The sequence below is a fragment of the Oncorhynchus mykiss genome, chromosome 21, assembly GCF_013265735.2.
Source record: "Oncorhynchus mykiss isolate Arlee chromosome 21, USDA_OmykA_1.1, whole genome shotgun sequence".
In the NCBI taxonomy this organism is placed as follows: Eukaryota; Metazoa; Chordata; class Actinopteri; order Salmoniformes; family Salmonidae; genus Oncorhynchus; species Oncorhynchus mykiss.
The window spans coordinates 24,290,759-24,360,452 of record NC_048585.1 but is presented as its reverse complement, the minus strand read 5'-3'; the positions used below and the strand labels follow the sequence as shown (position 1 = coordinate 24,360,452).

The 69,694-nt window shown below is 43.9% G+C and overlaps 3 protein-coding genes across 6 annotated transcripts in view; 1 reads left to right on the top strand and 2 right to left on the bottom strand.

Annotated features, from left to right (window-relative positions):
• The first annotated feature begins 30,305 nt into the window (after positions 1-30,305).
• LOC110500098 (gelsolin) lies at positions 30,306-38,651 on the top strand. Of its 3 annotated transcripts, none has more exons than XM_036957385.1 (16): positions 30,306-30,444; positions 32,756-32,949; positions 33,087-33,241; positions 33,657-33,818; positions 34,138-34,287; positions 34,455-34,544; positions 34,654-34,786; positions 34,957-35,261; positions 35,545-35,678; positions 35,919-36,009; positions 36,282-36,452; positions 36,802-36,976; positions 37,130-37,251; positions 37,477-37,554; positions 37,795-37,855; positions 37,994-38,163. In XM_036957385.1, exons 2-16 carry the CDS (start codon positions 32,757-32,759, stop codon positions 38,161-38,163), a joined length of 2,190 nt encoding a protein of 729 aa, XP_036813280.1. In that variant the 5' UTR covers positions 30,306-30,444; position 32,756. The 3 variants fall into 3 exon arrangements, with proteins under 3 accessions (XP_036813280.1, XP_021432940.2, XP_036813281.1); XM_021577265.2 differs by lacking the exon at positions 30,306-30,444 and adding an exon at positions 31,257-31,430; XM_036957386.1 differs by lacking the exon at positions 30,306-30,444 and having other exon boundaries at positions 32,757-32,949; positions 37,994-38,651.
• An 89-nt stretch (positions 38,652-38,740) lies between these two features.
• On the bottom strand, positions 38,741-44,534 carry LOC110500097 (transcription termination factor 1). 2 transcript variants are annotated; one of them, XM_021577263.2, is made up of 11 exons: positions 44,258-44,534; positions 42,839-43,980; positions 42,119-42,246; positions 41,747-41,932; positions 41,508-41,586; positions 41,144-41,268; positions 40,560-40,755; positions 40,341-40,433; positions 40,096-40,161; positions 39,732-39,817; positions 38,741-39,232 (listed from the first exon to the last, which is right to left on the bottom strand). In XM_021577263.2, the coding sequence occupies exons 1-11, from the start codon at positions 44,312-44,314 to the stop codon at positions 39,060-39,062; spliced, it is 2,331 nt and encodes a 776-aa protein (XP_021432938.2). In that variant the 5' UTR covers positions 44,315-44,534; the 3' UTR covers positions 38,741-39,059. The 2 variants fall into 2 exon arrangements, with proteins under 2 accessions (XP_021432938.2, XP_021432939.2); XM_021577264.2 differs by having other exon boundaries at positions 44,142-44,275.
• Positions 44,535-65,594: 21,060 nt separating this feature from the next.
• Positions 65,595-69,694, bottom strand: part of adm2a (adrenomedullin 2a) — a 17,062-nt gene continuing 12,962 nt past the window's right edge. Inside the window, exon 3 of the mRNA XM_021577262.2 lies at positions 65,595-69,669. Coding sequence (XP_021432937.2) covers positions 69,231-69,669 — 439 coding nt within the window. The 3' untranslated portion in view covers positions 65,595-69,230. The remainder of the gene's footprint in view (positions 69,670-69,694) is intronic.

The window sequence follows — 69,694 nt, the reverse complement described above, 5'->3', positions numbered from 1 at the left end:
TGGAGTTGTTGGTCTCTGAGTTGCTGCTCTGTCTGAACAGGAAGGGGGGAAACAGAGCAGATCCCACTGCAGGCTGAGAACAACCTCACACAGGTTAGTTAGACCCACCACAAACTCTTAAAGGGAAACTGTATCTTCTTTTATTAGTCTGCTGTCGATACCAGCTACATCATCATGATGATGCAAAATAAAACTTAACTGCTGACATGCAAAGTATTTCGGGACTATATCAACAGTGGACTAATTAAAAAAATAGCAAAAGATAGTTGGAGTGGATTTTCCCTTTAAATCCTAGCCACTATGCTAAGACTTTGCTGTAACACTGTAATTGCTCTAGTAATACCATGTTATGTTCTTAGTGTGTAGTCTTTCACTCTGTTATGAAAGGCTTTCATACAGCCTGCTGAAATGATCACTCTATGTATTTCATGTTTCGCTCCTATCAGGTCAGTTGCTTTGTGTACTCTGCCAGCTGCTGTTTGCAGACGTCCGAACCATCGAGGCCTCTCAGATACTCAATGGCATCATCAATATGGGACACCTCAAACTCCACCTGTGTACTGACGCCACTGTATCACTGCTCTGTGGGATACACAGGTGTGTATTAAATAGCATAAATAGGGATAGTCTCATGTGTGACGTTTCTGTACTTCATAGGTTCAGCTACAGGTGTTTCTATGTCTTTTTCTGTTGTTAGACCTAAACCCATGTGAATGACTTTTGATACTGTATGTCTCAATTTAGGCAAGCTAAGATTAATGGGATGCAGACTCAGCCTGCAAGACCCACATGGAGCGGAGAAGCACCTCCAGGTTGCCTTGGAAGACCAGGAGGCGCTGGTATGGTAGAGAGCACCCTCTAGTGGTGGAGGTGGAGGAGTGCCTGGCAGACATCTTGGCCGACACCTGCGCTGACACAGCAGGGTGAGACTACCTCTCTTCTAGTGTTTTTCTGGTTCTTCTTCTCCTCTTATTCGTCATTAATTGTGTCCTCCATCGTCTCCTCGGTAGTTTCTTCTCTTCTCCCTCTTCTCTCTCTTCCTCCTCCCATCCCCTCCTCGGTAGTTTACTCAGTCAGTCACAGTATATGAATGTTACAGTGTGGTGAAGATGTGACGTGTTCAGGTTGAGGCAGAGGCTAGCAGTGGAGCTGTATCGACACACAGTGCACGTCAAAGACCAGGACATGAAGCTTTGTCCCCCCACATCGCCATGTCTTCAGGCGAAGGGATGCAGCCTCACACGCACCTTGGTCAAACTTGGTAATTAGTTCATTTTTTCAAACAAATGCACCACAACTCTCAATCATTCTTACACTTTTTTTTAGACTGTTAGCAACTACGCAGAGTGTAATATGTTTAGCTTGTGTGTGTCATGGCAGGCAGGCAGATATTTAATGGCTCTGGTAATACAGAGAGTAGAGAGGCTGTTGAACTGCTGCAGAGAGCTCTGGACTTGTACATCTGCTTCCTGGGGTCTGATCACACACTGACCAGAGACTTACAACGGTAAGCCTTCTTTAGCTCCTACACAATTTAAAATGCTAACATTTCCTTCTTGCATTGTCATTGGATCTAACGGAGTTGACCTTTGTGCTTTTAGGGTTTTAAACACAGAATCCAGGAGACCTCTGACCACTTGGGTCTTCAGTTCCAGAACCCTCTCCCACCTCTCCACTAGGAGACTAAGCAGTGGGACCAGACCCAACACAGCCGCACCCCTCCACTCCCACCTGGCCTGGTACAGGGGCACCACACACACCCCTCTGGACCTCTCCGGAAAGAGATTCTTGTCAGCCCCGTCCAACAAGTTCCGCAATACACAGCCAGAACTGAAACCAGAACTAGTGGAGTACCTGAACTACATCAACAGACATAACCAACTGTCTTCTTCTCCCAGGCCCTGGTCTGCCTTCCAGACCACAGTGTTTGGGCCAGAGAGTGACATCAGAAACCTGATCTCAGAACTCAAACCCAGTCCTTCTTCAGCACTGGGCTTTCGTTCCATAGACAGGACCCAAATGCTGCATAGAGCAGGCTGGTGCCACCTACCAGGCAGGTACGTGCTGGAGGAACAGACAGTAACAGCTTTGAACAGAGAGATTGGATCCCCTTTGCACACACAGAGATGCACACCGCTGGTCAGACAGACAGGCCAGGGACAGGGAGGAGAACAGAGCTGGTCAGGCAGACAGACAGGCCAGGGACAGGGAGGAGAACAGAGCTGGAGAGACAGACAGGCCTGGGACAGGGAGGGGAACAGAGCTGGAGAGACAGACAGGCCAGGGACAGGGAGGAGAACAGAGCTGGTTAGACAGACAGGCCAGGGACAGGGAGGAGAACAGAGCTGGTTAGACAGACAGGCCAGGGACAGGGAGGGGAACAGAGCTGGAGAGACAGACAGGCCAGGGACAGGGAGGGGAACAGAGCTGGAGAGACAGACGGGACAGGGAGGGGAACAGAGCTGGTCAGACAGACAGGCCAGGGACAGGGAGGGGAACAGAGCTGGTCAGGCAGACAGACCAGGGACAGGGAGGAGAACAGATCTGGAGAGACAGACAGGCCAGGGACAGGGAGGGGAACAGAGCTGGAGAGACAGACAGACAGACCAGGGACAGGGAGGAGAACAGAGCTGTAGAGACAGACAGGCCAGGGACGGGGAGGGGAACAGAGCTGGAGAGACAGACAGGCCAGGGACAGGGAGGAGAACAGAGCTGGAGAGACAGACGGGACAGGGAGGGGAACAGAGCTGGTCAGACAGACAGGCCAGGGACAGGGAGGGGAACAGAGCTGGAGAGACAGACAGACAGACCAGGGACAGGGAGGAGAACAGAGCTGTAGAGACAGACAGGCCAGGGACGGGGAGGGGAACAGAGCTGGAGAGACAGACAGGCCAGGGACAGGGAGGAGAACAGAGCTGGAGAGACAGACAGACCAGGGACAGGGAGGAGAACAGAGCTGTAGAGACAGACAGGCCAGGGACAGGGAGGGGAACAGAGCTGGAGAGACAGACAGGCCAAGGACAGGGAGGAGAACAGAGCTGGTCAGACAGACAGGCCAGGGACAGGGAGGGGAACAGAGCTGGAGAGACAGACAGGCCAGGGACAGGGAGGGGAACAGAGCTGGAGAGACAGACAGGCCAGGGACAGGGAGGGGAACAGAGCTGGAGAGACAGACAGGCCAGGGACAGGGAGGAGAACAGAGCTGGTCAGACAGACAGGCCAGGGACAGGGAGGGGAACAGAGCTGGAGAGACAGACAGGCCAGGGACAGGGAGGAGAACAGAGCTGGAGAGACAGGCAGGCCAGGGACAGGGAGGAGAACAGAGCTAGTCAGACAGACAGGCCAGGGACAGGGAGGAGAACAGAGCTGGAGAGACAGACAGGCCAGGGACAGGGAGGAGAACAGAGCTGGAGAGACAGACAGGCCAGGGACAGGGAGGAGAACAGAGCTGGAGAGACAGACAGGCCAGGGACAGGGAGGAGAACAGAGCTGGAGAGACAGACAGGCCAGGGACTGGGAGGAGAACAGAGCTGGAGAGACAGACAGGCCAGGGACAGGGAGGGGAACAGAGCTGGAGAGACAGACAGACCAGGGACAGGGAGGAGAACAGAGCTGGAGAGACAGACAGGCCAGGGACAGGGAGGAGAACAGAGCTGGTCAGACAGACAGACAGGCCAGGGACAGGGAGGAGAACAGAGCTGGAGAGACAGACAGACCAGGGACAGGGAGGAGAACAGAGCTGGAGAGACAGACAGGCCAGGGACAGGGAGGAGAACAGAGCTGGTCAGACAGACAGACAGGCCAGGGACAGGGAGGAGAACAGAGCTGGAGAGACAGACAGACCAGGGACAGGGAGGAGAACAGAGCTGGAGAGACAGACAGACCAGGGACAGGGAGGAGAACAGAGCTGGAGAGACAGACAGACCAGGGACAGGGAGGGGAACAGAGCTGGAGAGACAGACAGGCCAGGGACAGGGAGGGGAACAGTCCACTTCTCCTTAGACTTCTATTTTTAGATCTGTGGGGCTCTGTCCCTGTAAAAGTTCAGGGGGCTTGAGGAGGACCAGACAGGGCTACCATCTCAGCCTGGCCCAGTTCTTCCAGAGGCAGGGCAGGGAGCTCTGTAGGTGGCCTCAGATCCTGGAGGAGCTCCCCTGGCACCTGAAGCAGAGTGAGGCCTGGAGGGAGCTACACACCTTCTTCATAGAGCCACAGTAAGAGCATGGATATACACTTCACACATAAGGACACTAGGGGCACACAGTTACTGTTGGGTAAAATAGTTTAGCCGCAGATGAACTGTCATCATATATTTAACCTAACACTTAAACTGGGTGAGCCTTTATATCGGTTTACAGATTCGCATGTTTAACCATCATTTGTTTACATAACGGTATCCACTTACTATCTGACCCGAGGACTGTAGAGCACCTGTCTATAACTTGGAGACAGTCTCCTCTGAGAATGGATGTTGTCAGGTACTGGACTCTCCTGATCCTCAGAGGTTATGACCCCTACACCTCGTACCAGAGCCTGCTGGGTAAGGGAATCCACCCTCGATCTCTCATCCAATCAGGGCGATGAGCATTCCCTCCTGATACATATACAGGTAAATGCATCATGGTTACACATCCCAACACGCATTCAGCGTTGAATGTCACAAAACTGTAGAGATAGCGTCCTTAAATAATGTAGCTATTATCTCCATTCAAACCAGAGCAGAGAGAGGTACACAACAACAGGGCCTTCATGACTGAGGCCCAAAGTGACAGCAATGGTTATTATTCTTCACTGATAACAAATTGACTGTTGGCGATGTCTTTAGTGATCTGTTACCAGTCAACATCAGTGATCCTATGTGACCAGTGATTATGACTGTTTTTGTTTTTTTGTTCCCCACCTGTAGAAGATGGTTGTCAGTGGGATCCAGGTGTGAAAGGGAGAGTGGAGTTGTTGGTCTCTGAGTTGCTGCTCTGTCTGAACAGGAAGGGGGGAAACAGAGCAGATCCCACTGCAGGCTGAGAACAACCTCACACAGGTTAGTTAGACCCACCACAAACTCTTAAAGGGAAACTGTATCTTCTTTTATTAGTCCGCTGTCGATACCAGCTACATCATCATGATGATGCAAAATAAAACTTAACTGCTGACATGCAAAGTATTTCGGGACTATATCAACAGTGGACTAATTAAAAAAATAGCAAAAGATAGTTGGAGTGGATTTTCCCTTTAAATCCTAGCCACTATGCTAAGACTTTGCTGTAACACTGTAATTGCTCTAGTAATACCATGTTATGTTCTTAGTGTGTAGTCTTTCACTCTGTTATGAAAGGCTTTCATACAGCCTGCTGAAATGATCACTCTATGTATTTCATGTTTCGCTCCTATCAGGTCAGTTGCTTTGTGTACTCTGCCAGCTGCTGTTTGCAGACGTCCGAACCATCGAGGCCTCTCAGATACTCAATGGCATCATCAATATGGGACACCTCAAACTCCACCTGTGTACTGACGCCACTGTATCACTGCTCTGTGGGATACACAGGTGTGTATTAAATAGCATAAATAGGGATAGTCTCATGTGTGACGTTTCTGTACTTCATAGGTTCAGCTACAGGTGTTTCTATGTCTTTTTCTGTTGTTAGACCTAAACCCATGTGAATGACTTTTGATACTGTATGTCTCAATTTAGGCAAGCTAAGATTAATGGGATGCAGACTCAGCCTGCAAGACCCACATGGAGCGGAGAAGCACCTCCAGGTTGCCTTGGAAGACCAGGAGGCGCTGGTATGGTAGAGAGCACCCTCTAGTGGTGGAGGTGGAGGAGTGCCTGGCAGACATCTTGGCCGACACCTGCGCTGACACAGCAGGGTGAGACTACCTCTCTTCTAGTGTTTTTCTGGTTCTTCTTCTCCTCTTATTCGTCATTAATTGTGTCCTCCATCGTCTCCTCGGTAGTTTCTTCTCTTCTCCCTCTTCTCTCTCTTCCTCCTCCCATCCCCTCCTCGGTAGTTTACTCAGTCAGTCACAGTATATGAATGTTACAGTGTGGTGAAGATGTGACGTGTTCAGGTTGAGGCAGAGGCTAGCAGTGGAGCTGTATCGACACACAGTGCACGTCAAAGACCAGGACATGAAGCTTTGTCCCCCCACATCGCCATGTCTTCAGGCGAAGGGATGCAGCCTCACACGCACCTTGGTCAAACTTGGTAATTAGTTCATTTTTTCAAACAAATGCACCACAACTCTCAATCATTCTTACACTTTTTTTTAGACTGTTAGCAACTACGCAGAGTGTAATATGTTTAGCTTGTGTGTGTCATGGCAGGCAGGCAGATATTTAATGGCTCTGGTAATACAGAGAGTAGAGAGGCTGTTGAACTGCTGCAGAGAGCTCTGGACTTGTACATCTGCTTCCTGGGGTCTGATCACACACTGACCAGAGACTTACAACGGTAAGCCTTCTTTAGCTCCTACACAATTTAAAATGCTAACATTTCCTTCTTGCATTGTCATTGGATCTAACGGAGTTGACCTTTGTGCTTTTAGGGTTTTAAACACAGAATCCAGGAGACCTCTGACCACTTGGGTCTTCAGTTCCAGAACCCTCTCCCACCTCTCCACTAGGAGACTAAGCAGTGGGACCAGACCCAACACAGCCGCACCCCTCCACTCCCACCTGGCCTGGTACAGGGGCACCACACACACCCCTCTGGACCTCTCCGGAAAGAGATTCTTGTCAGCCCCGTCCAACAAGTTCCGCAATACACAGCCAGAACTGAAACCAGAACTAGTGGAGTACCTGAACTACATCAACAGACATAACCAACTGTCTTCTTCTCCCAGGCCCTGGTCTGCCTTCCAGACCACAGTGTTTGGGCCAGAGAGTGACATCAGAAACCTGATCTCAGAACTCAAACCCAGTCCTTCTTCAGCACTGGGCTTTCGTTCCATAGACAGGACCCAAATGCTGCATAGAGCAGGCTGGTGCCACCTACCAGGCAGGTACGTGCTGGAGGAACAGACAGTAACAGCTTTGAACAGAGAGATTGGATCCCCTTTGCACACACAGAGATGCACACCGCTGGTCAGACAGACAGGCCAGGGACAGGGAGGAGAACAGAGCTGGTCAGGCAGACAGACAGGCCAGGGACAGGGAGGAGAACAGAGCTGGAGAGACAGACAGGCCTGGGACAGGGAGGGGAACAGAGCTGGAGAGACAGACAGGCCAGGGACAGGGAGGAGAACAGAGCTGGTTAGACAGACAGGCCAGGGACAGGGAGGAGAACAGAGCTGGTTAGACAGACAGGCCAGGGACAGGGAGGGGAACAGAGCTGGAGAGACAGACAGGCCAGGGACAGGGAGGGGAACAGAGCTGGAGAGACAGACGGGACAGGGAGGGGAACAGAGCTGGTCAGACAGACAGGCCAGGGACAGGGAGGGGAACAGAGCTGGTCAGGCAGACAGACCAGGGACAGGGAGGAGAACAGATCTGGAGAGACAGACAGGCCAGGGACAGGGAGGGGAACAGAGCTGGAGAGACAGACAGACAGACCAGGGACAGGGAGGAGAACAGAGCTGTAGAGACAGACAGGCCAGGGACGGGGAGGGGAACAGAGCTGGAGAGACAGACAGGCCAGGGACAGGGAGGAGAACAGAGCTGGAGAGACAGACGGGACAGGGAGGGGAACAGAGCTGGTCAGACAGACAGGCCAGGGACAGGGAGGGGAACAGAGCTGGAGAGACAGACAGACAGACCAGGGACAGGGAGGAGAACAGAGCTGTAGAGACAGACAGGCCAGGGACGGGGAGGGGAACAGAGCTGGAGAGACAGACAGGCCAGGGACAGGGAGGAGAACAGAGCTGGAGAGACAGACAGACCAGGGACAGGGAGGAGAACAGAGCTGTAGAGACAGACAGGCCAGGGACAGGGAGGGGAACAGAGCTGGAGAGACAGACAGGCCAAGGACAGGGAGGAGAACAGAGCTGGTCAGACAGACAGGCCAGGGACAGGGAGGGGAACAGAGCTGGAGAGACAGACAGGCCAGGGACAGGGAGGGGAACAGAGCTGGAGAGACAGACAGGCCAGGGACAGGGAGGGGAACAGAGCTGGAGAGACAGACAGGCCAGGGACAGGGAGGAGAACAGAGCTGGTCAGACAGACAGGCCAGGGACAGGGAGGGGAACAGAGCTGGAGAGACAGACAGGCCAGGGACAGGGAGGAGAACAGAGCTGGAGAGACAGGCAGGCCAGGGACAGGGAGGAGAACAGAGCTAGTCAGACAGACAGGCCAGGGACAGGGAGGAGAACAGAGCTGGAGAGACAGACAGGCCAGGGACAGGGAGGAGAACAGAGCTGGAGAGACAGACAGGCCAGGGACAGGGAGGAGAACAGAGCTGGAGAGACAGACAGGCCAGGGACAGGGAGGAGAACAGAGCTGGAGAGACAGACAGGCCAGGGACTGGGAGGAGAACAGAGCTGGAGAGACAGACAGGCCAGGGACAGGGAGGGGAACAGAGCTGGAGAGACAGACAGACCAGGGACAGGGAGGAGAACAGAGCTGGAGAGACAGACAGGCCAGGGACAGGGAGGAGAACAGAGCTGGTCAGACAGACAGACAGGCCAGGGACAGGGAGGAGAACAGAGCTGGAGAGACAGACAGACCAGGGACAGGGAGGAGAACAGAGCTGGAGAGACAGACAGGCCAGGGACAGGGAGGAGAACAGAGCTGGTCAGACAGACAGACAGGCCAGGGACAGGGAGGAGAACAGAGCTGGAGAGACAGACAGACCAGGGACAGGGAGGAGAACAGAGCTGGAGAGACAGACAGACCAGGGACAGGGAGGAGAACAGAGCTGGAGAGACAGACAGACCAGGGACAGGGAGGGGAACAGAGCTGGAGAGACAGACAGGCCAGGGACAGGGAGGGGAACAGAGCTGGAGAGACAGACAGGCCAGGGACAGGGAGGGGAACAGAGCTGGAGAGACAGACAGGCCAGGGACAGGGAGGGGAACAGAGCTGGAGAGACAGAGTGTCTTATTCCGCCAGGAGGCATTAGAGAGAAGAGAAAGATCTAGAGAAGACTGCTCTCACGGTGACCACTGAACTGTGTTTATTTTTTTACCACTTTTGATACCAATCAGCTGTTTTTATTTTTTCCATATAATTTAAAATAGAATTGTTGCATGTTTACATGGAGTGAAATGGCCCCTATTTTGTTCAGAAACTAAATGATTTGACTTCATGTTGTCAAATGAATCGACCCTTTTTAATTTTCTGTAGGGTTGCATCTAAATATTGTTTCAATGTTTTGTAAGATGGTTAAGCTCCTCATCCTGGAGTGCAACAACATTGACCTTTTATCTCAGAAGGCAATACTTATAGTATTTCTAGTCAAGTGGGTGATGTAATCAACCATTGTAAGCACTAGTAAACGATGTGAGGGAAAGCATTAATTGAGCAACATGTTACAGATGCTGTGAAGTTGGACTAAGCCAGTTTGGACCTTACCATGTAATGTAGAGTTTGGGTCATAAGTTCAAAGGTCTGTATGTTTGTATATATATGTGGTGTGTGTGTCTATGTTTGTGTAGAATTGAGTGTGTATGTGTGTGTCACAGGAGGTTGGTGTCACCTTAATAGGGGAGGACGGGATCGTGGTGGTGGCTGAAGCGGAATTAGTGGAAGGGTATGAAATACATCAATACGCCCGGAATGGTTCATGCTGCGGGCGGGCAGAGGGTGGTCAGACGACTTCAGGATGAAAATGTTGTTTTAGTCCAGCCAGCAGAGGCTCATGTTACACAGCCGGCTTGCGCACCTGCTACAGTGGTGGCAAAAACAATGATCCGATGTGATTGAGTTTGTGGCCCTTTATGTGATGAATGATAAAATGATCAAATCCTATAGGAGTCCAATAAAACTGGTTCCAAAATCGGATAGGATTTGTATATTAGTATATTGTATTGGAATCCTATAGGATAGAATGGTAAAGAGTCCAATAGGACTGGTACCAAAATCTGATAGGATTGTTCTGTTGGTTTCTTGTAGATTAAATCCTATAGGATATAATCCCATAGGAGTCCAATAGGACTAGTTCCAAATTCTGATAGGATTTTTCTATTGGTCATACTGCAAATGAACTTGCAACCTTGAATCCGTCCCATATTGTGGTGGTGTGTTGAATAGGTTGAGAGGTGTGAGTAGGTAAATATATGGAGATTGTGCTCCGGTTTAAGGCCTTCCCACACTGTACGTCAGATTCAGTCTATTACGATTATTACATGTCACACTGTGTGATGTTACCAAATTAAAATCATAATATCAACTTGGCCAGATTGTACGATTTGCTTCAGTTCTGTCGAGAAAGTCTGCGATGGCTAAAATTGCAGAAAGGCTATGACAATGTTCTGGCAGTATGAGTGTTTGGCTGAAAATCTCCCTCCTGACAGAATTCTCCTCCACGCACGTACTCAATTCTTCATTGCTGAGACTTCCTTGCTAGTTGAGATTTCACTAGTAATGTCTGCAGTTTTCGGGTTTGGCTATTTGTTTCAAGTGTATTAATTTAAAAAAATATATCTTTGCCAAAATCTGTCATCTCTCGCATGTCTATACTTTTAATATAACACACATTCATTTCGGTTGCCTATTCTGACATGAAGTTTGTTCCATAGAAAGTATGTGACTCTGATGTGTGCCACAGAAAGTATTTGACTGTAGTGACAAAATTAAGGAAATTAGAAGGGGGGGAGGATTTTGGCCAAAATCCCTCACCCCCTTTCTATCTTGGGACTGCAAGGCCTGACACACTTCATAATCATTTTGGTAGCTCATGTTGACCAGTAGTGTGTGCCACAGAAAGCCAAATTTGAGTATAAATAAACATTTATTTTATAAGCATTTTGTAATGTTTAAGAAAATAAAGATAATACTAGCACACAATAACACAAAAACATGTAAATACAATCTTTATAATCCACAACTGTGACGCTGATTTTTCATAGCAGTGTAGCCATATCACCTTAAGAAGAATGAGGGTGTGTGTATGTGGAATACGTTGGATTTTGGACAAGCCAAAGTGATGGAAAATAAATCAGTTCATTCTGTCTTTATTGTATATCATGATATCTGTGAGGCAAGACAATACGATATCTTATGATTAAAAAGACAAATAAAAACCTGTTGTCACGCCCTGACCTTAGAGATCCTTTAAATTCTCTATTTGGTAGGTCAGGGTGTGACTAGGGTGGGAAGTCTATGTTTATATTTCTTTGTTGGCTGAGTATGGTTCCCAATCAGAGGCAGCTGTCTATCGTTGTCTCTGATTGGGGATCATACTTAGGCAGCCCTTTTCCCACCTTCAGTTGTGGGATCTTGTCTTTGGTTGTTGCATGTGTTTGCACGCCTAGCTTTACTTCGGTGTTTATTGTTTTTGGTGAAACATTTATAATTAAAAGATAATGTATGCGTACCACGCTGCACCTTGGTCTTTATTTAACAACGGACGTAACACCTGTTGCATCATTTGAGGTTAAATACATTTAGAAATAAGGACAGATGAGAATAAAGAGGATCAGGGGAGAATCAGTGTAACTTAAGCAAATCAAATGTATTTTTAAGTTATCAATTTGTACAATATATGCTGAAACGATACATACATGTTATGGTAAATGTCGTATTTCATGATGGAATCTACCATATTCTAAAATGTAACATATACAGTATATTATATGCCATATGACAAGTAGAAAACTGCTACCTAACCTGTTCACTGCTAGAGTCAAAGCACAACAAACATATGTTGTTATTATAAACAGAGCAACAGCAACAGGTAGAAGTGTATTCAGCATTTACAAACAGCAAGGGACTTGGCAGTTATGATGCCTGCAGCTCAACTCATTCAACCAATTAGGCAACAGTACACAGCCAAGTCTTGGTGATTGTCCACTGAATCCTTAAAGAGAAGACAACTTCAAGAATGACACAATTGTAGATCACAGAGAAAGAACAACAGTACAGCACTTTATCCAGGCCGAGGGGTATTAAGGATGTGTAAAAAATGTGAAATGTCAGAATAATAGTAGAGAGAATGATTGATTTCAGCTTTTATTTCTTTCATCACATTCCCAGTGGGCCAAAAGTTTACATACACTCAATTAGTATTTGGTAGCATTGCCTATAAATTGTTTAACTTGGGTTAAACGTTTTGGGTAGCCTTCCACAAGCTTCCCACAATAAGTTGGGTGAATTTTGGCACATTCCTCCTGAAAGAGCTGGTGTAACGGAGTCAGGATGTAGGCCTCCTTGCTCGCACACGATTTTTCAGTTCTGCCTACAAATGTTAATTGAATTGTTAATAGAATTGTTGCATGTTTACATGGAGTGAAATGGCCCCTATTTTGTTCAGAAACTAAATGATTTGACTTCATGTTGTCAAATGAATCGACCCTTTTTAATTTTCTGTAGGGTTGCATCTAAATATTGTTTCAATGTTTTGTAAGATGGTTAAGCTCCTCATCCTGGAGTGCAACAACATTGACCTTTTATCTCAGAAGGCAATACTTATAGTATTTCTAGTCAAGTGGGTGATGTAATCAACCATTGTAAGCACTAGTAAACGATGTGAGGGAAAGCATTAATTGAGCAACATGTTACAGATGCTGTGAAGTTGGAATAAGCCAGTTTGGACCTTACCATGTAATGTAGAGTTTGGGTCATAAGTTCAAAGGTCTGTATGTTTGTATATATATGTGGTGTGTGTGTCTATGTTTGTGTAGAATTGAGTGTGTATGTGTGTGTCACAGGAGGTTGGTGTCACCTTAATAGGGGAGGACGGGATCGTGGTGGTGGCTGAAGCGGAATTAGTGGAAGGGTATGAAATACATCAATACGCCCGGAATGGTTCATGCTGCGGGCGGGCAGAGGGTGGTCAGACGACTTCAGGATGAAAATGTTGTTTTAGTCCAGCCAGCAGAGGCTCATGTTACACAGCCGGCTTGCGCACCTGCTACAGTGGTGGCAAAAACAATGATCCGATGTGATTGAGTTTGTGGCCCTTTATGTGATGAATGATAAAATGATCAAATCCTATAGGAGTCCAATAAAACTGGTTCCAAAATCGGATAGGATTTGTATATTAGTATATTGTATTGGAATCCTATAGGATAGAATGGTAAAGAGTCCAATAGGACTGGTACCAAAATCTGATAGGATTGTTCTGTTGGTTTCTTGTAGATTAAATCCTATAGGATATAATCCCATAGGAGTCCAATAGGACTAGTTCCAAATTCTGATAGGATTTTTCTATTGGTCATACTGCAAATGAACTTGCAACCTTGAATCCGTCCCATATTGTGGTGGTGTGTTGAATAGGTTGAGAGGTGTGAGTAGGTAAATATATGGAGATTGTGCTCCGGTTTAAGGCCTTCCCACACTGTACGTCAGATTCAGTCTATTACGATTATTACATGTCACACTGTGTGATGTTACCAAATTAAAATCATAATATCAACTTGGCCAGATTGTACGATTTGCTTCAGTTCTGTCGAGAAAGTCTGCGATGGCTAAAATTGCAGAAAGGCTATGACAATGTTCTGGCAGTATGAGTGTTTGGCTGAAAATCTCCCTCCTGACAGAATTCTCCTCCACGCACGTACTCAATTCTTCATTGCTGAGACTTCCTTGCTAGTTGAGATTTCACTAGTAATGTCTGCAGTTTTCGGGTTTGGCTATTTGTTTCAAGTGTATTAATTTAAAAAAATATATCTTTGCCAAAATCTGTCATCTCTCGCATGTCTATACTTTTAATATAACACACATTCATTTCGGTTGCCTATTCTGACATGAAGTTTGTTCCATAGAAAGTATGTGACTCTGATGTGTGCCACAGAAAGTATTTGACTGTAGTGACAAAATTAAGGAAATTAGAAGGGGGGGAGGATTTTGGCCAAAATCCCTCACCCCCTTTCTATCTTGGGACTGCAAGGCCTGACACACTTCATAATCATTTTGGTAGCTCATGTTGACCAGTAGTGTGTGCCACAGAAAGCCAAATTTGAGTATAAATAAACATTTATTTTATAAGCATTTTGTAATGTTTAAGAAAATAAAGATAATACTAGCACACAATAACACAAAAACATGTAAATACAATCTTTATAATCCACAACTGTGACGCTGATTTTTCATAGCAGTGTAGCCATATCACCTTAAGAAGAATGAGGGTGTGTGTATGTGGAATACGTTGGATTTTGGACAAGCCAAAGTGATGGAAAATAAATCAGTTCATTCTGTCTTTATTGTATATCATGATATCTGTGAGGCAAGACAATACGATATCTTATGATTAAAAAGACAAATAAAAACCTGTTGTCACGCCCTGACCTTAGAGATCCTTTAAATTCTCTATTTGGTAGGTCAGGGTGTGACTAGGGTGGGAAGTCTATGTTTATATTTCTTTGTTGGCTGAGTATGGTTCCCAATCAGAGGCAGCTGTCTATCGTTGTCTCTGATTGGGGATCATACTTAGGCAGCCCTTTTCCCACCTTCAGTTGTGGGATCTTGTCTTTGGTTGTTGCATGTGTTTGCACGCCTAGCTTTACTTCGGTGTTTATTGTTTTTGGTGAAACATTTATAATTAAAAGATAATGTATGCGTACCACGCTGCACCTTGGTCTTTATTTAACAACGGACGTAACACCTGTTGCATCATTTGAGGTTAAATACATTTAGAAATAAGGACAGATGAGAATAAAGAGGATCAGGGGAGAATCAGTGTAACTTAAGCAAATCAAATGTATTTTTAAGTTATCAATTTGTACAATATATGCTGAAACGATACATACATGTTATGGTAAATGTCGTATTTCATGATGGAATCTACCATATTCTAAAATGTAACATATACAGTATATTATATGGCATATGACAAGTAGAAAACTGCTACCTAACCTGTTCACTGCTAGAGTCAAAGCACAACAAACATATGTTGTTATTATAAACAGAGCAACAGGTAGAAGTGTATTCAGCATTTACAAACAGCAAGGGACATGGCAGTTATGATGCCTGCAGCTCAACTCATTCAACCAATTAGGCAACAGTACACAGCCAAGTCTTGGTGATTGTCCACTGAATCCTTAAAGAGAAGACAACTTCAAGAATGACACAATTGTAGATCACAGAGAAAGAACAACAGTACAGCACTTTATCCAGGCCGAGGGGTATTAAGGAGCTGGTCATTTTCTGGCCCTGTAGACTAGAATTAGAATCCTGAACATAATGTGAGCTGCAATAGGGAGCCCGTCCAGGGTGCAAATCAGTGGAGGGGAATCTGAGAATGCAGGCAGTCCAGCAGGGTGTGAGTTGAAGTTGTCAATTCTGGAGCTGACAACGCTCTGATTTAGCATCTTGGGGGCATCGCTGGGTGGTATGGAGGAAGAAGCAGAACGTTCAGGTTAGGGCAGGAATGTAAATGACGTGATCATCTCGGATTATCTAACATCTGAGAACGGGCAGGCATTCCCTCGGATGAAGAGCATCGCCGTCTTGCTGATTATGTGCTGTCATCCAGGTGGAAATCATCCATATCTGATGTAGGAAAATAGATACGTTGAGTGTCCCGTGAATAAGTTGATGTATATGTACTGTAATTGTGTATGTGTATATATCTCTTGGTATATATTTTATTTTAATTTTTATTATCATTATTGTGTTGAGGGGTGGGGGGTGGGGGGAGGTTGATGGGTATGGTGGAGGTGCTGGGGGTGTCCTATTGAGGGTTGATGGGGATGGTGGAGGTGCTGGGGGTGTCCTATTGAGGGTTGATGGGGATGGTGGAGGTGCTGGGGGTGTCCTATTGAGGGTTGATGGGCATGGTGGAGGTGCTGGGGGTGTCCTATTGAGGGTTGATGGCGATGGTGGAGGTGCTGGGGGTGTCTTATTGAGGGTTGATGGGGATGGTGAAGGTGCTGGGGTTGTAATATTGAGGGTTGATGGCGATGGTGGAGGTGCTGGGGGTGTCCTATTGAGGGTTGATGGGGATGGTGGAGGTGCTGGGGGGGTGACTAACAGAAATTGAATAATGTGTCCCTGAACAAATGGGGGGGTCAAAATCAAAAGTAACAGTCAGTATCTGATGTTTTAATCTTAGTAAAAATTCCCTGTCTTAGGTCAGTTAGGATCACCACAACATTTTTAAAAAATGTGAAATGTCAGAATAATAGTAGAGAGAATGATTGATTTCAGCTTTTATTTCTTTCATCACATTCCCAGTGGGCCAAAAGTTTACATACACTCAATTAGTATTTGGTAGCATTGCCTATAAATTGTTTAACTTGGGTTAAACGTTTTGGGTAGCCTTCCACAAGCTTCCCACAATAAGTTGGGTGAATTTTGGCACATTCCTCCTGAAAGAGCTGGTGTAACGGAGTCAGGATGTAGGCCTCCTTGCTCGCACACGATTTTTCAGTTCTGCCTACAAATGTTAATTGAATTGTTAATAGAATTGTTGCATGTTTACATGGAGTGAAATGGCCCCTATTTTGTTCAGAAACTAAATGATTTGACTTCATGTTGTCAAATGAATCGACCCTTTTTAATTTTCTGTAGGGTTGCATCTAAATATTGTTTCAATGTTTTGTAAGATGGTTAAGCTCCTCATCCTGGAGTGCAACAACATTGACCTTTTATCTCAGAAGGCAATACTTATAGTATTTCTAGTCAAGTGGGTGATGTAATCAACCATTGTAAGCACTAGTAAACGATGTGAGGGAAAGCATTAATTGAGCAACATGTTACAGATGCTGTGAAGTTGGAATAAGCCAGTTTGGACCTTACCATGTAATGTAGAGTTTGGGTCATAAGTTCAAAGGTCTGTATGTTTGTATATATATGTGGTGTGTGTGTCTATGTTTGTGTAGAATTGAGTGTGTATGTGTGTGTCACAGGAGGTTGGTGTCACCTTAATAGGGGAGGACGGGATCGTGGTGGTGGCTGAAGCGGAATTAGTGGAAGGGTATGAAATACATCAATACGCCCGGAATGGTTCATGCTGCGGGCGGGCAGAGGGTGGTCAGACGACTTCAGGATGAAAATGTTGTTTTAGTCCAGCCAGCAGAGGCTCATGTTACACAGCCGGCTTGCGCACCTGCTACAGTGGTGGCAAAAACAATGATCCGATGTGATTGAGTTTGTGGCCCTTTATGTGATGAATGATAAAATGATCAAATCCTATAGGAGTCCAATAAAACTGGTTCCAAAATCGGATAGGATTTGTATATTAGTATATTGTATTGGAATCCTATAGGATAGAATGGTAAAGAGTCCAATAGGACTGGTACCAAAATCTGATAGGATTGTTCTGTTGGTTTCTTGTAGATTAAATCCTATAGGATATAATCCCATAGGAGTCCAATAGGACTAGTTCCAAATTCTGATAGGATTTTTCTATTGGTCATACTGCAAATGAACTTGCAACCTTGAATCCGTCCCATATTGTGGTGGTGTGTTGAATAGGTTGAGAGGTGTGAGTAGGTAAATATATGGAGATTGTGCTCCGGTTTAAGGCCTTCCCACACTGTACGTCAGATTCAGTCTATTACGATTATTACATGTCACACTGTGTGATGTTACCAAATTAAAATCATAATATCAACTTGGCCAGATTGTACGATTTGCTTCAGTTCTGTCGAGAAAGTCTGCGATGGCTAAAATTGCAGAAAGGCTATGACAATGTTCTGGCAGTATGAGTGTTTGGCTGAAAATCTCCCTCCTGACAGAATTCTCCTCCACGCACGTACTCAATTCTTCATTGCTGAGACTTCCTTGCTAGTTGAGATTTCACTAGTAATGTCTGCAGTTTTCGGGTTTGGCTATTTGTTTCAAGTGTATTAATTTAAAAAAATATATCTTTGCCAAAATCTGTCATCTCTCGCATGTCTATACTTTTAATATAACACACATTCATTTCGGTTGCCTATTCTGACATGAAGTTTGTTCCATAGAAAGTATGTGACTCTGATGTGTGCCACAGAAAGTATTTGACTGTAGTGACAAAATTAAGGAAATTAGAAGGGGGGGAGGATTTTGGCCAAAATCCCTCACCCCCTTTCTATCTTGGGACTGCAAGGCCTGACACACTTCATAATCATTTTGGTAGCTCATGTTGACCAGTAGTGTGTGCCACAGAAAGCCAAATTTGAGTATAAATAAACATTTATTTTATAAGCATTTTGTAATGTTTAAGAAAATAAAGATAATACTAGCACACAATAACACAAAAACATGTAAATACAATCTTTATAATCCACAACTGTGACGCTGATTTTTCATAGCAGTGTAGCCATATCACCTTAAGAAGAATGAGGGTGTGTGTATGTGGAATACGTTGGATTTTGGACAAGCCAAAGTGATGGAAAATAAATCAGTTCATTCTGTCTTTATTGTATATCATGATATCTGTGAGGCAAGACAATACGATATCTTATGATTAAAAAGACAAATAAAAACCTGTTGTCACGCCCTGACCTTAGAGATCCTTTAAATTCTCTATTTGGTAGGTCAGGGTGTGACTAGGGTGGGAAGTCTATGTTTATATTTCTTTGTTGGCTGAGTATGGTTCCCAATCAGAGGCAGCTGTCTATCGTTGTCTCTGATTGGGGATCATACTTAGGCAGCCCTTTTCCCACCTTCAGTTGTGGGATCTTGTCTTTGGTTGTTGCATGTGTTTGCACGCCTAGCTTTACTTCGGTGTTTATTGTTTTTGGTGAAACATTTATAATTAAAAGATAATGTATGCGTACCACGCTGCACCTTGGTCTTTATTTAACAACGGACGTAACACCTGTTGCATCATTTGAGGTTAAATACATTTAGAAATAAGGACAGATGAGAATAAAGAGGATCAGGGGAGAATCAGTGTAACTTAAGCAAATCAAATGTATTTTTAAGTTATCAATTTGTACAATATATGCTGAAACGATACATACATGTTATGGTAAATGTCGTATTTCATGATGGAATCTACCATATTCTAAAATGTAACATATACAGTATATTATATGGCATATGACAAGTAGAAAACTGCTACCTAACCTGTTCACTGCTAGAGTCAAAGCACAACAAACATATGTTGTTATTATAAACAGAGCAACAGGTAGAAGTGTATTCAGCATTTACAAACAGCAAGGGACATGGCAGTTATGATGCCTGCAGCTCAACTCATTCAACCAATTAGGCAACAGTACACAGCCAAGTCTTGGTGATTGTCCACTGAATCCTTAAAGAGAAGACAACTTCAAGAATGACACAATTGTAGATCACAGAGAAAGAACAACAGTACAGCACTTTATCCAGGCCGAGGGGTATTAAGGAGCTGGTCATTTTCTGGCCCTGTAGACTAGAATTAGAATCCTGAACATAATGTGAGCTGCAATAGGGAGCCCGTCCAGGGTGCAAATCAGTGGAGGGGAATCTGAGAATGCAGGCAGTCCAGCAGGGTGTGAGTTGAAGTTGTCAATTCTGGAGCTGACAACGCTCTGATTTAGCATCTTGGGGGCATCGCTGGGTGGTATGGAGGAAGAAGCAGAACGTTCAGGTTAGGGCAGGAATGTAAATGACGTGATCATCTCGGATTATCTAACATCTGAGAACGGGCAGGCATTCCCTCGGATGAAGAGCATCGCCGTCTTGCTGATTATGTGCTGTCATCCAGGTGGAAATCATCCATATCTGATGTAGGAAAATAGATACGTTGAGTGTCCCGTGAATAAGTTGATGTATATGTACTGTAATTGTGTATGTGTATATATCTCTTGGTATATATTTTATTTTAATTTTTATTATCATTATTGTGTTGAGGGGTGGGGGGTGGGGGGAGGTTGATGGGTATGGTGGAGGTGCTGGGGGTGTCCTATTGAGGGTTGATGGGGATGGTGGAGGTGCTGGGGGTGTCCTATTGAGGGTTGATGGGGATGGTGGAGGTGCTGGGGGTGTCCTATTGAGGGTTGATGGGCATGGTGGAGGTGCTGGGGGTGTCCTATTGAGGGTTGATGGCGATGGTGGAGGTGCTGGGGGTGTCTTATTGAGGGTTGATGGGGATGGTGAAGGTGCTGGGGTTGTAATATTGAGGGTTGATGGCGATGGTGGAGGTGCTGGGGGTGTCCTATTGAGGGTTGATGGGGATGGTGGAGGTGCTGGGGGGGTGACTAACAGAAATTGAATAATGTGTCCCTGAACAAATGGGGGGGTCAAAATCAAAAGTAACAGTCAGTATCTGATGTTTTAATCTTAGTAAAAATTCCCTGTCTTAGGTCAGTTAGGATCACCACAACATTTTTAAAAAATGTGAAATGTCAGAATAATAGTAGAGAGAATGATTGATTTCAGCTTTTATTTCTTTCATCACATTCCCAGTGGGCCAAAAGTTTACATACACTCAATTAGTATTTGGTAGCATTGCCTATAAATTGTTTAACTTGGGTTAAACGTTTTGGGTAGCCTTCCACAAGCTTCCCACAATAAGTTGGGTGAATTTTGGCACATTCCTCCTGAAAGAGCTGGTGTAACGGAGTCAGGATGTAGGCCTCCTTGCTCGCACACGATTTTTCAGTTCTGCCTACAAATGTTAATTGAATTGTTAATAGAATTGTTGCATGTTTACATGGAGTGAAATGGCCCCTATTTTGTTCAGAAACTAAATGATTTGACTTCATGTTGTCAAATGAATCGACCCTTTTTAATTTTCTGTAGGGTTGCATCTAAATATTGTTTCAATGTTTTGTAAGATGGTTAAGCTCCTCATCCTGGAGTGCAACAACATTGACCTTTTATCTCAGAAGGCAATACTTATAGTATTTCTAGTCAAGTGGGTGATGTAATCAACCATTGTAAGCACTAGTAAACGATGTGAGGGAAAGCATTAATTGAGCAACATGTTACAGATGCTGTGAAGTTGGAATAAGCCAGTTTGGACCTTACCATGTAATGTAGAGTTTGGGTCATAAGTTCAAAGGTCTGTATGTTTGTATATATATGTGGTGTGTGTGTCTATGTTTGTGTAGAATTGAGTGTGTATGTGTGTGTCACAGGAGGTTGGTGTCACCTTAATAGGGGAGGACGGGATCGTGGTGGTGGCTGAAGCGGAATTAGTGGAAGGGTATGAAATACATCAATACGCCCGGAATGGTTCATGCTGCGGGCGGGCAGAGGGTGGTCAGACGACTTCAGGATGAAAATGTTGTTTTAGTCCAGCCAGCAGAGGCTCATGTTACACAGCCGGCTTGCGCACCTGCTACAGTGGTGGCAAAAACAATGATCCGATGTGATTGAGTTTGTGGCCCTTTATGTGATGAATGATAAAATGATCAAATCCTATAGGAGTCCAATAAAACTGGTTCCAAAATCGGATAGGATTTGTATATTAGTATATTGTATTGGAATCCTATAGGATAGAATGGTAAAGAGTCCAATAGGACTGGTACCAAAATCTGATAGGATTGTTCTGTTGGTTTCTTGTAGATTAAATCCTATAGGATATAATCCCATAGGAGTCCAATAGGACTAGTTCCAAATTCTGATAGGATTTTTCTATTGGTCATACTGCAAATGAACTTGCAACCTTGAATCCGTCCCATATTGTGGTGGTGTGTTGAATAGGTTGAGAGGTGTGAGTAGGTAAATATATGGAGATTGTGCTCCGGTTTAAGGCCTTCCCACACTGTACGTCAGATTCAGTCTATTACGATTATTACATGTCACACTGTGTGATGTTACCAAATTAAAATCATAATATCAACTTGGCCAGATTGTACGATTTGCTTCAGTTCTGTCGAGAAAGTCTGCGATGGCTAAAATTGCAGAAAGGCTATGACAATGTTCTGGCAGTATGAGTGTTTGGCTGAAAATCTCCCTCCTGACAGAATTCTCCTCCACGCACGTACTCAATTCTTCATTGCTGAGACTTCCTTGCTAGTTGAGATTTCACTAGTAATGTCTGCAGTTTTCGGGTTTGGCTATTTGTTTCAAGTGTATTAATTTAAAAAAATATATCTTTGCCAAAATCTGTCATCTCTCGCATGTCTATACTTTTAATATAACACACATTCATTTCGGTTGCCTATTCTGACATGAAGTTTGTTCCATAGAAAGTATGTGACTCTGATGTGTGCCACAGAAAGTATTTGACTGTAGTGACAAAATTAAGGAAATTAGAAGGGGGGGAGGATTTTGGCCAAAATCCCTCACCCCCTTTCTATCTTGGGACTGCAAGGCCTGACACACTTCATAATCATTTTGGTAGCTCATGTTGACCAGTAGTGTGTGCCACAGAAAGCCAAATTTGAGTATAAATAAACATTTATTTTATAAGCATTTTGTAATGTTTAAGAAAATAAAGATAATACTAGCACACAATAACACAAAAACATGTAAATACAATCTTTATAATCCACAACTGTGACGCTGATTTTTCATAGCAGTGTAGCCATATCACCTTAAGAAGAATGAGGGTGTGTGTATGTGGAATACGTTGGATTTTGGACAAGCCAAAGTGATGGAAAATAAATCAGTTCATTCTGTCTTTATTGTATATCATGATATCTGTGAGGCAAGACAATACGATATCTTATGATTAAAAAGACAAATAAAAACCTGTTGTCACGCCCTGACCTTAGAGATCCTTTAAATTCTCTATTTGGTAGGTCAGGGTGTGACTAGGGTGGGAAGTCTATGTTTATATTTCTTTGTTGGCTGAGTATGGTTCCCAATCAGAGGCAGCTGTCTATCGTTGTCTCTGATTGGGGATCATACTTAGGCAGCCCTTTTCCCACCTTCAGTTGTGGGATCTTGTCTTTGGTTGTTGCATGTGTTTGCACGCCTAGCTTTACTTCGGTGTTTATTGTTTTTGGTGAAACATTTATAATTAAAAGATAATGTATGCGTACCACGCTGCACCTTGGTCTTTATTTAACAACGGACGTAACACCTGTTGCATCATTTGAGGTTAAATACATTTAGAAATAAGGACAGATGAGAATAAAGAGGATCAGGGGAGAATCAGTGTAACTTAAGCAAATCAAATGTATTTTTAAGTTATCAATTTGTACAATATATGCTGAAACGATACATACATGTTATGGTAAATGTCGTATTTCATGATGGAATCTACCATATTCTAAAATGTAACATATACAGTATATTATATGGCATATGACAAGTAGAAAACTGCTACCTAACCTGTTCACTGCTAGAGTCAAAGCACAACAAACATATGTTGTTATTATAAACAGAGCAACAGGTAGAAGTGTATTCAGCATTTACAAACAGCAAGGGACATGGCAGTTATGATGCCTGCAGCTCAACTCATTCAACCAATTAGGCAACAGTACACAGCCAAGTCTTGGTGATTGTCCACTGAATCCTTAAAGAGAAGACAACTTCAAGAATGACACAATTGTAGATCACAGAGAAAGAACAACAGTACAGCACTTTATCCAGGCCGAGGGGTATTAAGGAGCTGGTCATTTTCTGGCCCTGTAGACTAGAATTAGAATCCTGAACATAATGTGAGCTGCAATAGGGAGCCCGTCCAGGGTGCAAATCAGTGGAGGGGAATCTGAGAATGCAGGCAGTCCAGCAGGGTGTGAGTTGAAGTTGTCAATTCTGGAGCTGACAACGCTCTGATTTAGCATCTTGGGGGCATCGCTGGGTGGTATGGAGGAAGAAGCAGAACGTTCAGGTTAGGGCAGGAATGTAAATGACGTGATCATCTCGGATTATCTAACATCTGAGAACGGGCAGGCATTCCCTCGGATGAAGAGCATCGCCGTCTTGCTGATTATGTGCTGTCATCCAGGTGGAAATCATCCATATCTGATGTAGGAAAATAGATACGTTGAGTGTCCCGTGAATAAGTTGATGTATATGTACTGTAATTGTGTATGTGTATATATCTCTTGGTATATATTTTATTTTAATTTTTATTATCATTATTGTGTTGAGGGGTGGGGGGTGGGGGGAGGTTGATGGGTATGGTGGAGGTGCTGGGGGTGTCCTATTGAGGGTTGATGGGGATGGTGGAGGTGCTGGGGGTGTCCTATTGAGGGTTGATGGGGATGGTGGAGGTGCTGGGGGTGTCCTATTGAGGGTTGATGGGCATGGTGGAGGTGCTGGGGGTGTCCTATTGAGGGTTGATGGCGATGGTGGAGGTGCTGGGGGTGTCTTATTGAGGGTTGATGGGGATGGTGAAGGTGCTGGGGTTGTAATATTGAGGGTTGATGGCGATGGTGGAGGTGCTGGGGGTGTCCTATTGAGGGTTGATGGGGATGGTGGAGGTGCTGGGGGGGTGACTAACAGAAATTGAATAATGTGTCCCTGAACAAATGGGGGGGTCAAAATCAAAAGTAACAGTCAGTATCTGATGTTTTAATCTTAGTAAAAATTCCCTGTCTTAGGTCAGTTAGGATCACCACAACATTTTTAAAAAATGTGAAATGTCAGAATAATAGTAGAGAGAATGATTGATTTCAGCTTTTATTTCTTTCATCACATTCCCAGTGGGCCAAAAGTTTACATACACTCAATTAGTATTTGGTAGCATTGCCTATAAATTGTTTAACTTGGGTTAAACGTTTTGGGTAGCCTTCCACAAGCTTCCCACAATAAGTTGGGTGAATTTTGGCACATTCCTCCTGAAAGAGCTGGTGTAACGGAGTCAGGATGTAGGCCTCCTTGCTCGCACACGATTTTTCAGTTCTGCCTACAAATGTTAATTGAATTGTTAATAGAATTGTTGCATGTTTACATGGAGTGAAATGGCCCCTATTTTGTTCAGAAACTAAATGATTTGACTTCATGTTGTCAAATGAATCGACCCTTTTTAATTTTCTGTAGGGTTGCATCTAAATATTGTTTCAATGTTTTGTAAGATGGTTAAGCTCCTCATCCTGGAGTGCAACAACATTGACCTTTTATCTCAGAAGGCAATACTTATAGTATTTCTAGTCAAGTGGGTGATGTAATCAACCATTGTAAGCACTAGTAAACGATGTGAGGGAAAGCATTAATTGAGCAACATGTTACAGATGCTGTGAAGTTGGAATAAGCCAGTTTGGACCTTACCATGTAATGTAGAGTTTGGGTCATAAGTTCAAAGGTCTGTATGTTTGTATATATATGTGGTGTGTGTGTCTATGTTTGTGTAGAATTGAGTGTGTATGTGTGTGTCACAGGAGGTTGGTGTCACCTTAATAGGGGAGGACGGGATCGTGGTGGTGGCTGAAGCGGAATTAGTGGAAGGGTATGAAATACATCAATACGCCCGGAATGGTTCATGCTGCGGGCGGGCAGAGGGTGGTCAGACGACTTCAGGATGAAAATGTTGTTTTAGTCCAGCCAGCAGAGGCTCATGTTACACAGCCGGCTTGCGCACCTGCTACAGTGGTGGCAAAAACAATGATCCGATGTGATTGAGTTTGTGGCCCTTTATGTGATGAATGATAAAATGATCAAATCCTATAGGAGTCCAATAAAACTGGTTCCAAAATCGGATAGGATTTGTATATTAGTATATTGTATTGGAATCCTATAGGATAGAATGGTAAAGAGTCCAATAGGACTGGTACCAAAATCTGATAGGATTGTTCTGTTGGTTTCTTGTAGATTAAATCCTATAGGATATAATCCCATAGGAGTCCAATAGGACTAGTTCCAAATTCTGATAGGATTTTTCTATTGGTCATACTGCAAATGAACTTGCAACCTTGAATCCGTCCCATATTGTGGTGGTGTGTTGAATAGGTTGAGAGGTGTGAGTAGGTAAATATATGGAGATTGTGCTCCGGTTTAAGGCCTTCCCACACTGTACGTCAGATTCAGTCTATTACGATTATTACATGTCACACTGTGTGATGTTACCAAATTAAAATCATAATATCAACTTGGCCAGATTGTACGATTTGCTTCAGTTCTGTCGAGAAAGTCTGCGATGGCTAAAATTGCAGAAAGGCTATGACAATGTTCTGGCAGTATGAGTGTTTGGCTGAAAATCTCCCTCCTGACAGAATTCTCCTCCACGCACGTACTCAATTCTTCATTGCTGAGACTTCCTTGCTAGTTGAGATTTCACTAGTAATGTCTGCAGTTTTCGGGTTTGGCTATTTGTTTCAAGTGTATTAATTTAAAAAAATATATCTTTGCCAAAATCTGTCATCTCTCGCATGTCTATACTTTTAATATAACACACATTCATTTCGGTTGCCTATTCTGACATGAAGTTTGTTCCATAGAAAGTATGTGACTCTGATGTGTGCCACAGAAAGTATTTGACTGTAGTGACAAAATTAAGGAAATTAGAAGGGGGGGAGGATTTTGGCCAAAATCCCTCACCCCCTTTCTATCTTGGGACTGCAAGGCCTGACACACTTCATAATAATTTTGGTAGCTCATGTTGACCAGTAGTGTGTGCCACAGAAAGCCAAATTTGAGTATAAATAAACATTTATTTTATAAGCATTTTGTAATGTTTAAGAAAATAAAGATAATACTAGCACACAATAACACAAAAACATGTAAATACAATCTTTATAATCCACAACTGTGACGCTGATTTTTCATAGCAGTGTAGCCATATCACCTTAAGAAGAATGAGGGTGTGTGTATGTGGAATACGTTGGATTTTGGACAAGCCAAAGTGATGGAAAATAAATCAGTTCATTCTGTCTTTATTGTATATCATGATATCTGTGAGGCAAGACAATACGATATCTTATGATTAAAAAGACAAATAAAAACCTGTTGTCACGCCCTGACCTTAGAGATCCTTTAAATTCTCTATTTGGTAGGTCAGGGTGTGACTAGGGTGGGAAGTCTATGTTTATATTTCTTTGTTGGCTGAGTATGGTTCCCAATCAGAGGCAGCTGTCTATCGTTGTCTCTGATTGGGGATCATACTTAGGCAGCCCTTTTCCCACCTTCAGTTGTGGGATCTTGTCTTTGGTTGTTGCATGTGTTTGCACGCCTAGCTTTACTTCGGTGTTTATTGTTTTTGGTGAAACATTTATAATTAAAAGATAATGTATGCGTACCACGCTGCACCTTGGTCTTTATTTAACAACGGACGTAACACCTGTTGCATCATTTGAGGTTAAATACATTTAGAAATAAGGACAGATGAGAATAAAGAGGATCAGGGGAGAATCAGTGTAACTTAAGCAAATCAAATGTATTTTTAAGTTATCAATTTGTACAATATATGCTGAAACGATACATACATGTTATGGTAAATGTCGTATTTCATGATGGAATCTACCATATTCTAAAATGTAACATATACAGTATATTATATGCCATATGACAAGTAGAAAACTGCTACCTAACCTGTTCACTGCTAGAGTCAAAGCACAACAAACATATGTTGTTATTATAAACAGAGCAACAGGTAGAAGTGTATTCAGCATTTACAAACAGCAAGGGACATGGCAGTTATGATGCCTGCAGCTCAACTCATTCAACCAATTAGGCAACAGTACACAGCCAAGTCTTGGTGATTGTCCACTGAATCCTTAAAGAGAAGACAACTTCAAGAATGACACAATTGTAGATCACAGAGAAAGAACAACAGTACAGCACTTTATCCAGGCCGAGGGGTATTAAGGAGCTGGTCATTTTCTGGCCCTGTAGACTAGAATTAGAATCCTGAACATAATGTGAGCTGCAATAGGGAGCCCGTCCAGGGTGCAAATCAGTGGAGGGGAATCTGAGAATGCAGGCAGTCCAGCAGGGTGTGAGTTGAAGTTGTCAATTCTGGAGCTGACAACGCTCTGATTTAGCATCTTGGGGGCATCGCTGGGTGGTATGGAGGAAGAAGCAGAACGTTCAGGTTAGGGCAGGAATGTAAATGACGTGATCATCTCGGATTATCTAACATCTGAGAACGGGCAGGCATTCCCTCGGATGAAGAGCATCGCCGTCTTGCTGATTATGTGCTGTCATCCAGGTGGAAATCATCCATATCTGATGTAGGAAAATAGATACGTTGAGTGTCCCGTGAATAAGTTGATGTATATGTACTGTAATTGTGTATGTGTATATATCTCTTGGTATATATTTTATTTTAATTTTTATTATCATTATTGTGTTGAGGGGTGGGGGGTGGGGGGAGGTTGATGGGTATGGTGGAGGTGCTGGGGGTGTCCTATTGAGGGTTGATGGGGATGGTGGAGGTGCTGGGGGTGTCCTATTGAGGGTTGATGGGGATGGTGGAGGTGCTGGGGGTGTCCTATTGAGGGTTGATGGGCATGGTGGAGGTGCTGGGGGTGTCCTATTGAGGGTTGATGGCGATGGTGGAGGTGCTGGGGGTGTCTTATTGAGGGTTGATGGGGATGGTGAAGGTGCTGGGGTTGTAATATTGAGGGTTGATGGCGATGGTGGAGGTGCTGGGGGTGTCCTATTGAGGGTTGATGGGGATGGTGGAGGTGCTGGGGGGGTGACTAACAGAAATTGAATAATGTGTCCCTGAACAAATGGGGGGGTCAAAATCAAAAGTAACAGTCAGTATCTGATGTTTTAATCTTAGTAAAAATTCCCTGTCTTAGGTCAGTTAGGATCACCACAACATTTTTAAAAAATGTGAAATGTCAGAATAATAGTAGAGAGAATGATTGATTTCAGCTTTTATTTCTTTCATCACATTCCCAGTGGGCCAAAAGTTTACATACACTCAATTAGTATTTGGTAGCATTGCCTATAAATTGTTTAACTTGGGTTAAACGTTTTGGGTAGCCTTCCACAAGCTTCCCACAATAAGTTGGGTGAATTTTGGCACATTCCTCCTGAAAGAGCTGGTGTAACGGAGTCAGGATGTAGGCCTCCTTGCTCGCACACGATTTTTCAGTTCTGCCTACAAATGTTCTACAGGATTGAGGTCAGGGATTTGTGATGGCCACTCCAATACCTTGACTTTGTTGTCCTTAAGCCATTTTGCCACAACTTTGGAAGTATTCTTGGGGTCATTGTCCATTTGGAAGACCCATTTGTGACAAAGATTTAACTTCCGGACTGATGTCTTGAGATGTTGCTTCAATATATCCACATAATTTTCCTCCCTCATGAAGCCATCTATTTTGTGAAGTGCACCAGTCCCTCCTGCAGCAAAGCACCCCCACGACATGATGCTGCCACCCCTGTGCTTCACGGTTGGGATGGTGTTCTTTGGCTTGCAAGCTTCCCCCTTTTTCCTCCAAACATAACGATGGTCATTATGGCCAAGCAGTTCTATTTTTGTTTCATCAGACCAGAGGATATTTCTCCAAAAAGTATGATTTTTGTCACCATGTGCAGTTGCAAACCGTAGTCTCGCTTTTTTATGATGGTTTTGGAGCAGTGGCTTCTTCCTTCCTGAGCGGCCTTTTGGGTTATGTTGATATAGGACTCGTTTTACTGTGGATATAGATACTTTTGTACCTGTTTCCTCCAGCCTCTTCACAGGGTCCTTGTTCTGGGATTGATTTGCACTTTTCACACCAACGTACGTTCATCTCTAGGAGACAGAACGCGTCTCCTTCCTGAGCGGTATGACGGCTGATTGGTCCCATGGTGTTTATACTTGCGTACCATTGTTTGTACAGATGAACGTGGTACCTTCAGGCATTTGGAAATTGCTCCCAAGGATGAACCAGACTTGTGGTGTCTTTAAAAAAAATTCTGAGGTCTAGGCTGATTTCTTTTTAATTCCCCATAATGTCAAGCAAATAGGCACTGAGTTTGAAGGTAGGCCTTGAAATACATCCACAGGTACACCTCCAATTGACTCAAATTAGCCTATCAGAAGCTTCTAAAGCCATGACATCATTTTCTGGAATTGTCCAAGCTGTTTATAGGCACAGTCAATTCAGTGTATGTAAACTTCTGACCAACTGGAATTGTGATACAGTGAGTTATAAGTGAAATAATCTGTCTGTAAACAATTGTTGGAAAAAGTACTTGTGTCATGCACAAAGTAGATGTCCTAACAGACTTGACAAAACTATAGTTTGCTAACAAGAAATGTGTGGAGTGGTTGAAAAACTAGTTTTAATGACTCCAACCTAAGTGTACGCAAACTTCTGAATTCTGTACATGTAGGCAAGTAAAATGTAGGTAAGCAATAAACATTTCAGAACAACTACTAGTCGAATAAGACATGGGAGTTATTACGAATTTTGGCAAAGAGATTTATTTGTAGACTAATACACTTGAAACAAATAGCCAAACAGAAAACTGCAGAAATTACTAGTGAAATCTCAACTGGCAAGCAAGCAATCCTCGGCACTGAAGAGTGTGTGCGCGTTCACGCGAAGGGTTGCAGATTGCTGGCAGGGGGGAGATTTTCGGCACAACACCTGCCTACGCAATGAAACGTTGACCTTCAATTAATATTTAGTTTTACTGGAAGGCTATCCAACTACTACGTGGTTGGTGTCTCTTTTTGATCAAAATTAAACTGATATCTTGTAATTGAACAGAATAGTGAGGTGGCAAATAACTGGTATGCCGATAATACGGGACCTATTATTTTTGCTGAACGGTTTATCAAAAAGTTGATTGTAGGCCTAGTAGTATTTCCACTGAAATGTCAATCGTGCTAATTGCGAACCCGTTAGCAAATTTTTACGACCCCAATAATCTCAAAACATTGATGGCTTGATCACAAGATAACACTGTTGAAGGTAATATATTTCTGAAACGCTGTTGAATAGCCGATAATACGGGGCGCTCCACTATAGGATTTCAATCAAAAAAATCCTGAATCCAAAAGAAAATCCGATCAGATTTTGGAACCAGTCCTATTGGACTCCCAAAAGGATACAATCTGATCTGATATATCTTTCTTTTGGATTCTAATATAATTGTTTTATTGGAATACTATATGATTTTTTTTTTAGATTAGGGATAGCGATCTCATTCACCCGATCTCAACCCAATTAAACACTTATGGGAGATTCTGGTGCTGCGCCTGATACAGCGTTTTCCTCCACCATCAACAAAACACCAAATTGTGGAAGAATGGTGTAGCATCCCTCCAATAGAGTTCTAGACAAGTGTAGAATCTATGCCAAGTGCATTGAAGCTGTTGGGTCATCGGCTGCATTTCCACCTGAAACCAATCAGATCAGCTCTGAAAAACATATTTTGTGATTGGTTTTAAATACCGATTAGTGGTAAAACAATGTTTATCAGAACTGGGCTGTCTAAACGCACCAAAGATCTATTAAGACGGTTTATGTTGACGTTTCCTTTATTTGGGCAGTTACCTGTACCTGGTGCAGAAGGGAGTCGCCCACACAGTCATTTTATCCACCACAATCTACGGAAGCGCGTTGTCACTTTATCGCTGAGCAACCTCTTGATACCAGCCGCTAACGACAAGCATAAACGTTTATTTATTATTACACACCAGGTAGGTTACTTTGTTTTTAATTCAGATTTGCGTTGACATGAAACGTTTACAACTTTAGAATCGCTTATGTTCTCCAATTCTCTTGATTGCCTTCCTCATTGAAAGTCGAAAACAACAATGATATCGTTGTGGATTTTTGTTTTTGTTAAAACAAAGTTAAGATGTTCTAATAGGATGTTGAATAAATGTGACAATTTAAATTGTATACAGTTGTTCTCTACATTAGAAAATATTTCCTAATTGAATTCCTTATCTTCTCAAATGTTAATTTACGAGATGTTGGGTAGTCATGAGTCACTCCCTCAAGTATTACCTTATCTCATGAGAGGTTTCCTGGGCCGTTTATAAACTGGAAGATAAGCCTTAGTCATGATATAGGGCCAGTTTCCTGGACAAAGATTACGTTTAGTCCTGGACTAAGAAGGGTTTAAAATGGAGATTCTCCATTTTAAAGTGTTTTTCTGTCCAGGACTAGGCTTAATTTGTGTCCATTCGTTTTCTGAGAAGTGTAAAGGAAAAGTAGGTTAACCCACGAAGGCTATAACTAGTATCTGTTAATTAAACCAGGGCAAAATAATGTTTTATCAGCTGACATGAGGACATCATCCACGCAGAAGGTTGTTTTATTGTAGGAGGGGGAAAATCTTGCCTGATGACTCATACTGAATGTAATTTGACTGCTCTATTGGTCATCATGGAGAAGAAATGTTAGTGGGTGAGGCATTTGGCCAGAGTGAGGTGGATTGGTAGCCAGGCAAGAAACAAATGTTTACCAGCTGAAACAATGGGCCAGTGTTTTGCATGGCAGGGCGCCCTGGTTGGGTGGAGATTTCACTTAAGGGCAAATGGAATGGTCTAAAATGTTTAAACTCTGCCCAGCCGGGCACCGGCCCATACAAAACGAACTCCCTCACCCCTCTCTATTTTTGGGAGGCAACTAGCCTAGTGTATCACGTGGGGGAGGATAATGGAGAAAGCCCTTGGGCAAGATGAGACTGATGCTACTGATTGGCTGGACATATGAGGGCACTCCCTCATCTCTTTCTCTGCTCAGACAAGTTATTTGCAAATAAAGGCTAAATAAATAGAATAAACATTTGCGAGCGAGTGGTGAAATCAAAACCTGTATCAACATTAGAGAACATCTCTGGTTTAACTGCTGTGTCTCTCCACAGACCTCATTTGAACTATTAAACTGACACATGATCCCTAACTCTATCAATTTGGAGTGGAACGTTATCACAAACAGGTCAAGATTCCAGGCTATCCTAGGGACACGTATCGTAAGTTGAATGGCAAGTTTTTCCTGCCCCATATCTTTCTAGCATGGCGCACCACCCTGAGTTTAAGAGGGCCGGGAAGAAGCCTGGCCTCCAGGTGTGGAGAGTTGAGAGTCTGGACCTGGTGGCCGTGCCAGAGAGTCTGTATGGCGGGTTCTACTCAGGGGACGCATACCTTGTTCTTAATACCATTAAGCAACGTTCTGGGCATCTACAGTATGACCTTCACTTCTGGCTAGGTAAAACTTGATCTGGTGGAAATGACTGTATTTCTTGAAATGCTGTACAGTGTTTGTACACTTCAGTCCACTGATTGAAATCCATTCCATTATTTGTGAAAATAATGTTGGAAATCATTATTCCTCTGGTCCTGCAGGAGATGACTGTACACAAGATGAGAGTGGAGCAGCAGCCATTTTTACCATCCAAATAGATGACTACCTGGGTGGCAAACCTATTCAGTACCGTGAGGTGCAGGGTTACGAGTCAAGAACATTTTCAGGCTACTTCAAAACTGGACTGAAGTACATGGTAATGTTTCAAAACGAGTTAAAAGAAACAAAGGAAGTCTCACAGTCTGCGTATGCTCCCAACAATTTAATGGGTAAATCAACATTTTGGCACACAGTCTCTTCTTCAGTGTTCACAGTACCTTCTACGCAAAAAGGAACTGTGTGCTGGGTAGAAGGTACTGTGAACCAAAACGTTGGTTTTACCTGTTAAATTGTTGGGAGCATACTGTATGGATAGAGCATGTGATAATGTATTTATTTTTACAGTTTACTATTCCGTTAGCCAGCACCTCCACCATCATTTTGGGGTGTGCGTCAGCTCACGCTTTTTACTGGAATGTTGAAAGACATTCAATGAGTTTGTTAAATGTATTTACTTACCTCAAAATCTCCTCCACTTATCTTGTTGATTATCTTCCCAATATTTACCTTAGAAAGGGGGTGTGTCTTCAGGGTTCAAGCACGTGGTGTCCAATGAGGTTAAGGTGCAGCGTGTGCTCCAGGTCAGGGGTCGGCGTGTGGTTCGAGCCACAGAGGTTGCAGTCAGTTGGGACAGCTTCAACCTGGGAGACATTTTTATCCTCGACCTGGGCAACGTGAGTTCACTGAAATCTATAAGAGTTTCTACAGTATGTACAAATCAAGGAAACATATACTGGTTTAATTTAGTGACATTATTTGCAGATTTTAGTGAAATTGTCTTTGTATGTAGGCTAAGGGTGTATAGTCATTGCTCATGTTAGTAAGCTGTTATTGTAAGTAATCCACTTTGAAACCAATACTGTTTTGGTCATGAATAATGTAAAATATAATTTGTATACGTATGCTTTAACATAGTCAACAGGCAGAGGAGTTAGAGCTACACTATTACACTTGGTCCACTGTACTGATAGTCTTCACTTGTCTGTATTACAGGAGATTTATCAATGGTGTGGTTCCAAGGCCAATAACTTTGAGAAGCTGAAGGCCACTCAGGTGTCAAAGGATATCCGTGACAATGAACGATGTGGGCGGGCTGAGTTGTACATATGTGACGAGGGGGCAGAATGTGAGAAGATGTTGAAGGTGAGTCTTTCAATGAGGAGGAAGGGATGAAAAAAATAGTTCATTCCTATACACTTCAAATCATGCCATTGTTTATATGCTCCCAATAAACATCTATAGTTAGTTACCTTTTTAACATAAATGATGATCATTTTCTTTGAGATGCCTGACTCGTGGTCTCGTTCCAGATTCTTGGACCCAAACCCGAGTTGCCTGAGGCAAATGCAGACGACACAAATACAGACGTGTCCAATCGGAAGCTGGCAAAATTATACAAGGTCAGATCCATTTTCTAATTAAACAATTGAATCGTTAAATATGATGTAATAAGCTGTTTTTGAGCACACCTTCAAATACTAATATTACATTGAAATGTTTTTCCAAAAGGTGTCTAATGCCAGTGGGGATATGGGCATTGATATGGTAGCATCGGAGAACCCGTTTTCACAGAATGCCCTGGAGTCAAGTGACTGCTTTATCTTGGACAATGGCCCCAATGGCATGATCTTTGTCTGGAAAGGTATTGGTTTCTTCTCAGCAGCTGGTCTCTATGAATTATTTTGACTGTAAAACCCCAAGCTTTAATCTTCCCTTAGATTATAAACTACTTTTGAATACTGTTGTGCCTGGAAGTCACTTAGTTCTTCTGCCTTTGGAGTTTAATCATGAGTTTATTTGGAATAAAAACAGGTAAGGATGCTAACAAAGAGGAGAGAAGTGCGGTGATGAGTGCTGCCGAACAGTTTATCACAAAGATGGGCTACCCGAAACACACCCAGGTCCAGATCCTACCTGAGAATGGGGAGACCCCTCTGTTCAAGCAGTTCTTCAAAATCTGGCGTGACGCGGACCATACAGTGGGGTTGGGAACCGCCTACGTGTCCAACAAAATCGCCAAGATCAAGAAGGTTCCCTTCGATGCCTCCACTCTCCATCACTCGGATGCCATGGCGGCTCAGCATGGGATGGTGGACGAGGGGAATGGAGAGAAGCAGGTTTTTTGGCGGGGATTCTGGGGTTTTCTCAATAAACACCATATAGTATGATGGTAGTTACCCTTAAATATTGTGTTTCAAGGTTTAGGGTAGTCATGTGTCCTCAGTAAAGGGATACATACAGCCCCTAAGGGTTACCACCGTGGGCCTGCACACCCACCAAAAAGGTGTCACAATTTCACAAACAAGCCTTTGAGAAAAGAGCTGCAAGGGGTGTTACCTTTTTTCCATTCATGGACTACTACTACTAGCAAGAGCTGTGTTTACCTGTTAACCTCCGTAGATCTGGCGTATTGAGGGCGCTGACAAGGTGCCCGTGGAGCCCTCCACTTATGGACGATTCTATGGGGGAGACAGCTACATCATCCTCTACAACTACCAGCATGGAGGGCGTAACGGACAGGTCATCTACATATGGTAAGACAATGGAGATTATCCTTCTGGAAGCAACAGCAGGAAGCTTTGTGTGTTATTACATAGTTTGACAGCAAAGACTGCTAGCGTCCTTCTATCGTTACAGTAGGCTTCATCATTTATGAGCACCAGGGCTTTTGTTACATACTGTATTAGACACATCTAAAACAACTATATACTGTATGATATAACCTAAGCATAAATGTATGTTAATAGCACTTGAAAAGTACTCCTTCTTCACAGGCAAGGAGTGGATTCTAGCCAGGATGAAATTGGCGCCTCGGCATTCTTAGCTGCTCAGCTGGATGACGAGTTGGGAGGAGGAGCAGTACAGGTGACTGGATAGTTTTGATTTATCGCAGTCTGCCCCGCATAATACGGTCCAGATCATTTTTAATCAAGACGCACTGGAGTACAGAATTGAACCCTATTAGTCAGTTGTTTTGTCTGCAGACGCTGAACCTATAGGAATACGTTTCCATGGTCATGGATATCAACAGGGTCAGAGAGTTGGTCTGTAAAATGAAATGGAAATGAGGGAAGGTTAGGTTTAAAGCCAGGTATCTGACTCGCTCTGATTTTCTGTCTGTTTCTACCGTGATGAAGGTGCGGGTGATCCAGGGTAAGGAGCCTGCCCACCTCATGAGTCTTTTTGGGGGGCAGCCGATGGTAGTGCACCAAGGTGGTACCTCCAGAGAGGGTGGCCAGGCCCAGGCTGCAGACACACAGCTGTTCCAGGTGCGGTCCAACCCTGCTGGCTGCACACGTGCCATAGAGGTGAGTAACAGGAGATGGAAGGTGAGGTGGGAAAATCTCAATAAAATATGTTTTGTAGGTACATCTATTTGGTTACTTTTTGGCTGTATTCACTAGAATCCAAATGGACGCAAACAAGCCGAAACGGGGAAGGACTAATTTGAACTTGTCCAATAAGAAAGGCATCACAAAATGTCTTTGCTACAGTGTACACTAATACACCCCAGTAGATGGAGTAGCCAACCATTGTGATGTATGGTTGGTTTGTTGGTGACGCTGACTACAGTCCGTTTGCTACTGCTGAACTGTAGTTAGTACCTCCAGTGTACAGTATTTTTAACTGCCTCCTTTCTTCCTCTCTCCACTCAAGGTTGATGCTGCTGCCTCAAATCTGAACTCCAACGATGTGTTTGTGCTGGTGACCCCGGCATCCTCCTTCATATGGGTGGGAAAGGGGACAAGTGACAGTGAGAAGCATGGAGCTCAAAAGCTAAGTGACCTTCTAGGGGTCTCAGCCTCAGAGCTGGCCGAGGGTGAAGAAGCAGGTACGTTCCCTGTCAGCAGTCTAATTCACTAGGAAATGGTGTTTAGCCAATAGCCTCAGAATGTTACTTATTATGAAGATACAAGGCAAAGCTTTTCCAACCGCTCCATCTTCTTCCAGATCCACAATTGTATGTATGTGTTTGTGTGTCAAGATGACTTCTGGGATGCTCTGGGAGGTAAAGCGGACTACCGTACGTCAGCCAGACTGAAAAACAAAATGGATGTTCATCCACCACGCCTGTTTGCCTGCTCCAACAAAACTGGGCAGTTCATTGTGAGTCTGCCCTGTTATAACTGTAGTATAGCACTCTGCTGCATTCCTGTTTTCAGGTTTGACATGATTTGAATATCCATTTGGATAAATTCAGTTTCCTCTGCTAATGGAATAGCCTTTGATCCACATTTTATACAGAAGTGTGGGAAACTATTTCCATGTCCTCCTGAATGTGCAGTGACCTGGCCTGTTGTCAAAATACCACAATACTATTTATTTCCACAGATTGAAGAGGTGCCTGGGGAGATGACACAAGAAGACCTGGCCCCAGATGATGTCATGCTCTTGGACACCTGGGAACAGGTGACTAGTAGAGGGATTGTCAAGGTGCAACCAGGGCCACGTTCAGCAGCCGAACGTTGTAGAAATGCCAATAGAACAAACGCAATTCCTCATTCCACATGTCAGAGGGGCATGTATGTTCTACATAGCATATTTCGATCTGAACGTTCTGAAACGTTGCACCCTGCTGAACGTGCCTCAGGTTTTTTGCTAATAATGCACACCTATTGATTTGCTTAACACTTTCCATGTACCCTTCAGATCTTTGTTTGGATCGGAGGTGAAGCTCATGAGGAGGAGAAGACAGAGGGTATTGCCTCAGGTAAGCAATGGTGGTTTTAAAACAAGATCACATAATTACCTGATAAAAGTGCAGACGGGAACTTAAATATGCCGATTCATTAAATGAACTGTTCTTTCTTTCCTCACTGCTCCTGCCTATTTCCTGTTCTGTGGTCAGCCATTCGTTACATAGAGACAGACCCTACCAAGCGGGACAGCAGTACGCCCATAGTGAAGTTAAAGCAAGGTCATGAGCCTCCCACGTTCACTGGCTGGTTCTTGGGCTGGGATCATGGGTACTGGAGCAGTAATCCCATGGAACGGGCCATGGTTGGACTCCGTGTCTGAACCACTCCAGGGTGACGTTTCCCCTAGGGGCAACTTCACCCAAAGCCTCATTTGTGCAACTAACTGGGTATCTATCCCCTTTCCTTTCAACTGTTAGACTGCCCATGGATACCAATTTGTGATGGATAATATACTCTCTTCACACTATTGCTGTTTTGATCTTATGGTTTTCTTGAAGAGAGAATAGTCATGTAATCACACTACAGTTTAGTAATTTCCTTTTCTTACACACTAATACTGTTAGCCCATGTTTTTTTAGCAGTATCTTACTACATTTGCAATAAATGCAATATGAGTTTTTTCGCTTCTGTACCATGCCGTGTTGGGCAGAGTTCAGATATTCCTGTTTGAGAATCTTGTGCAGACTGAGTTTCCATAACGACCCAAAGGATATGTCATGTCTGACAGTGGACGGAAAACCTGCAACAAAGCACAACTGGAAGTAGTCAAATACATTCACATAACTAAATAAAATGTATGATGCCCGATACCAGTTGTCAGCTCTGTTAATTGTAGTCAATAGCTAAGAGGCTTTGGTTTAGTGATTATCATGAAAACATGAATGAAGACCGGCCAATCAAGGCAGAACAACCTGAAGCCAGGAGACATTTATTCTCAAAAATAAAATGGAATTCTATAAAAATGTCGCCTGTCAGATTTTGCAAACATAATACAACTCTCATCTGAGTATTCACCAGATGCATTAAATCAAAGTGAATCATTATGGGGTGATGACATTGTAACGTCTTACAGAAATCCAAATGAACATTTAGTTACAAATAAGTTGATCATCATTAACCACCTCCATGAACGAGCTGAATCCTTAATTGTGAGACAGAGGGGCACACAGCTACACCCACAGTGGGGCCTTAAGCCAGGTCCACGTGCTGTTTTCTTCAGCTGTTCTGAATGTCGCTGTAGTAGTTGCCATCCTCATTATCAAATATCTCAGAGAGTAGGAAGAGCTCTTGAGGATCATTTCTGGACACCACCTCTCCTGACTTTATCAGAACTTTGAGGCGCTCTTCACAATTGGGGAGAACTCTACTGTTGAGGAAGTCAATGATCTCTGAAAAGAAAATACAGAAATAAAATCTGTAAACGGTTCCAGCAAACAAGGTGCGTGCCAAACGGCACCCTAGTCCCTATATAGTGTGCTATTTTTGACCAGGGCCCATGGTCAAAAGGAGTGCACTTTATAGGGAATAGGTGTGATTTGGGACTAGATCAAAGCTCTCTTCCCCAAAGCACCATTATATTTAAATACTACGGTCAAGGAGGACCAAGCGACATTTATGTCGTCACTGATCCACAACTATTCTAACGAAATGCTAAAAACCTAGCGATAGAGCATTTTGGGTGGTCGCATGGGGTTGTACAGTGGTCTAAGCTGCTGCCTCAGGCTCACAGGTACTGTGTACTACCACTGTGAGCATGGGTTTGAATCTGACCCAGTCCTCCAGCACTCTCTCTATCCTGTCCAATAAACAAGAAATACAAAAGGAGTGGGACTGCCCTACTCTTTAAAATAAGAGGATAGTGTTTGTATGACAGTAGCTTACACCTACCACAGAAGGACATGCTCTGCCACAACGGAACGTTGGCTACCTTTAGCCTGTAGTAGTGTGTCTGTACGTAGCGTGGAGTAACATCCCTTAAAAATTATAGAAATGTTAGCACATAGCAATGCATTACATCACACTGACATGCACAATTGCATTACACACTCCTAGAAGATGGAAAACATTTGTAAAGGCTTTGTCATGCATTGATCTAATTCAATGACATCTCAGCGTTCTATTGAGAGACTTGCCAATGCTAAAAGTTAACACTGACACAATACAAACCTCCCTTAGTGAAAATGTCACAAACGCAACAAGGCAATCCATGACACATTGTCCAAAACATCTGTGTTCAATAACAACCTCTTACCCAATTGTGTGAGCAATTTCTTCCCAGTTGATATCTGCAACATCTTCCACCTGCATTGCATTCAAGCTGAAAATGCAACAGTTTCACATGCTGATATCAGGACCAAAAGTCTACCTTTTGTCCTGTGTATCAGGACAGTGCAGAAAGGTCCGAGTAACATCACTAGACCGGCTAATAAATCTTAAACAAAGAATCAAAAAACAGATTCACCATCGCATAGATTGAATGGAAATCAACACACTTACGCTTTGATCAAATCCACTTTGCCCTGTAATGATTTCGTGTGTCCACTGAATACTGGTTGTCCATATGCCATTTTGTGCTTCAAAACACCCAACCTGGAAAAGTTGTATCAAAGATACAGCCTCAAAAGTCAGACGAAAGTTCTGAATCAATGTTTGTGTAAACAATTCAATGACAATGGTTTTATTTTGTAACAGCTACCCCTGAAACTCCCCGCCCACCATTTTATTCGACACTGGGACCAGTGGCGCGTTTCAACCGTCTGGCACACATCTGTCCAGGGGATGTTGTTGTACAGCTGGTCTTTCCTGACGGTGGCCGGTCCACTGCCAGGCTCTGCCTGTCCCACCAGGTGCTTCCGCACAGCTTCCATTAGTCTTTTCAGTTCTTCCTCGGTCCACGCACCTTTGTTTGCGGCTGAGAAATACACACCAAACAAAGCGTGAACATTGTCCCACGTCAAACAACACGAACAACCATTTCCCCAAAAGATGAGTGGAGCAGAATGTCCGGCAAGGATGTCAGAGTCAATATATTAAAGCTGTAATCTGTACTTGGTGAAACTGCCACATTTGTTTGGGATATTACAACAAAGAAGTTACTTCCAACATCAGTTATTTTCCTTCGGCCATCCTTGCACACGTGATAGAACTGCAGAATATGTACTGTGATTATATTTTGTACCACGATGCTGGACATTCCTCTCTTCCATTTCATCAACAAGACAAAAACAATAACTAAGGCGCTGGGGGGGGGGCAGTGGCGATGAGTCACCTTATGCGGATTCCAGTTCCCAACGACTTACACATTTGAGCAAAACGTTTCTCTAGGGACGATTCGCTTCGGCCAGTCAACGCCGAGATCTTCGCCCACTTGTTGCCGTGCAACGTCTGTAGTTTTTTCAAAGTGTGAAGCTCTTCTTCGGTGAACCTTCGGTAAGGAAATCAAGGAAATAAGCATTCAAAGTGCCTCAATGTCTGCAAATATTAGCAAACCATAAAGTGGTTCATATCAGAACAATAGCACAGTTGTGAACACTAATTCAAGAAAATGTCAATTCAATATTACTATACTTTCGTACACTGTATTTAGAGGCAACATAACGTAAGCCGGGATAGCCGTTTATAACCGTGAAGGTCATTTCCTTATAGTAACTAGCCCTGTCTTACCTGCCCTTGTAGTTGCTGACATCAAACATTTTCCTCCCACGTATATAGACTTGATGCCAAGACCTGGGTATTCCTTCACCTGGAACAACAGGTTAGGAAGAGGTGAGATCAGTTTTCTGGGAAATTGCTTAGCATATTTTTGGGCCACTGTAGACAATGCTGAAGAACAGGGATGTAATGTGGATAAAAACTTCGTCAAAGTTTTCTAATCGAATGAACCTGGCTACAAGACGACACACCTATTCTTTCATGGAATCTGTGCTGCCTCTTCAATTTCTTGATATTCGCTTCTTCCTCTTTGAAGCGCTGTGGATGGAAGAGCTCAGAGCCACTCTGAATCCCAGTGAGAGACAGGAAGTCGTAGACGTTACTCCTGAGTCGTTCGTTCTCCTGCGCATTGAATCTTCCACTTCGCAGGGAAAGGCCTGGGAACAACAGAAGATTCCACATGGGCTTAAATGACTGGGTCTAAAATGCTAAAATATATGATAATACAATCAGTCACATCTCTAAACACAGTAACATCTTACATATCATTGCTACAATGTTACATGATGCTGCGATAAACACTTAAAAATATTGAACCATGAGTGACTGAAGAAGAAGCTTACCTTGTCTTCGGAATTCCTTGAATCGATCAAGATCATACTTTATCATCTTCTGGATCTCGTCAACAGACTTTGACTCAACGTTGGGAATGAACTCTTTGAGATCCTTCAGAGCCTGCCAGTCGTCCACACTGTAGCATAGTGAGGGGAGAGAATCATACACATGACGTCTAAACACACCTCTGAGTCGACAGAGCAAGAGAGACATGCCTTCCTCTCTCCACAGGAAGAGGCTCCAGATGAAATTCTGGTACACAGCATTCACAAAATGTCTGGTTTTCGCCAGCAAATGCAACTGGGCGACTCCACAGTAACAGAGTGATGCAGGGACTCAAATTTCACTTTAAAATGTATGTCAAACAAGTTTTAACAAGTTCCACAGAAAATATTACAAACATACATTTATTTGAAAAACATTGCAGATGCAAAGATTGGTAACAGAATGAGGGTTTGTGCAGCTGGTGCACTCATTTGCATCTGCAATGTTCAACAAGTAGCTTAAATGTGTGTTTGTAAAATATTCAGTGGAAATGGTTAAACGTCATTGTTGTGCCTAGAGTTGTATGGATTGTTGAACTTTGCAATCATTGGTTTTTGTTGGGCATACATTACAATTATTGTGGATTTGCCCCACTGTCAATGGTTGTGTTCATTTGGGAAATCACTCTTAAAAAACACGCTAGATTCACACTTCAATACAAGTGAACCAGGTCTCCTACTCACAGGAGAGTTTCTTCCTTTAGGCAGGGTTTGTTGTGTTGGGTCCCTGTCTCAACCATGGTTGAATGGGCGCCCTCTGTCTCACCGTTTGCTCCAGCATCATGAGTCCTGTTGTCATTTGGAACAGCTAAATCCAAAACATCTGCTGCAGAGTGGACACTGGCCATTCCCTTGTCTGACACTCTGCGGTGTTTTTTCTTTCTCCCGCTGACCTCCACAGCGGCAGACCCTCCATCTGTTTTTGGCCTCTTTGACTTCAATTTTCTTTCAGTTTGTTCTTTTATACCTGGACGGTCTGCTTTATCTGGACAATCATTCAGTTCACTCTCTGTGTGTTTTTTCTTATTTTGTTTCCTTTTTTTTACATTCTCCTCTGCCTCAGTTACCACATTTTTACCTCTCTTGACCATTTCAGGGTGCAGTTCTATGATTTTTGGATCATCTGCTGTTCTTGAAACTGTCCGACAGCTTTCCGCTCCCTCCTCAAGTTCTGTTTGTCTGTTCTTGTGTTTCTTCTTACTCCTTCTGGTTTCATCTGGCGCAGTTACAGCTGAAACGTCTACTGCAGCCTTTGAGAGGACACTGTCTATCACCCGTTCTGGCTCAATGTCATTATGTTTTCTCTTATTCTTCCGGCTATTCATATTATTCTCATCAGCAATCACTAAATCCACTCCCACCTGTTGTGTTTGAAGATTCTTTGACTTTTTCTTTGTTTTCCCTCCAGTTTGTTCCTCGGGATCTGGTACCTCCATTTCATCTTGAATAACATTTGGCTGCTTCTCTTCGTTTCCTTTTTTAAGTTTCTTCCTCTCTTTCTCCACCACTTCCAGCTCAGTCACTGTTTGCTCTTTATGTTTAGGGTCTTTACCTCTTTTCTCGACTGTCAACCGGTGACCATCCTTTTGATTATGCTCAATTGCCGGTTCTTCTGGTCCCTGTTCAGATAGTGCTTTATTCTTTTTGGCTTTTATGAATCCCTCGACTGTATCAGGTGCCACTGATGAGATTAATTCAGGAGTGTCTTCAAATTTAAGAGGGGATATTCGACACATCTCAAGCACTATGGGATTCTCCCTAGCCCCCTGTTCAGTGGATGTTGAAGTCCCCAGCATGTTGGCTACAGCATAACCTGTTTTCTCTATCTGTAACAGAAAGACAATATTCATGTTTTTCCATTGTTTCCTAAATGTGACAGCATGGATAGGCATGAACTTTAGCAGCTATGTAACGTTAACTAGCTACCATAATTCGATTAGCAAAATACGTTCATATTAAAACACAAGTTCACTTTTTTCGTACATACGCGCACAAGTGTGATCAATGTTGGGATAACGAGCTAGCTAGTGATAGTCCATTCAAATAGACTAGCTAGCTGTGTAAATCAAACATGATAAAACTCGTAAAGAAAAATAAATTCACCAGGTTGAACAAGTGGGGAAAGTAACACCGTAACTTCTTTGTTGACAAAAGCGACATAGCCGGAGATGTAAATATCTTCTTTGGTGTTAGCAATGTGTGTGACTGACCAAAGCTAGCTACTGCCACTCTGTGGTGGATGTATCGTAGAAATATAACATATTGAACGACTTTGGAACATCTCGCCCTGGCAATTTGACTGGTAAACTAAACTCGCAATGGCTGCCTGCCTGGTATTCTGATCACAAGTCTCCCATCTGCATTCCCGTGTAATTCCCAACAATTAGGATTTGTAGGTCTAGATTAATATTCCGCTATGCAGTTGTGGAAAAAGTACCCAAATGTTACACTTGAGTAAAAGTATAGATACCTTAATATTAAGTTACTCAAGTAAAAGTGAAAATCAGCCAGTAAAATACTACTTGAGTAAAAGTCTACAATTATTTGGTTTTAGATATACTTAAGTATCAAAAGTAAATGTAATTGCTAAAATATACTTAAGTATCAAAAGTAAAAGTAACATTTTAAATCAATTAAAATTCCTTATAACTTTAACTATTACTTCACTACATTCCTAAAGAAAATATTGTACTCTATACATTTTCTCTGACAACCAAAAGTTATTATTAATGTATCTATACTTTTACACAAGTGTGACAATTGGGTACTTTTTCCACAACTGCATAAATTCATGCCTATCCATGCTGTCACATTTAGGAAACAATGGAGAAAAAAGCTATTTAAGCAAAAGCAGATGGCACAATTTCCTTTAAAAAAATGTATACCCCAAAAAATTACTTAAGTAGTACATTAAAGTATATTGACTTCAGTACTTTACACCACTGCTGCTATGACAACACTATAGTTAGGCAGATCATATTTTGAAGATTTCAGATATCTGTTAATTGTGCTTCTCTTGATAAAATATTTGAGATTGGAGAACTTTTATGTGGTGATTTTAAGACGCTAAATACAGTCAGCAATGGCCAGCGATGAGTGGTGTGTGTTATAGACGGATATAAATAGATTTTGGTATGCTATTTCTATAGGCTTAACTCAGGTATAAGTCATTATAATAGCCTATATTTTTGTTCTAAAGTAAATGTAGATATACTTTACAGTATTAGTCTACACAGCCTGAAATTGGTTTGGATTGAAAAATCACACTTGACTCAAGTCATTAATAGCTCAGGTCTTGAAAATATGAGCCAAAAGCAGCACCAACCTTTTTCCCCTCAGTATCCAATGTGTATAAATGACCCTGTGAGCACCGCCTGACACCGATGGACGTCAAATGATTTGGTCATTTTGCTCACAGGGGAGACTCATATATATATACGATTTGCTTGTCAGTTTTTCCTCCCTGTACTTTCTTTCATTCAGTTTATTCTTCACATAGACAAAGAATGACTCCATGTTTCAGAAATGTTACAAAGCCTACTATCAATCCTTTCCACTGCATCCTCCTCCTATCCCACAACAAGTGAGAAGGGTGCAATTGCAACCCGCAATGTGGGCATTCCGGCATCTGCAGGAACCCCTCTTTATACTTCTATTGGTCCATTTTTAAATTAGGACAGGCGGGAGGCGGGGGTGCTCCAGTACAGAAGGTGCTGTTAATGCACAATAATGTTGGATGCCAACAGCCTATAAACCCCACAGAAGGGGGCAAAAATGGTAGCTAGCACCGGTAGACAGTGTCCTTCGCACCCGTCTGCCAGGCACTGTTTTCCCGCAGTTCTGTTAACAACGCTGAAGGCAGGTGTTCGGCAGGCGGGAGCGAAAGACACTGTGCTAACTTTGCCCATACAAAAAAAGATTGCAGTCATAGTGCAGTGTAACTGCAGTACACTGCAGTAAAACTGCAGAATGCTGCAAATACTGCATCCTGTACTGCAGTAATTATGCAGTGTAACTGCAGATACAGTGCATTACAACTGTCGATTGCAGTTATTGCATTTTTACTGCAGTTTCAATACTTTTTTTGTCAAGGAGCCAGCTAGCCTTAAAGACTCCATTACACAGCAGATGGGAGGCGATGCCGGGTGATAGCTAGCTAATTAGCAAGCACACAATGTCATTAACTATCAAGCTAGACAGTACCCAGTGTCGCCCTAGCCTCCGGCCTGCTGTGACACTGTGTGCCAGCTAGCTAACTATCAAGCTAGCACATGGTGCCGCTAACTATCAAGCTAGCTATTGCACTCTGTCACCCCAGCCTCCCGCCTGCTGTGTTAGCGGGAGGCGGGGACGACCGGTAGACAGGTGTGGAATCATGTAGTAACCAAAGAAGTATTAAACAAATCAAAATATATTTTATATTTGAGATTCTTCAAAGTAGCCACCCTTTACCTTGATGACAGCTTTGCACACTCTTGGTTTCAGAACCTCACGTTACAAAGCCTACTACCACTCCTTCCGCTGCATGTTTACCACTGTACATAGGCTACTTTGAAGAATCGCAAATATAAGCATCAGCATTAGTCCACAGGATATAATCAGTATGTGTCACGTTCTGAGTTCTTTTGTTATGTCTTTGTTTTAGTATGGTCAGGGCGTGAGTTGGGTGGGTTGTCTATGTTAGTTTTACTATGATTTGCTATTTGTGTGTTTGGCCTGGTATGGTTCACAATCAGAGGCAGCTGTCAATCGTTGTCCCTGATTGAGAACCATATTTAGGGAGCCTGTTTTCTATTGTGTTTCGTGGGTGATTATTTTCTGTTTTCTGTTGTGTGTCTGCACCAGCCAGAACTGTTTTCGGTCGTTCTCTTTGTTAGTTTTGTTATTTCCGTGTTCATTTAATAAATATGGACACATACCACGCTGCACCTTGGTCCTCACCTTCTTCCACCATCAACGGCCGTTACAGTATGAGGTTGTTTGTCTATCTGTGTCTGCCTTTGCTGTGTGTTTTTGGATCCATGTGAATGTGTGTTTTTTTGATCTGTGCTGGGGACTTGCGATTGTGTCTTTTTAAATTTTCCATGGGAGGCAGGCTTCTGTGTCAGGTCCCCAGTAATACAGAGAGCAGAGAGGCTGTTGAACTGCTGCAGAGAGCTCTGGACTTGTACATCTGCTTCCTGGGGTCTGATCACACACTGACCAGAGACTTACAACAGTAAGACCCAGTGCAGGATTGAAAGTTTAGCCACACCTCAAACAGCAACTGGGTTGGTAAGAGAATAGCTGACCGATGCAATCGCTTGCCAAATGATCAACACTGCATATTGAACATAAACTATAGCAAACTGCAAAACATGGGGTCTAGACTGGAGTTGCTTGTTGTGTCCCAGGACCTCAAGTAAAGAATCTTAAACTAACAGAGTTGAACCTAGTCCATTTAGGGTTTTAAAAATAGAATCAAGGAGAACTTTGACTACTTGTGTCTTCAAGTCCAGACCCCTCTCCCACCTCTCCACTAGGAGACTAAGCAGGGGGACCAGACCCAACACAGCCACACCCCTCCACTCCCACCTGGCCTGGTAAAGGGGTACCACACACACCCCTCTGGACCCCTCCTTAAACAGATCCCTGTCAGCCCCATCCAACAAGACCCTCCACAGATCCAGAACAGGAACCAGTCAAGAACCACTGACAGAACCACCTGTCTTCTCTAAGACCCTGGCCTGCCTTCCAGACCAAAGTGTTCAGGCTACAGACTCAGAAACTTGATCTTAGAACTCAAACTCAGACCTGCTTCAGCACCGGGCCTTCGTTCTATAGACAGGACCCGGGTGCTGCATAGGGCAGGCTGGTGCCACCAACCAGGCAGGTACGTTCTAGAGGAACGGACAGTCATAACATTGAAAAGAGAGATTCGATTCCCTCTGTACATAGAGAAGCACACCGCTGGTGAGACAGACAGGACAGGGAGGAGAGACAGTCTTATTCCACCAGGTGGCACTAGAGACAAGGGAAAGAGTCAGAGCGAAGAAGACCACACTTTCATCATGACCACTGTTTTTCATGTATATTTAACTAGGCAAGTCAGTTAAGAACACATTTTTATTTACAATGACTGCCTACCAAGGAACAGTGGGTTAACTGCCTTGTTCGGGAGCAGAACAACAGATTTTTACCTTGTCAGCTCTGGGATTCAATCCAGCAACCTTTCGGTTACAGCCCAACACGCTAACCACAAGGCTACCTGCCGCCCCAATTTCTTTGAACCGCTATTGTTTAAATACATTCCTCTGATAAATGTCCCTATATGGACAATTGATTATTTCAAGATATCGAATCAAATCAATTCACATTTTATTTGTCACGAATACAACCGGTGTAGACCTTACAGGGAAATGCTTACTTACAAGCCTTTAACCAACAATGCCGGTTTAAAAATACCTATAATAAAAAATAAAAGTAACAAATAATTAAAGAGCAGCAGTAAAATAACAATATAAACTACAGGGGGTACTAGTCAATATCACCGGTTAGTCGAGGTAATATGTATATGTAGGTATAGTTATTAGAGTGACTATGCATGGATAATAAACAGGAAGTAGCAGCAGCATAAAGATGAGGGGGGGGGGGGGGGGCAATGCAAATAGTCTGGGTAGCCATTTGAATAGATGTTCAGGAGTCTTATAGCTTGGGGGTAGAAGCTTTTTAGAAGCCTCTTGGACCTAGACTTGGCGCAGTGAGAACAGTCTATAACTAGGGTGGCTGGAGTCTTTGACAATTTCTGACACCGCCTGGTATAGATGTCCTGGATAGCAGGGAGCTTGGCCCCAGTGATGTACTGGGCCGTACGAACTACCCTCTGTAGTTGCCATACCAGGCAGTAATGCTCTCTGGTGCAGCTGTAGAACCTTTTGAGGATCTGAGGACCCATGACAAATCTTTTCAGTCTCCTGAGGGGGAATAGGTTTTGTTGTGCCCTCTTCACAACTGTCTTGGTTTGCTTGGACCATGTTAGTTTGTTGGTGATGTGGACACCAAGAAACTTGAAGCTCTCAACCTGCTCCACTACAGCCCCGTCGATGAGAACTATGAAATAACACATATGGAATTATGTAGTAACCAAAAAAGTGGTAAACAAATCAAAATATATTTTATATTTGCGATTCTTCAAAGTAGTTTGCCTTGATGACAGCTTTATTTATTTATTGAGTAGGGTATTGGAGGCTATTTTGTAAATGACATCGCCGAAGTCAAGGATCGGTAGGATGGTCAGTTTTACAAGGGTATGTTTGGCAGCATGAGTGAAGGATGCTTTGTTGCGAAATAGGAAGCCAATTCTAGATTTAACTTTGGATTGGAGATGTTTGATGTGAGTCTGGAAGGAGAGTTTACAGTCTAACCAGACACTTAGGTATTTGTAGTTGTCCACATATTCTAAGTCAGATCCGTCCAGAGTAGTGATGTTGAACAAGCGGGCAGGTGCAGGCAGCAATCGGTTGAAGAGCATGCATTTAGTTTTACTTGTATTTAAGAGCAATTGGAGGCCATGGAAGGAGAGTTGTATGGCATTGAAGCTCGCCTGGAGGGTTGCTAACACAGTGTCCAAAGAAGGGCCAGAAGTATACAGAATGGTGTCGTCTGCGTAGAGGTGGATCAGAGACTCACCAGCAGCAAGCGTGACATCATTGATGTATACAGAGAAGAGAGTCGGTCCAAGAATTTAACCCTGTGGCACCCCCATAGAGACTGCCAGAGGCCCGGACAACAGACCCTCCGATTTGACACACTGAATTCTATCAGAGAAGTAGTTGGTGAACCAGGCGAGGCAGTCATTTGAGAAACCAAGGCTGTCGAGTCTGCCGATGAGGATGTGGTGATTGACAGAGTCGAAAGCCTTGGCCAGGTCAATGAATACGGCTGCACAGTATTGTTTCTTATCGATGGCGGTTAAGATATCGTTTAGGACCTTGAGCGTGGCTGAGGTGCACCCATGACCAGCTCTGAAACCAGATTGCATAGCGGAGAAGGTATGGTGGGATTCGAAATGGTCGGTAATCTGTTTGTTGACTTGGCTTTCGAAGACCTTAGAAAGGCAGGGTAGGATAGAAATAGGTCTGCAGCAGTTTGGGTCAAGAGTGTCCCCCCCTTTGAAGAGGGGGATGACCACAGCTGCTTTCCAATCTTTGGGAATCTCAGACGACACGAAAGAGAGGTTGAACAGGCTAGTAATAGGGGTGTCAACAATTTCGGAAGATCATTTTAGAAAGAAAGGGTCCAGATTGTCTAGCCCGGCTGATTTGTTGGGGTCCAGATTTTGCAGCCCTTTCAGAACATCAGCTGACTGGATTTGAGAGAAGGAGAAATGGGGAAGGCTTGGGCGAGTTGCTGTGGGGGGTGCAGTGCTGTTGCCCGGAGTAGGGGTAGCCAGGTGGAAAGCATGGCCAGCCGTAGAAAAATGCTTATTGAAATTCTCAATTATAGTGTATTTATTGGTGGTGACAGTGTTTCCTATCTTCAGTGCAGAGGGCAGCTGGGAGGAGGTGTTCTTATTCTCCATGGACTTTACAGTGTCCCAGAACTTATTTGAGTTTGTGTTGCAGAATGCAAATTTCTGCTTGAAAAAGCTAGCCTTGGCTTTTCTAATTGCCTGTGTATATTGGTTTCTAGCTTCCCTAAAAAGTTGCATATCACGGGGGCTGTTCGATGCTAATGCAGAACGCCATAGAATGTTTTTGTGTTGGTTAAGGGCAGTCAGGTCTGGAGAGAACCAAGGGCTATATCTGTTCCTGGTCATAATTTCTTGAATGCTTATTTAAGATGGTGAGGAAGGCATTAAAAAAAAACAGGCATCCTCTATTGGATACCCGGCCAGGTCAATTAGAAAGGCCTGCTTGCTGAAGTGTTTCAGGGAGCGTTTGACAGTGATGAGTGGAGGTCGTTTGACCGCTGACCCATTACGGATGCAGGCAGTGATCGCTGAGATCTTGGTTGAAAACAGCAGAGGTGTTTTAGAGGGCAAGTTGGTTAGGATGATATCTATGAGGTTGCCCGTGTTTACGGCTTTGGGGTGGTACCTGGTAGGTTCATTGATACTTTGTGTGAGATTGAGGGCATCAAGCTTAGATTGTAGGATGGCTATGTGGGAACTCCTTCAAGACTGTACAACCAAATATAACTCTCTTTCTCTCTAACGCTCTCTCTCTCTCCCTCTCTTTCTTGCTTCTCCTTAATTTTGGAAGAAATGTATTTGTTAAAAACTGTTCAACTATTGTCTTTCTAGCTGTAGCTTATGCTTTCAGTGCTAGATTAATTCTCTTATATTTTGATTGGGTGGACAACATGTCAGTTCATGCTGCAAGAGCTCTGATAGGTCCGGAAGTTGTCATAATTACTGTGTAAGTCTATGGAAGGGGGTGATAACCATTAGCCTCATAGGTTTTGTATTGAAGTCAATGTACCCAGAGGAGGACAGAAGCTAGCTGTCCTCCGGCTACACCATGGTGATAACCTGCAGAGTGCTGCTAAGGCTACTGTAGACCTTCATTGCGAAACAGTGTGTTTTAATCAAATATTTGGTGACGTGAGCACATTTAGTATAGTTTTATCTAAAAAGGATACGTTTCTTAAGGTTTCAGTATTTTCACTTTTAAGAAATTCACTGAGGTGGATGGTCCTCCCGTTACTCCTCTGAGGAGCCTCTGCTGCTTTGAACGTGTCAATGGTGAATTGCATGTCCTTGGGTAAGTTTTTGTAGTTGTATTGTTGAACTGTTACATCAATTTGGTATAATGCCAACAAAAACATGACAAATGTTTCCTGCCATCATTTGAGAAAAATATGATGTTGAAGCATGTACATTCAGAGCATTTTAAGTGTTTAAACGGAAAAGGACGGAAATCATTTCTCATCAGTCATGCCAGAGGTTCATGTGACATAAAATAAAATCTGGATAGATATTTAGCATAACCTCTATTTACAAGGCCAAACCTAGCTAATCCAAATACACATTGCATAATAACATAATGATTATAATTGATCTGTATTAAATTATAATCTCGTGTGGCAGGGTAGTAATAGCATTGCCTATAATCATTCAGGTCATCTTTTCCATTTTCAGTGGGTGAAGAGGTTGCTTGAGGAGAAATACTATGTGTGAGACGGCACGTATACTACTACACCCAGGTTTGGAGATCACGAGTTCAGGAGAGGGTAGAGGAACTGACAGTGTGTGTGTGTGTGTGTGTGAGTAGCCAGTGTGGTTTTAGAATAGTGAATGCTGTGTCACAGACAGAGAGACAGAGTGTGTGTGTCTGCATGTGCAAATGTGTGTGTGTGTGTGTGTGTGTGTGTGTGTGTGTGTGTGTGTGTGTGTGTGTGTGTGTGTGTTAGAGCAAGAGTGCGGGAGAGCTGAAAATGTGAGACATGGTACGGAGTCACGTTCCTCTGTGGCTGCTGATGCCTGTGGAGTGAATGAACTCACAGACCAGCTGAGCTCTTCTCCATACCTCTCTATTTCATCTCTATGACTGAGGCTAAAATGACCCCACTTATTAATACCTAACAGCTGCTTTTTAACACACACACACACACACACACACACACACACACACACTACTGTTTATCCATTAATAATGAAATGGCGACTACTTTGAATGTCACTCCTAGTCTATCTTAAAAGTGTATTGGTTACAGTACACACACAGTACATGTCAATAACATTATTCCTCAGGGCTGCTAGCATGAGCCTTCTCACCCATTTACTCCCAACATGGCCTATTGTGTGTCATGTAATAGACATAAGTTGGCAACACTTACGCTCAATTATGACTCCAGATTCGAATGACCCCATACTTCCATGTAATGCAAACTTCAATGTGGCCGGCTCCATGCGTTTTACATGTAATGAAGTGGCCGAGACAGGACGTCTAAATTGACATCACCCACACATTACAGTCAATCGTCTTTCTGTCCTGCAGGAATCTGAGGCAACTATGATCTAGTGAGTTACCTCCATGGTAATAAAAAGAGAACCAGGGCAATCTCCCAGAAGCTTGGCTGGTGTGTAAGAGGGTGTGGTACTGCATGGTATCCAGAGGGTGTTACAGTAGTTAGTGAACATTGCCAGACACATGAGGTATGTGACATCATGGAACTGTAGCTTTCAGACATTCAGAGAGAAATGCAAGGGTGTTTCCCAATCACATGAGACCTAATGACTTCACAGCACCATTGATTCTGTACATGAATACATTAAACCATACTTTAGTTTTCCCACAAGTGAGAAAAGCGCAGCTGCTGATTTTCCAGGGCCTTTGAGCCTCTCGGTCTCTCACATTTGTTTCCACACTAGAGTCCAGGGATTATGTGTGATTACAGGAGTTAAACGATGTTTTTACTTAAGGCTTAAAGCAGGCCGTATATCCATCTCCCACCCATGAGTGCTTATTATGATAGTCATAGCCTGCTTCCAGAAGATTCAGACAAACGAGATTTGACACGATGAGTCTTGATGTGTGCGTGCGTGTGTGTGCATGCGCTGTACTTGTTACACTTTCTTCAACTATCCACTGCAACAAAGTTGCTGAATGCATGTCAGTGGCACTCCAAATCAAAACCTCTAGTAATCTTCAAGCCTGATAAAGTGAGTTACACCGAGCTACTGTATGTGTGTGTATGTGTGTGTATGTAACCATTTAATCTCAGTTGACCAGAGTTACCATCTCACTCAACCTCTCCCTCTCCGTCGCTCTCTTTTCTCTCTCTTTAACAGATTCCGAACCTCCCTGCCCTCTCAGACGATGGCCTGTCTCTCATCATTGTGAAAGAATTCCTGACCACAGAGATCGACGTGATCCTTGCAAGGTACAGAGTCTGCCCAGAAAATAACCCATGACACCTCTATGAGTGAATCACAAGGTTTAAAAACTACAAAGATGCATTTGGGTTGGCAATTAAGCAATACTTTCAACCTTGAGACCAATCTCTGTTCCTTGGTTATCTGTAGTGCTGAGTTCAAATAGAGCTTGAGACCAAGATTAGAAACCGAACTCTACTGCCAGCTGACCGATTAGAATTGACAACGTCTACTGTATATCAATGAAGTCAGTGTGAGAAGAAGTCTGTGCTCACACGCACAGACACACGAACATAGACATAGACACAAGCTGTAATAAACCATAGCAGCACTGTGATAGTGTGGGACCATAATCGGAGGACTTTTATTTTGATACCGGATGCTGGGGCTCTGGGGTGTAAAGAGCAGGGGTTAGCTCGAGTTAAGAGTTTGATGCCTTTGCAGGTTCCAGCTCTCTCTTCATAGGATTTCATCATTTATTTATCCCCTGAAGTCGTGTAGTTGCTCTAAGTAAACCTTGAGTCTATATCTAAAGTTGCAGTGTCCGTGGATAATCATCCTTTACCCTGGCCTTTACCCTGCCCCCCCCAAAAAAAACAAGCAGGGTGACAAGCAAAACAGCAAACTGAGACTAGTAAAGGAGTTTTATACAGTGTCTTCAGAAAGTATTCCTACCCCTTGACATATTCCACATTCTGATGTGTTACAGCCTGAATTCAAAATTGATTAAATATAACCACACAACACCCCATAATGACAAAGTGAAAATGTTTTTGCACATTTACATGAATATTCTCACCCGAGTCAATACTTTGTAGAAGCACCTTTGGCAGTGATTAAAGCTGTGAGTCTTTCGGGGTAAGTCTCTAAGCGCTTTGCACACCTGGATTATACAATATTTGCCCATTATTCCTTTTAAAATTCTTCAAGATCAGTCAAGTTGATTGTTGACCATTGCTTGACAGCCATTTTCAAGTCTTGCCATAGATTTTCATGCCGGTTTAAGTCAAAACTGTAACTAGACCACTCAAGAACATTCAATGTAATCTTGGTAAGCAACTCCAATGTAGATTTGGCCAGTTTTAGGTTATGGTCCTGCTGAATGGTGAATTCATCTCCCAGTGTCTTTTGGAAAGCAGACTGATCCAGGTTTTCCTCTAGGATTTTGCCTGTGTGTATATACTGAAGACAAATATAAACGCAACATGTAAAGCTATGGTCCCATGTTTTATGAGCTTAAATAAAAGATCCCAGACCTTTTCCATACGTACAAAAAGCGTATTTCTCTCAAATTTTGTTCCCAAATTTGTTTACATCACTCTTAGTGAGCATTTCTACTTTGCCAAGAAAATACATCCACCTGACAGGCGTGGCATATCAAGAAGCTGAGGAGTATTTCTGTCTGTAATAAAGCCCTTTTGTGAGGAAAAACTCATTCTGATTGGCTGGACCTGGCTCCTCAGTGGGTAGGCCTGGCTCCCAAGTGGGTGGGCCTATGCCCACCCATGGCCGCGCCCCTGCCCAGTCATGTGAATTCCATAGGCATGCCTGGTCTTTGTGGTTAAATCTGTGCTTGAAAGTCACTACTCGATTGAGGGACCTTACAGATAATGGTATGTGTGGGGTACAGAGTTGGGTTAGTCATTCAAAAATAATGTTAACAATTATTATTGAATGGTTTGTCCTCTGACAAATCAACTGTAAATGTCGGTGTTCCTCAAGGTACCGTTATAGGACCGCTATTGTTTTCACTATATATTTTACCTCTTGGGGATGTCATTTGAAAACATAATGTTAACTTTCACTGCTATGCGGATGACACACAGCTGTACATTTCAATGAAACATGGTGAAGCCCCAAAATTGCCCTCGCTAGAAGCCTGTGTTTCAGACATAAGGAAGTGGATGGCTGCAAACTTTCTACTTTTAAACTCGGACAAAACAGAGATGCTTGTTCTAGGTCCCAAGAAACAAAGAGATCTTCTGTTGAATCTGACAATTAATCTTGATGGTTGTACAGTCGTCTCAAATAAAACTGTGAAGGACCTCGGCGTTACTCTGGACCCTGATCTCTCTTTCGACGAACATATCAAGACGTAACATTGCAAAAATCAGAAACTTTCTTTCCAAAAATGACGCAGAAAAATGTATCCATGCTTTTGTTACTTCTAGGTTAGAGTACTGCAATGCTCTATTTTCCGGCTACCCGGATAAAGCACTTAATAAACTTCAGTTAGTGCTAAATACGGCTGCTAGAATCCTGACTAGAACCAAAACATTTGATCATATTACTCCAGTGCTAGCCTCCCTACACTGGCTTCCTGTTAAGGCAAGGGCTAATTTCAAGGTTTTACTGCTAACCTACAAAGCATTACATGGGCTTGCTCCTACCTATCTTTCTGATTTGGTCCTGCCGTACATACCTACACGTACGCTACGGTCACAAGACGCAGGCCTCCTAATTGTCCCTAGAATTTCTAAGCAAACAGCTGGAGGCAGGGCTTTCTCCTATAGAGCTCCATTTTTATGGAATGGTCTGCCTACCCATGTGAGAGACGCAGACTCGGTCTCAACCTTTTAAGTCTTTACTGAAAACTCATCTCTTCAGTGGGTCATATGATTGAGTGTAGTATGGCCCAGGAGTGTGAAGGTGAATGGAAAGGCTCTGGAGCAACGAACCGCCCTTGCTGTCTCTGCCTGGCCTGTTCCCCTCTCTACACTGGGATTTTCTGCCTCTAACCCTGTTACAGGGGCTGAGTCACTGGCTTACTGGTGCTCTTTCATGTCGTCCCTAGGAGGGTGCGTCACTTGAGTGGGTTGAGTCACTAACGTGATCTTCCTGTATGGGTTGGCGCCCGCCCCCCCCCCCCCCCCCCCCCTTGGTTTGTTCCGAGGCGGAGATCTTTGTGGGCTATACTCAGCCTTGTCTCAGGATGGTAAGTTGGTGGTTGAAGATATCCCTCTAGTGGTGTGGGGGCTGTGCTTTGGCAAAGTGGGTGTGGTTATATCCTTCCTGTTTGGCCCTGTCCGGGGGTATTTATTCCAGTATTTATTCTGCAATAGTTTGTGTCGGGGAGCTAGGGTCAGTTTGTTATATCTGGAGTACTTCTCCTGTCTTATCCGGTGTCCTGTGGGAATTTAAGTATGCTCTCTCTAATTCTCTCTTTCTCTCTTTCTCTCTGAGAACCTGAGCCCTAGGACCATGCCTCAGGACTACCTGGCATGATGACTCCTTGCTGTCCCCAGTCCACCTGGCCGTGCTGCTGCTCCAGTTTCAACTGTTCTGCCTGCGGCTATGGAATCCTGACCTGTTCACCGGACGTGTTACCTGTCCCAGACCTGCTGTTTTCAACTCTCTAGAGACAGCAGGAGTGGTAGAGATAGTCTGAATGATCGGCTATGAAAAGCCAACTGACATTTACTCCTGAGGTGCTGACTTGCTGTACACTCGACAACTATTTTGATTATTATTATTTGACCATGCTGGTCATTTATGAATGTTCTGTGCCATGTTCTGTTATAATCTCCACCCGGCACAGCCAGAAGAGGACTGGTCACCCCTCATAGCCTGGTTCCTCTCTAGGTTTCTTCCTAGGTTCTGGCCTTTCTAGGGAGTTTTTCCTAGCCACCGTGCTTCTGCACCTGCATTGCTTGCTGTTTGGGGTTTTAGGCTGGGTTTCTGTACAGCACTTTGAGATATCAGCTGATGTACGAAGAGCTATATAAATAAATGTGATTTGATTTTGATTTGATTTATTGAAAACATAATGAGTCTATGCAACTTATTGTGCAATTTGTTAAGCACATTTTTACTCCTGAACTTATTTAGGCTTGCCATACCAAAGGGGTTGAATACTTATTGACTCAAGACATTTCAGCTTTAGATTTGTTTTTAATTTCTAAAATGTTCTACAAACAAAACTCCACTTTGACATTATGAGGTATTGTGTGTAGATCAGTGAAACAAAATCTCAGTTGTAAATACTTTCTGAAGGCACTGTATCTGGGTTGCATGATTCTACAGATTTTAGGATTTACTTAGCATTTCTTTAAAACAAGCGTTTTATTGGAAGGCAAAACACACACACAAATGTACATGTAGAAACCCCAATGAAAGTGGCTGACAGAGTCCTGCAAATAATTATAATGCATGAATTATCTTTCATGTGCAAACCTATACACTTTCACATTACTTTTCAGCCTGATAGTGTGTGTGTTGCTACACAACTCCTATGTGATGGAATGTAAATGTTATGACAGGGGAAGAGGGTGAACCCTGACACTTGGGGTTCTGGTCAAGTGTGTGAGGAAAGAAGAGTTCTGGGTTCTGTCAGTTTATCACCTGACCAGCAGCGATTGACATACTATAGATCTCTCCGATTTGTAGCTTTCTTGTCTCTTTCCCACAATCTCCAATGGACCCCTTTACACTATAAGACACACTGACATCAAGCACAGATACACACAACTTTTGGCAGCAGTAAGAAAGCCATCTCCATCTGTGCCCAATCAACATAGCCTGGATTTACGTTTTTATTACTTCTAAACAAAATCATTTTGGGGGGTTCTCATATGCTTACAATGATGTTTTGGTTATTGCTTGAACAGTCGCTAAGATTATATTTTGTGGTGATCTTTGCAAAATAACAGTTGCTAGCTAGAATGCTGAAGCTCATTGACACACGTTGTAGCAAACGCTTGCCAAAGAGCCATTTTACTGGTTGAAGTGTTTTTTTTAAGTGTAATGTAGTTGATTTGCAATGATGATGTGAACATTAAATTAAGCAGGACATTCACACGAGCCTTAAAATCCAATTACAATCCTAAAATAGTGTGAAACACACTCATAAGCAACATGTGAATTGAGACTTTTTTTGCTGGTATTGAGCACTTGCACGCATCGCCCCCGTGTGGCAATGTTTGCAAACACAGAAAGGGGTCTATACTCTCCATATGTGCATCTTTCCACGTCCTCCTATCTCTTCCCAGCTCCCTCTCTTACTCCCTCCTCTCTTCGATATTCCAAACCCTGCCTCTCTCCCCATCTATCTTGTTCCACCTCTCTCGTGTTAGTGGTTGACATCGACCCATAGCTGATTTACACCAAGCAAGCTGTATTTGTGAGATGCATACCATGGTAGTGAGAGGAAGATGAATTCTATGGACTAAGTACAGTTTTACATCTCTCCCGCTGACCTGTCCTGCGGCGTGTAAATGTTAATGTGTTATACTGTATAGACTGACAACAAAAACCAGACCAACACACTGACACTGTCTGATCCCATCACAGATTCCACTACGCTGTTAAAATGAAGTGCTTTGTAACACCAAAACTAGTGGCAATTGAGCTGCCACCAACTTAAAGGAGACAACCTTATCTGTGGTTCCAATTCCAAAGAAATGTATCATCTTACTGACCCTCCTGTTTCCAATCTGTCTAAATAAAGGACTGCAAAAATGAAGGTGGAATTCCACAAAAAAATACATGTCTCTTATCACAATATTTAGGCTATAAATAATTTGTATTTATAAGCCATTCTGTCACACCCTGATTTGTTTCACCTGTCTTTGTGATTGTCTCCACCCCCCTCCAGGTGCCGACCATCTTCCCCATTATCCCATGTGTAATTATATCTGTGTTCTCTGTTTGTCTGTTGCCAGTTTGTCTTGTTTGTCAAGTCAACCAGCATTTTTGTCTCAGCTCCTGCATTTCCCAATCTCTCTTTTTCTCACCCTCCTGGTTTTGACCCTTGCCTGTCCTGACTCTGAGCCCGCCTGCCTGACCACTCTGCCTGCCCCTGAGCCTGCCTGTCGATCTGTACTTTTGTCCCACCTCTAGATTATTGACCTCTGCCTATTCTGAGCCTGCCTGCCGTTGCCCCACTTCTGGTTTACTGACCCCTGCTTGCCTAGACCTGTCTATTGCCTGGGACTGTTGGATTATTAAACCATTGTTAATTCAATGTTGTCTGCATCTGAGTCTTACCTTCATACCTGATAGTACGAACTGGCCATGACTGACCCAGCAGACCCGGGCCAGCTGAGCAACGCCATCTCGTCCCAAGGAGCCTCCATTGGTAGGCACGAGGAAGTGCTTCTTGGTCTTATGGAGGAGGTTCAAACGTTGGCAGAGCGCCATGACCGGGCGTTAGACATGCTGCTGGAGTAATTCCGCTGGTTGTCTGGGGGGCAGCCTGCCACAGTGGTAACCCAACCAGCCCTCAGGAACTCGGCGGTTAGCAGTGCCACCCCACCCACTTCACCTTCCCGGGAGACCCATTTCCCTCCCCCGGAACATTTGAATTGAGAGCCGATCACCTGTCAGCGTTTTCAGCTCCGTGTGCCCTCATTTCTGAGCTTCAGCCCTCCTCCTTCCCCTCAGAGTGCTCCAAGATAGCCTATCTCATCACGCTGATGTCTGGGAGGGCTCTCCTCCGGGCTACCGCCATATGGGAACAACAGCCAGCCATGTGCGTGAGTCTGGATGGGTTCGTAGGAGAGGTAGGTTTTTGATGCCCCATTCTCTGGGAGAGAAGCTGCCTGGAAGCTAATCCAGCTCCGGGCAGGACGCCCGCAGAGTGGCCGACTATGCGGTGGATTTCCACAATTTGGCAGCGGAGAGTGTATGGAACCAGGAAGCACTGTTCCACATGTTCCTGCACGGTGTCTCAGAGGAGATTAAGGACGAGTTTGCTGCTCGGGAGTTACCCATGGATCTTGACTCCCTCATTGCTTAGACCATCTGCATTGATGAGTGATTGCAGGAATGATGGATGGAGAGGAAATTCGATTTCGTTCGCACGCCCAGGGATTCCACCTCACCTCTGAGTCATCCCGGAAGTCCCCAACGGTCCCGTTGCCGAGAGGACCCGAGGTTTCCCGACCTTCCTCGAGAGTCCCCCGAAGACGGCCGATGCACTTTTTCCCGAGCCTATGCAACTAGGCAGAGCTGGGCTGACGCCAGTGGAATGGCAACACAGATCAACACAAGGAGCTGTCTGTATTTTGGTCATTTTGTGTCCTCTTGCCCAGTAAAAGACCAGGCTCACCGGTAGGAGCGAGTACTCTGGTGGGCCATATGGAGAACTTTTCTGCTTCCCTTACTCGCACCCCTTTGCATGTCATTCTGCTGCTGGGAAACCAGTTCAAATCTCTCTGCGTCCTCATTGACTCTGGGGCCGATGAGAGATTTTTGGATGCCACACCTGCTTCCGAGCAGAACATCCCCACTCAGCTCCTCTCCATTCCCATGGATGTTAGAGCGCTGGACGGGCGCTCTATAGATCGGGTCACCCATAACACCACTCCCATAAACCTACATGTGTCAGGGAATCACAGCAAGACCATTCAATTCCTGCTCATCAAGTCCCCCAGATTCCTCTGGTTTTGGGATTCTCCTGGTTCCAGCGACACAATCCCCTTCATCAACTGGTCTTTGGGTGCTATCATGGGCTGGAGTCCGTTCTGCCAAGCCCCTTGTCTGAAGTCGGTGCAACAGACCCCTGGACGTCTTCCTGGGGGCTCGGAAGTTGCTCCGGACCTCTCTGCCATTCCCGCGGAGTACCAGGACCTCCGGGAGGTGTTCAGAAAGTCCACTTCCCTTCCGCTGCACCACCCCTATGACTGCAGGATTGACCTTCTCCCTAGCACCACGCTGCCCTGGGGAAGTCTGTACTCTCTGTCGGGACCAGAGACCAAGGCTATGGAGACCTACATTGGGGACACCCTAGCTACAGTATTTATCCGTCCCTCTTCCTCTCAGGTTTCAGGTTTCTTCTTCGCGGAGAAAAAGGACAAGACCCTGCGCCTGTGCATTGCCTATCGGGGACTCAATGACATTATTGTGAAGAACCATTATCCACTACCACTAATTTCCTCTGCCTTAGAGCTGCTCCAGGGGGCCACTGTTTTCTCCAGGCTGGATCTACGGAATGTATGCCACCTGGTGCTGATATGAGAGGGGGACGAGTGGAAGACCACCTTCAACGCGGCCAGCGGCCACTATGAATATCTGAATATCTATGAATACCCTTTGGCCTCACCAACACCCCTGCCTTGTTCCAGGCTCTGGTGAATGATGTTCTCCGCGACATGCTGAACCGGTTCGTTTTCGTCTATATTGATGACATCCTCGTCTTCCCCCGCTCCCCCCAAGAACACGTGCCCCACGACCGACAGGTTCTCTATCGCCTTCTGGAGAACCAGTTGTTTGTTAAAGCAGAAAAGTGTGAGTTCCGTCACTCCACCATTCCTTTTCTGGGCTGCATCATCTTTGCTGGGAGTGTCCAGATGGATCCCGAGAAGGTGAGAGCGGTGGTGGATTGGCCGCAGCCTACATCCAGGGTGCAGCTGCAACGCTTGCTGGGGTTCGCCAACTTTTATTGCAGCTTTATCCAGGGTTACAGCACTCTGGCCTCCCCCTGTCTCCACTCACCTCTACCAAGGTTTAGTTCACTTGGTCATCTACCGATGATCAGGCGTTCCAGGACCTTAAACACCGCTTCACCACTGCTCCTATCCTGGTTCATCCTGACCCTTCCCATCAGTTCATGGTGGAGGCTGCTTCGGATGTCGGAGTGGGGGCTGTCCTCTCCCAAAGTTCTGCCCTGGACCTTAAGCTGCATCCCTGCACCCTCTTTTCCCACTACGATGTGGGGAATCGGAAGCTCCTTGCGGTGAAGACGGCATTGGAGGAATGGAGGCACTGGCTAGAAGGGGCAGAACATCCGTTCAATGTGTGGACCGACCACAAAAACCTGGAGTATCTCCGCACCGCCAAGCACCTCAACTCCATCGAAACGAGATGAGCCCTGCTGTTGACCCGGTTCAACTTTTACCTCTCCTACCGGCCAGGGTCCAAGAACGTTAAGCCGGATGCCCTGTCTCGCCGCTATAACCACACGGTTACCTCCCCAGAGGCCGAGACCATCCTTTCACCTCGTGCCTGGCAACGGCACTCAGCTGGGGTATAGGGAAACAGGTCCCTTGAGGCGCAGCGGTCCCAGCCGAACCCGGGGGGAGCTCAGATAACCGGATATTTGTGCCTGACGCTGTCCTCTCAGGTCCTGGAGTGGGCCCATTCCTCCAGGCTTGCCTGTCACCGGGGCTCTCGCCGGACCCTGGCCTTCGTGCAACAACACTTTTGGTGGCCTACTATGGTTCCGGATGATGCCGTGTTTGTTGCCGCCTGCACGGTCTGCACACAGAACAAGACTCCTCGGCAAGCTCCAGCTGGTCTTCTCCAACTACTGCCTGTCCCTCACCGTTCCTGGTCCCATATATCCCTGGATTTCGTCACGGGTCTCCCCTTGTCTGAGGGCAACACTGCCATCCTGACTGTGGTCGACCGGTTTTCCAAAGCCACCCACTTCATTCCTCTCCCCAAACTACCCTCAGCCAAGGAGACGGCCCAGCTTATGGTGCAACACGCTCATTGGGTTGTCAGAAAGCCTGTCCTCCGGATTCCACCCCCAGTCCAACGGCCAGTCGGAGAGAGCCAACTAGGACTTAGAGACGGGGGGGGGGGGGGGGGGCACTGTCACACCCTGATTTGTTTCACCTGTCTTTGTGATTGTCTCCACCCCTCACTAGGTGTCGACCCATCTTCCCCATCATCCCCTGTTTATTTATACCTGTGTTCTCTGTTTGTCTGCTGCCAGTTCATCTTCTTTGTCAAGTCAACCAGTGTTTTTGTGTCTCAGCTCCTGCTTTTCCCAGTCTCTTTTTCTCGCCCTCCTGGTTTTGATCCTTGCCTGTCCTAACTCTGAGCCCGCCTGTCTGACCTCTCTGCCTTCCCCTGACCCTGAGCCTGTCTGACCACTCTGCCTGCCCCTGAGCCTGCCTGACCACTCTGCCTTCCCCTGACCTTGAGCCTGCCTGCCGACCTGTACCTTTTGTCCCACCTCTGGATTATTGATCTCTGCCTACCCTGAATCTGCCTGCCATCCGGTACCGTTGCCCCACCTCCGGTTTACCTACCCCTGCCTGCCTTGAACTGTCTATTGCCTGCCCCTGTTGGATTATTATACCATTGTGAATTCGACATTGTCTGCATCTGGGTCTTACCTTCATACCTGACATTCATTATCTGAGAAACACATTTTTTGTGTTTTGATGCTGCCTTTTAAATGCACTGAAACCCCAAAAAGTGTTTTCACAACACTCTCTTAAGAACACCAATATTCAGGTTGAAGAACCACTTTGGGTGTTTCAGAGTCCTTGATTTTTTGTTTTTAAACACATTCTGTATATTAAAACACTTACATTGGGTTTACATTCAAACACCCTCCAAACACCAGATCTCAGGTTAGGGGCACTACTTGTCATGGTTTCATTACATAATCATGGTGTTTTGAGATTTTCTATTTTTACAGTGTAGGTTAGAGATGTTTGCAGCTACATTCTGTCACTAGAAGTTTTACAAACATGGTCTTAGTGGATAGATTGCTGTACTGCACTGTATCAGTCAATGACACTGAACAGTCAGTTGAATACACAACGAGGCCCCCAGAAATGTTCGCACAAGACCCAGAAACCCAGAAAGACAAATTGGATTTATCAGAACAATGTACTGGACTGAACTGGGGTGCTGCAGACTTGATATGTCTGATACAGGGCTAATAGATCTCTGTCACCATTTAGGCACTTGTGTATGATGCAACACCCTTGGGGGTTTTAACAGACACACACTGTCTCCCAAGTTAAGATTCCACAAGTCCTGTGACTTGATCTCCACGTGTCCGGGGACTCTTGATGTGTGTGACACAGTTTTAGCTGACTTGGGAACTCATATCAGGAAAGACGGCTGTAACATACTGAAACTACTCCTCGGATGTCACACATACTCTGAATAGACTGTGGGCATGGTCGGGTGTCCTGCACTCTGTAGAGGTTTGGATTTCTCTAGTTCAGTGGTAGGACTAGTCCCCTTTCCCCCCACCCCCCTTGCCCACCAACCAGCTGCCTTTTAGGTGGGCAGACAGCCCAGGAATGTGGCTGATTGCATGTGCCTTCTAGTTACTCATTAACTCTCCCTGTTAGGCACAACCTTTCGGATATTACATGAATCTAAATCATGTGATGTCGAGTATGAATTTTGCTCCATTCATTGGGACGAATAATGATTAACTAGCTGTTAGGAGTAGTAGAGTGAAGGACATTGGATCAATGCTGATGCATCATGGTCAAGAGAACTTTCACCCATCTATTTTTCCACTATGATGTCACCTTTGCCCAGGTTTACCAGATTCGAGGAAGGGGTGTTTTTTTCCCACATATTTCTCTTCCTTTAAGGAAATATTGAGTAATATGTATGATCTTGATACCTCTAGTTATATTTATTTTAAAATGTAGTAATATCGAAGACTGCTGGCAACTGTCATGTGGAGAGTAGATTTAATTCTGATTATAACTTCATTATTTTTCGTTTTGACAATGGCATCGATGTTGTTAACAATAACTGTTGTGAAGAGTTTCTCATACTGTACTCACACACACGTGAAGGTAAACATGCATACACACACACGCGCGCACACAAACATGCACGCACACACACACTTTCACAAATTAGAGGCACACACTAGACTTTATCTCACTACAATGTAGTTCTTTATTTTTTTACAGAGAATGAAAGACATTGTCTGACATTAACATTTAGGATTTATTTTTCTTTCCTAACAAAAGGTCACCTTTTAGGAGCATGGGAAATACGAGATAAATAGTGTCTTTGGTGACGTACATATATAAACATACAAAGATAACTTAAATATATTACTTTTCTTACATAGTACCGCTAATAATATATAATATGCACAAGTGCGCATGATATCATCTTCACTCCACTCATACTCATACAGATCTTTATCAAATGCAACATATACAATAACTCTCATCTGTCATTAAAAATAGACTTGCAATGTTTGAAATTCAAGTTGTGAGGAACTAACAACATTAAAGTGCTTTGCTCAGTTTGCTGTGACCCTAAAAGAGGCTTCTGACCTTAAGTATAATTAAACATTGAATGAGGAAAAACAGACTGGGATTGTGATGTGTCAGATCCCTGGCTAGGACGACTATACTATAAGTACCTACACATACACACTCACATATAGTCACATACACACTCACATACAGTCACATACACACTCACATACAGTCACATACACACTCACATACAGACGTGAACACACAACACAATCTCCTGCATCTCTTTACAACATAGGTTAAGTTAACAATGGCAGGCGATGGCAGCGTTACTTTTGATGTAAGACTGATGGAGAGTGTTTGTCTTAACACACAAGGGGAGGTATTAGTGGTCAAAGGTCGTAAATAATCTGGTGGTACGCAGTTTACCCAGACAAAACACTCAGCTATGCTTCTAGGAAAGGCTACGGACCCGCCAGTGACACAACACTGACGTGTAATTACAACACAGAGAAAAAGTACAGCAAAAACAACATGGCTTCAACAATAATCCAACAAACACGAGATTGGTTCCTGATCCTATATGTGGCCGTTCAGACACAAACACACACCTGTGACTGTGGTGGTTAAGAAGTCGAGAGATTCACCAAGGTTTTTAGCATTTGAAAAGCCTTTTAATGGTCTGTCACGAGACATTTATTAGCTCCATTACAGCAGAGACAATGGCATGTGTGTTTCACAACGCCTTTGAACAGATTAGACTTAAAGAACCAATGAACCACTGATTATGACCTGCGACCTGGCGCAGGTCATAATCTGAGATAGAAGCTGAGAGAGTGGTAGAGGGAGAGATGGTGAGAGAGCGAGTGAGACAGAGAATCACTCCACGATTAAATGAGCTAACTCTAAAATAAAATAAAGCCCCAGTTTTGATTAAGACGATTCAGTCCAAAAAGACAAAAATAAGTCAAACAAAATGAAAGGGGGATATGGATGGAGGAATATAAGACCACACTATAGTATGATGTAGATCACACAAAAAAACAAAATGACTGTCAAGTATTGTCAGATATTTGGTGAATTTAAACCACTTGCCCAACTAACTTAAATAGTTCTAGAATGACTTCATTGAGGCAACGCTGTGGTCAAAACAAAACAGTAAAAACCTGGACCCTAAAAGACTCTAAGCTAATTTTGGGAACTCCTGTGACTGTATAATTATGTCACGTTAACCTAATATTTACATAGTTATAGTCATAAATACATGAATGTGTGACTAATGGCTGACCTGGTTTATAACAGCAACATCAGCAAGTTTGGATCAGTTATTGGAAATCTAATAGTCTGAACGTTGAGGATGATTTAAACTATTCTAATCCTCTGACATTGAGGATATGAAACATTTGAATGTGTTGCAAAGAGCCAGGCTGCATGATTATTATGGGTATTAAAGTTGTCACGGAGACGTTGTGGCTTGTTTTTTCAGGTCGACAGACTCTGCACCTTTTGAAGGTTAGGCTAGTTTTTTGCATGCATGCTGAGTTGAGATTGTTTTTGGTTATTTCTAGTGAGGGCATCCGGCCCACCATTTCAGAGACAGTTATAACAAGGGGAAATGGGAATCTCAGGGCATATCTTTTTTTTAATGATATTTCGTGTTCAGATTTAAAATGTGGCACTCTGCCTCCCTTACTTTTGCTATCCGTGGTCTGTCATTACAAAGCCACAATGTAACAGTAGAGCACTTTGCTGTTGACTGTGCTAATTTAGACTCATTCGACATACTACAAGCATACAACGTAATGTATTGGTGTATACACACTAAACTACTAGCGTTTTTAGGATCTCAGTATTCATAACTGACCGGATTATTATTGATAATGACAAAGTAAGCCTCGAAATATTCCTGGTCAGTACTATTAATAGCAGATTTTGGGTTTGGGTTGGCAACTTGTGATGCTTTAGTTATACGGTCCCCTGGGCAAGGCACGGTCAAGGTTTCTTTTGTTTATAAATACAGCAGACTATGTGTACCGTGGCGGTACAACTAAAGAGATTAGGTCTGATTGGTTAAATTGCCGTAAACATAAAGTCGAGACTTAGTGGGAGAACTTAAGAATCACGTGAAGGGGATCATATTTCCCACTCAGACCCTGGGATAATGGCAGCAGGACTGTTCACTGTGTTCAAGAGCCAACCAATAGATATCACTGCTAAAATAGATCCGCAATGATTCATAATAAAAACATTGAAAATCTCCATCTTGTATAGGAACTGAGTCATTGAAATGTTTACCCTCTTCTTTCTCTTTCTATAAACAGTCTCTACTAGACAAGTCCAGAAGCAGATCTCCATCCAGCCACTGCTGAACTTGACTATTATGCCTGAATGCGGCTGTCAAGGCTGTGGTCTGTTGAAACATATACTTCACAGAACCACAGACTGCTTCTGTCGGGAACATCATTGGCTGCAAATGAGAAAGGACTTACAGTAGGTTCTTGTCTGTAAGGTCAGTGTCTGTCTGTGAGGTCAGTGTCTGTGTATGTCCACAAATGGTTGCTGGTGGTCTGTAAAATAGAGGATTACCCCAGATAGGTCAAACATGGTCCCTCAAATTGTTCTGGCAGATCTAAGGGGGCAGGGTTTAGGGTGGGGTAAAAGGGTTCATCGGGTCGTTTTGACGGGTCTTCGGGAATATATTCCCTCTGACAGGGATCTGATCCTAGCCCTGGTAGAAATCCACATGAGAGGCTTAAGTGTTTGATCAATGGGGCCAGAGCTAACTGCTGCTGTGGAGGTCATCAGGCATTATACAGACACGTCCAGTTGCGTTGGCTTGTGTTAAGTAGAAAGACAGGTGGACGGGAGCATTTATTCTTACATTAACAGGATTAGGAAGTCAAACTGAGCCCCTTGCAGCTCTTTGACTAGTCAGGAGGCCGGGAGAAACACAAAGACTTTGACGAGACCCAAATGTTCAGAGGATTTCTGGGTGACAGGTATTCGTTCCCAGGGGTGGTTGGTGGTGGGAAGCGTCGGCTATGAGGCTTTCATTCATGTCAGATTCCTTCTTCTTAAACAGCATGATGCGTTTTTGAGGTGTACAGAGGAGTAAGGCAAATGTCATTCAAAAAGTACATAAATTGTAATTTCAGGATCTAAAAAAGGTGTGGACTACATCTAATACTAATGCAAAGGCTATCTGTGATTCGTAAAATAGAGATAAATGTCTATATATTGAAGTTTGCTGGGGTGTTTATGTTTTCAGGGAAGAGAGGGAGAAGTATCTGTCAGTCGCTCATCCGTAACTATGCGGACTCCGGGGGTTAATGGGGGAGGAGTCTTCCCGTCCGCTCTGGCCAATCAGCTGATAGAGCCGGTGGCTGAGGTTCTGAACCTGGCAGGTTCCCAGGGCGCACCCCACTCTCATCAGCTGGGGGTGGTGGTGACCCCCGCGTGACCCTGAGTGGGCATGGCGACGACCTCTTGACCCCATCCGTTGTGGCTCCACGCCCTCCTCACGCCTCGCCCGTACCAGAGCTTCAAGATGGGCTGTGTTCATGACAGTGGGTGGTGTGTCTCTGCGGAGGTAGCCATGCAGCCATTTTGGAGATCTGATGGAGGACTGGAGGTCTGATGAAGGGCTGGAGTCTGTTGGGCTGGCGAGTTCGATGCCAGTTTCTGGAGTGAAGATCTCCTTCTCTCTCAGCGCATGAAGCTTCTTAAGCAGCTCCAACCTAGGAAGACAGAAAACAAATAAGA

Coding starts and splice junctions, on each gene's coding strand:
- LOC110500098 (XM_036957386.1), top strand. CDS start 32,757: ATGGCGCACCACCCTGAGTTTAAGAGGGCCGGGAAGAAGCCTGGCCTC. Junction 34,288..34,454: donor AATGTGAGAAGATGTTGAAG/GTGAGTCTTTCA, acceptor GTCTCGTTCCAG/ATTCTTGGACCCAAACCCGA. Junction 37,856..37,993: donor GACAGAGGGTATTGCCTCAG/GTAAGCAATGGT, acceptor TTCTGTGGTCAG/CCATTCGTTACATAGAGACA.
- LOC110500097 (XM_021577263.2), bottom strand. CDS start 44,314: ATGTCGCTTTTGTCAACAAAGAAGTTACGGTGTTACTTTCCCCACTTG. Junction 43,981..44,257: donor TTCCCCACTTGTTCAACCTG/GTGAATTTATTT, acceptor TTTCTGTTACAG/ATAGAGAAAACAGGTTATGC. Junction 40,756..41,143: donor GAAACGTTTTGCTCAAATGT/GTAAGTCGTTGG, acceptor TGTATTTCTCAG/CCGCAAACAAAGGTGCGTGG.